The 72,089-nt window shown below is 38.0% G+C and overlaps 1 protein-coding gene and 1 long non-coding RNA gene across 2 annotated transcripts; both read right to left on the bottom strand.

Annotated features, from left to right (window-relative positions):
- Positions 1 to 51,389: 51,389 nt before the first annotated feature.
- Positions 51,390 to 52,575, bottom strand: LOC141302379 (uncharacterized). The gene is made up of 3 exons (XR_012342380.1): positions 52,321 to 52,575; positions 52,055 to 52,219; positions 51,390 to 51,523 (listed from the first exon to the last, which is right to left on the bottom strand). It is a non-coding gene; the product is annotated as an uncharacterized lncRNA (long non-coding RNA).
- A 463-nt stretch (positions 52,576 to 53,038) lies between these two features.
- LOC141302348 (uncharacterized) lies at positions 53,039 to 55,080 on the bottom strand. Its single transcript, XM_073832398.1, has 8 exons — positions 55,074 to 55,080; positions 54,690 to 54,699; positions 54,326 to 54,394; positions 54,027 to 54,203; positions 53,788 to 53,881; positions 53,338 to 53,682; positions 53,111 to 53,234; positions 53,039 to 53,046 (listed from the first exon to the last, which is right to left on the bottom strand). Exons 1-8 carry the CDS (start codon positions 55,078 to 55,080, stop codon positions 53,039 to 53,041), a joined length of 834 nt encoding a protein of 277 aa, XP_073688499.1.
- Positions 55,081 to 72,089: the final 17,009 nt, after the last annotated feature.

Genomic DNA, 72,089 nt, shown 5'->3' with positions numbered 1-72,089 from the left:
GATTAGTGTATTGAAAACGTTAAAATGCTTGCTTATTTGTGCTGCATTTTTGTGGAAACGAATTAGCTAGTAAAGACTGTTTCATGAATATGGTCTCATCGTTTGAACCACATAGTTCAACAAAGCACGGCCGTTTTTAATGACCAACTAATAACTTCTGCTATTTACCTGATTAGAGTTCTCAAAAAAATGCACCTGTATTGAACAAAGCACCTAATCACTCACGTAATATTTTCTTGCTCCCTGTCATTTCGCTGTATTTTATGTTTGATTTAGCACAGTTTCCCTCTTATACTCCGAAAGTTCCCTTAGGCATTTGTGCGCATGCGCACTACTCATAAATGTTGCTTTATAGAGGACGCACAAAAATACTGAATAAAATCATTTATATTTAGGTTAAACGTAGGTTATAGCTTTTACTTCATGTTAGCTTGCAAATTATGCCCAAGAACATAATTTATTAAGCCATATGTCTTGCTAACAAGAAACAATGCTTCTAACCACAGGTCACGTACGAAAAATAATGCCCAGTTTAGGCCATTCCACTCCACTGAAGGGGTGGAGCGGAAAATGAAAATAAATACGGCCTTTTAAAATTTAAATGTTCCAGCGATTTCATTCCGTCAACCCCTTTGAACAAGAGCTAATTTCAGGAGTTTGCAAGCAGTTTCATTTAAAACGGAGAGAGCTGCCTTCAGCCAGTGTTTTCTGTTTTACTGACATGAGAGTCAAGGCTCCGAGCTCTCGGTCTCTTTAAAAGCATTTAAATAAAAACACTCCAGCGACTGTACACAATGTAAACAGAATATCATTTTAAAGAGCTATATTAAGCGCATATGAGCTGTTTATGTGGTTTACGGATGAGCTTCGGGGCTGGCGTTTCTTCGTCCGTGTTCACAAAACTACACATTTTAAAGGCATTTAAAAAATAAAAAATAAAAACACTCCAGCGATTGAACAGTAATAGTAGATTAGTGTATTGAAAACGTTAAAATGCTTGCTTATTTGTGCTGCATTTTTGTGGAAACGAATTAGCTAGTAAAGACTGTTTCATGAATATGGTCTCATCGTTTGAACCACATAGTTCAACAAAGCACGGCCGTTTTTAATGACCAACTAATAACTTCTGCTATTTACCTGATTAGAGTTCTCAAAAAAATGCACCTGTATTGAACAAAGCACCTAATCACTCACGTAATATTTTCTTGCTCCCTGTCATTTCGCTGTATTTTATGTTTGATTTAGCACAGTTTCCCTCTTATACTCCGAAAGTTCCCTTAGGCATTTGTGCGCATGCGCACTACTCATAAATGTTGCTTTATAGAGGACGCACAAAAATACTGAATAAAATCATTTATATTTAGGTTAAACGTAGGTTATAGCTTTTACTTCATGTTAGCTTGCAAATTATGCCCAAGAACATAATTTATTAAGCCATATGTCTTGCTAACAAGAAACAATGCTTCTAACCACAGGTCACGTACGAAAAATAATGCCCAGTTTAGGCCATTCCACTCCACTGAAGGGGTGGAGCGGAAAATGAAAATAAATACGGCCTTTTAAAATTTAAATGTTCCAGCGATTTCATTCCGTCAACCCCTTTGAACAAGAGCTAATTTCAGGAGTTTGCAAGCAGTTTCATTTAAAACGGAGAGAGCTGCCTTCAGCCAGTGTTTTCTGTTTTACTGACATGAGAGTCAAGGCTCCGAGCTCTCGGTCTCTTTAAAAGCATTTAAATAAAAACACTCCAGCGACTGTACACAATGTAAACAGAATATCATTTTAAAGAGCTATATTAAGCGCATATGAGCTGTTTATGTGGTTTACGGATGAGCTTCGGGGCTGGCGTTTCTTCGTCCGTGTTCACAAAACTACACATTTTAAAGGCATTTAAAAAATAAAAAATAAAAACACTCCAGCGATTGAACAGTAATAGTAGATTAGTGTATTGAAAACGTTAAAATGCTTGCTTATTTGTGCTGCATTTTTGTGGAAACGAATTAGCTAGTAAAGACTGTTTCATGAATATGGTCTCATCGTTTGAACCACATAGTTCAACAAAGCACGGCCGTTTTTAATGACCAACTAATAACTTCTGCTATTTACCTGATTAGAGTTCTCAAAAAAATGCACCTGTATTGAACAAAGCACCTAATCACTCACGTAATATTTTCTTGCTCCCTGTCATTTCGCTGTATTTTATGTTTGATTTAGCACAGTTTCCCTCTTATACTCCGAAAGTTCCCTTAGGCATTTGTGCGCATGCGCACTACTCATAAATGTTGCTTTATAGAGGACGCACAAAAATACTGAATAAAATCATTTATATTTAGGTTAAACGTAGGTTATAGCTTTTACTTCATGTTAGCTTGCAAATTATGCCCAAGAACATAATTTATTAAGCCATATGTCTTGCTAACAAGAAACAATGCTTCTAACCACAGGTCACGTACGAAAAATAATGCCCAGTTTAGGCCATTCCACTCCACTGAAGGGGTGGAGCGGAAAATGAAAATAAATACGGCCTTTTAAAATTTAAATGTTCCAGCGATTTCATTCCGTCAACCCCTTTGAACAAGAGCTAATTTCAGGAGTTTGCAAGCAGTTTCATTTAAAACGGAGAGAGCTGCCTTCAGCCAGTGTTTTCTGTTTTACTGACATGAGAGTCAAGGCTCCGAGCTCTCGGTCTCTTTAAAAGCATTTAAATAAAAACACTCCAGCGACTGTACACAATGTAAACAGAATATCATTTTAAAGAGCTATATTAAGCGCATATGAGCTGTTTATGTGGTTTACGGATGAGCTTCGGGGCTGGCGTTTCTTCGTCCGTGTTCACAAAACTACACATTTTAAAGGCATTTAAAAAATAAAAAATAAAAACACTCCAGCGATTGAACAGTAATAGTAGATTAGTGTATTGAAAACGTTAAAATGCTTGCTTATTTGTGCTGCATTTTTGTGGAAACGAATTAGCTAGTAAAGACTGTTTCATGAATATGGTCTCATCGTTTGAACCACATAGTTCAACAAAGCACGGCCGTTTTTAATGACCAACTAATAACTTCTGCTATTTACCTGATTAGAGTTCTCAAAAAAATGCACCTGTATTGAACAAAGCACCTAATCACTCACGTAATATTTTCTTGCTCCCTGTCATTTCGCTGTATTTTATGTTTGATTTAGCACAGTTTCCCTCTTATACTCCGAAAGTTCCCTTAGGCATTTGTGCGCATGCGCACTACTCATAAATGTTGCTTTATAGAGGACGCACAAAAATACTGAATAAAATCATTTATATTTAGGTTAAACGTAGGTTATAGCTTTTACTTCATGTTAGCTTGCAAATTATGCCCAAGAACATAATTTATTAAGCCATATGTCTTGCTAACAAGAAACAATGCTTCTAACCACAGGTCACGTACGAAAAATAATGCCCAGTTTAGGCCATTCCACTCCACTGAAGGGGTGGAGCGGAAAATGAAAATAAATACGGCCTTTTAAAATTTAAATGTTCCAGCGATTTCATTCCGTCAACCCCTTTGAACAAGAGCTAATTTCAGGAGTTTGCAAGCAGTTTCATTTAAAACGGAGAGAGCTGCCTTCAGCCAGTGTTTTCTGTTTTACTGACATGAGAGTCAAGGCTCCGAGCTCTCGGTCTCTTTAAAAGCATTTAAATAAAAACACTCCAGCGACTGTACACAATGTAAACAGAATATCATTTTAAAGAGCTATATTAAGCGCATATGAGCTGTTTATGTGGTTTACGGATGAGCTTCGGGGCTGGCGTTTCTTCGTCCGTGTTCACAAAACTACACATTTTAAAGGCATTTAAAAAATAAAAAATAAAAACACTCCAGCGATTGAACAGTAATAGTAGATTAGTGTATTGAAAACGTTAAAATGCTTGCTTATTTGTGCTGCATTTTTGTGGAAACGAATTAGCTAGTAAAGACTGTTTCATGAATATGGTCTCATCGTTTGAACCACATAGTTCAACAAAGCACGGCCGTTTTTAATGACCAACTAATAACTTCTGCTATTTACCTGATTAGAGTTCTCAAAAAAATGCACCTGTATTGAACAAAGCACCTAATCACTCACGTAATATTTTCTTGCTCCCTGTCATTTCGCTGTATTTTATGTTTGATTTAGCACAGTTTCCCTCTTATACTCCGAAAGTTCCCTTAGGCATTTGTGCGCATGCGCACTACTCATAAATGTTGCTTTATAGAGGACGCACAAAAATACTGAATAAAATCATTTATATTTAGGTTAAACGTAGGTTATAGCTTTTACTTCATGTTAGCTTGCAAATTATGCCCAAGAACATAATTTATTAAGCCATATGTCTTGCTAACAAGAAACAATGCTTCTAACCACAGGTCACGTACGAAAAATAATGCCCAGTTTAGGCCATTCCACTCCACTGAAGGGGTGGAGCGGAAAATGAAAATAAATACGGCCTTTTAAAATTTAAATGTTCCAGCGATTTCATTCCGTCAACCCCTTTGAACAAGAGCTAATTTCAGGAGTTTGCAAGCAGTTTCATTTAAAACGGAGAGAGCTGCCTTCAGCCAGTGTTTTCTGTTTTACTGACATGAGAGTCAAGGCTCCGAGCTCTCGGTCTCTTTAAAAGCATTTAAATAAAAACACTCCAGCGACTGTACACAATGTAAACAGAATATCATTTTAAAGAGCTATATTAAGCGCATATGAGCTGTTTATGTGGTTTACGGATGAGCTTCGGGGCTGGCGTTTCTTCGTCCGTGTTCACAAAACTACACATTTTAAAGGCATTTAAAAAATAAAAAATAAAAACACTCCAGCGATTGAACAGTAATAGTAGATTAGTGTATTGAAAACGTTAAAATGCTTGCTTATTTGTGCTGCATTTTTGTGGAAACGAATTAGCTAGTAAAGACTGTTTCATGAATATGGTCTCATCGTTTGAACCACATAGTTCAACAAAGCACGGCCGTTTTTAATGACCAACTAATAACTTCTGCTATTTACCTGATTAGAGTTCTCAAAAAAATGCACCTGTATTGAACAAAGCACCTAATCACTCACGTAATATTTTCTTGCTCCCTGTCATTTCGCTGTATTTTATGTTTGATTTAGCACAGTTTCCCTCTTATACTCCGAAAGTTCCCTTAGGCATTTGTGCGCATGCGCACTACTCATAAATGTTGCTTTATAGAGGACGCACAAAAATACTGAATAAAATCATTTATATTTAGGTTAAACGTAGGTTATAGCTTTTACTTCATGTTAGCTTGCAAATTATGCCCAAGAACATAATTTATTAAGCCATATGTCTTGCTAACAAGAAACAATGCTTCTAACCACAGGTCACGTACGAAAAATAATGCCCAGTTTAGGCCATTCCACTCCACTGAAGGGGTGGAGCGGAAAATGAAAATAAATACGGCCTTTTAAAATTTAAATGTTCCAGCGATTTCATTCCGTCAACCCCTTTGAACAAGAGCTAATTTCAGGAGTTTGCAAGCAGTTTCATTTAAAACGGAGAGAGCTGCCTTCAGCCAGTGTTTTCTGTTTTACTGACATGAGAGTCAAGGCTCCGAGCTCTCGGTCTCTTTAAAAGCATTTAAATAAAAACACTCCAGCGACTGTACACAATGTAAACAGAATATCATTTTAAAGAGCTATATTAAGCGCATATGAGCTGTTTATGTGGTTTACGGATGAGCTTCGGGGCTGGCGTTTCTTCGTCCGTGTTCACAAAACTACACATTTTAAAGGCATTTAAAAAATAAAAAATAAAAACACTCCAGCGATTGAACAGTAATAGTAGATTAGTGTATTGAAAACGTTAAAATGCTTGCTTATTTGTGCTGCATTTTTGTGGAAACGAATTAGCTAGTAAAGACTGTTTCATGAATATGGTCTCATCGTTTGAACCAGATAGTTCAACAAAGCACGGCCGTTTTTAATGACCAACTAATAACTTCTGCTATTTACCTGATTAGAGTTCTCAAAAAAATGCACCTGTATTGAACAAAGCACCTAATCACTCACGTAATATTTTCTTGCTCCCTGTCATTTCGCTGTATTTTATGTTTGATTTAGCACAGTTTCCCTCTTATACTCCGAAAGTTCCCTTAGGCATTTGTGCGCATGCGCACTACTCGTAAATGTTGCTTTATAGAGGACGCACAAAAATACTGAATAAAATCATTTATATTTAGGTTAAACGTAGGTTATAGCTTTTACTTCATGTTAGCTTGCAAATTATGCCCAAGAACATAATTTATTAAGCCATATGTCTTGCTAACAAGAAACAATGCTTCTAACCACAGGTCACGTACGAAAAATAATGCCCAGTTTAGGCCATTCCACTCCACTGAAGGGGTGGAGCGGAAAATGAAAATAAATACGGCCTTTTAAAATTTAAATGTTCCAGCGATTTCATTCCGTCAACCCCTTTGAACAAGAGCTAATTTCAGGAGTTTGCAAGCAGTTTCATTTAAAACGGAGAGAGCTGCCTTCAGCCAGTGTTTTCTGTTTTACTGACATGAGAGTCAAGGCTCCGAGCTCTCGGTCTCTTTAAAAGCATTTAAATAAAAACACTCCAGCGACTGTACACAATGTAAACAGAATATCATTTTAAAGAGCTATATTAAGCGCATATGAGCTGTTTATGTGGTTTACGGATGAGCTTCGGGGCTGGCGTTTCTTCGTCCGTGTTCACAAAACTACACATTTTAAAGGCATTTAAAAAATAAAAAATAAAAACACTCCAGCGATTGAACAGTAATAGTAGATTAGTGTATTGAAAACGTTAAAATGCTTGCTTATTTGTGCTGCATTTTTGTGGAAACGAATTAGCTAGTAAAGACTGTTTCATGAATATGGTCTCATCGTTTGAACCACATAGTTCAACAAAGCACGGCCGTTTTTAATGACCAACTAATAACTTCTGCTATTTACCTGATTAGAGTTCTCAAAAAAATGCACCTGTATTGAACAAAGCACCTAATCACTCACGTAATATTTTCTTGCTCCCTGTCATTTCGCTGTATTTTATGTTTGATTTAGCACAGTTTCCCTCTTATACTCCGAAAGTTCCCTTAGGCATTTGTGCGCATGCGCACTACTCATAAATGTTGCTTTATAGAGGACGCACAAAAATACTGAATAAAATCATTTATATTTAGGTTAAACGTAGGTTATAGCTTTTACTTCATGTTAGCTTGCAAATTATGCCCAAGAACATAATTTATTAAGCCATATGTCTTGCTAACAAGAAACAATGCTTCTAACCACAGGTCACGTACGAAAAATAATGCCCAGTTTAGGCCATTCCACTCCACTGAAGGGGTGGAGCGGAAAATGAAAATAAATACGGCCTTTTAAAATTTAAATGTTCCAGCGATTTCATTCCGTCAACCCCTTTGAACAAGAGCTAATTTCAGGAGTTTGCAAGCAGTTTCATTTAAAACGGAGAGAGCTGCCTTCAGCCAGTGTTTTCTGTTTTACTGACATGAGAGTCAAGGCTCCGAGCTCTCGGTCTCTTTAAAAGCATTTAAATAAAAACACTCCAGCGACTGTACACAATGTAAACAGAATATCATTTTAAAGAGCTATATTAAGCGCATATGAGCTGTTTATGTGGTTTACGGATGACCTTCGGGGCTGGCGTTTCTTCGTCCGTGTTCACAAAACTACACATTTTAAAGGCATTTAAAAAATAAAAAATAAAAACACTCCAGCGATTGAACAGTAATAGTAGATTAGTGTATTGAAAACGTTAAAATGCTTGCTTATTTGTGCTGCATTTTTGTGGAAACGAATTAGCTAGTAAAGACTGTTTCATGAATATGGTCTCATCGTTTGAACCACATAGTTCAACAAAGCACGGCCGTTTTTAATGACCAACTAATAACTTCTGCTATTTACCTGATTAGAGTTCTCAAAAAAATGCACCTGTATTGAACAAAGCACCTAATCACTCACGTAATATTTTCTTGCTCCCTGTCATTTCGCTGTATTTTATGTTTGATTTAGCACAGTTTCCCTCTTATACTCCGAAAGTTCCCTTAGGCATTTGTGCGCATGCGCACTACTCATAAATGTTGCTTTATAGAGGACGCACAAAAATACTGAATAAAATCATTTATATTTAGGTTAAACGTAGGTTATAGCTTTTACTTCATGTTAGCTTGCAAATTATGCCCAAGAACATAATTTATTAAGCCATATGTCTTGCTAACAAGAAACAATGCTTCTAACCACAGGTCACGTACGAAAAATAATGCCCAGTTTAGGCCATTCCACTCCACTGAAGGGGTGGAGCGGAAAATGAAAATAAATACGGCCTTTTAAAATTTAAATGTTCCAGCGATTTCATTCCGTCAACCCCTTTGAACAAGAGCTAATTTCAGGAGTTTGCAAGCAGTTTCATTTAAAACGGAGAGAGCTGCCTTCAGCCAGTGTTTTCTGTTTTACTGACATGAGAGTCAAGGCTCCGAGCTCTCGGTCTCTTTAAAAGCATTTAAATAAAAACACTCCAGCGACTGTACACAATGTAAACAGAATATCATTTTAAAGAGCTATATTAAGCGCATATGAGCTGTTTATGTGGTTTACGGATGACCTTCGGGGCTGGCGTTTCTTCGTCCGTGTTCACAAAACTACACATTTTAAAGGCATTTAAAAAATAAAAAATAAAAACACTCCAGCGATTGAACAGTAATAGTAGATTAGTGTATTGAAAACGTTAAAATGCTTGCTTATTTGTGCTGCATTTTTGTGGAAACGAATTAGCTAGTAAAGACTGTTTCATGAATATGGTCTCATCGTTTGAACCACATAGTTCAACAAAGCACGGCCGTTTTTAATGACCAACTAATAACTTCTGCTATTTACCTGATTAGAGTTCTCAAAAAAATGCACCTGTATTGAACAAAGCACCTAATCACTCACGTAATATTTTCTTGCTCCCTGTCATTTCGCTGTATTTTATGTTTGATTTAGCACAGTTTCCCTCTTATACTCCGAAAGTTCCCTTAGGCATTTGTGCGCATGCGCACTACTCATAAATGTTGCTTTATAGAGGACGCACAAAAATACTGAATAAAATCATTTATATTTAGGTTAAACGTAGGTTATAGCTTTTACTTCATGTTAGCTTGCAAATTATGCCCAAGAACATAATTTATTAAGCCATATGTCTTGCTAACAAGAAACAATGCTTCTAACCACAGGTCACGTACGAAAAATAATGCCCAGTTTAGGCCATTCCACTCCACTGAAGGGGTGGAGCGGAAAATGAAAATAAATACGGCCTTTTAAAATTTAAATGTTCCAGCGATTTCATTCCGTCAACCCCTTTGAACAAGAGCTAATTTCAGGAGTTTGCAAGCAGTTTCATTTAAAACGGAGAGAGCTGCCTTCAGCCAGTGTTTTCTGTTTTACTGACATGAGAGTCAAGGCTCCGAGCTCTCGGTCTCTTTAAAAGCATTTAAATAAAAACACTCCAGCGACTGTACACAATGTAAACAGAATATCATTTTAAAGAGCTATATTAAGCGCATATGAGCTGTTTATGTGGTTTACGGATGAGCTTCGGGGCTGGCGTTTCTTCGTCCGTGTTCACAAAACTACACATTTTAAAGGCATTTAAAAAATAAAAAATAAAAACACTCCAGCGATTGAACAGTAATAGTAGATTAGTGTATTGAAAACGTTAAAATGCTTGCTTATTTGTGCTGCATTTTTGTGGAAACGAATTAGCTAGTAAAGACTGTTTCATGAATATGGTCTCATCGTTTGAACCACATAGTTCAACAAAGCACGGCCGTTTTTAATGACCAACTAATAACTTCTGCTATTTACCTGATTAGAGTTCTCAAAAAAATGCACCTGTATTGAACAAAGCACCTAATCACTCACGTAATATTTTCTTGCTCCCTGTCATTTCGCTGTATTTTATGTTTGATTTAGCACAGTTTCCCTCTTATACTCCGAAAGTTCCCTTAGGCATTTGTGCGCATGCGCACTACTCATAAATGTTGCTTTATAGAGGACGCACAAAAATACTGAATAAAATCATTTATATTTAGGTTAAACGTAGGTTATAGCTTTTACTTCATGTTAGCTTGCAAATTATGCCCAAGAACATAATTTATTAAGCCATATGTCTTGCTAACAAGAAACAATGCTTCTAACCACAGGTCACGTACGAAAAATAATGCCCAGTTTAGGCCATTCCACTCCACTGAAGGGGTGGAGCGGAAAATGAAAATAAATACGGCCTTTTAAAATTTAAATGTTCCAGCGATTTCATTCCGTCAACCCCTTTGAACAAGAGCTAATTTCAGGAGTTTGCAAGCAGTTTCATTTAAAACGGAGAGAGCTGTCTTCAGCCAGTGTTTTCTGTTTTACTGACATGAGAGTCAAGGCTCCGAGCTCTCGGTCTGCGAACTACACCACTGAGCCTCTTTAAAAGCATTTAAATAAAAACACTCCAGCGACTGTACACAATGTAAACAGAATATCATTTTAAAGAGCTATATTAAGCGCATATGAGCTGTTTATGTGGTTTACGGATGAGCTTCGGGGCTGGTGTTTCTTCGTCCGTGTTCACAAAACTACATATTTTAAAGGCATTAAAAATAATAAAAAATAAAACACTCCAGCGATTGAACAATAATTGTAGATTAGTGTTTTTAAAACGTTAAAATGCTTGCTTATTTGTGCAGCATTTTTGTGGAAACGAATAAGCTAGTAAAGACTGTTTCATATGGTCTCATCGTTTGAACCACGTTAGTTCAACAAAGTACGGCTGTTGTTAACCTCACCAATAACTTATGCTATTTAACTGATTAGAGCTCTCAAAAAAATGCACCTGTATTGAACAAAGCACCTAATCACTCACGTAATATTTTCTTGCTCCCTGTCATTTCGCTGTATTTTATGTTTGATTTAGCACAGTTTCCCTCTTATACTCCGAAAGTTCCCTTAGGCATTTGTGCGCATGCGCACTACTCATAAATAGTGCTTTATAGAGGACGCACAAAAATACTGAATAAAATCATTTATATTTAGGTTAAACGTAGGTTATAGCTTTTACTGCATGTTAGCTTGCAAATTATGCCCAAGAACATAATTTATTAAGCCATATGTCTTGCTAACAAGAAACAATGCTTCTAACCACAGGTCACGTACGAAAAATAATGCCCAGTTTAGGCCATTCCACTCCACTGAAGGGGTTTAGCGGAAAATGAAAATAAATACGGCCTTTTAAAATTTAAATGTTCCAGCGATTTCATTCCGTCAACCCCTTTGAACAAGAGCTAATTTCAGGAGTTTGCAAGCAGTTTCATTTAAAACGGAGAGAGCTGCCTTCAGCCAGTGTTTTCTGTTGTACTGACATGAGAGTCAAGGCTCCGAGCTCTCGGTCTGCGAACTACATCACTGAGCCTCTTTTAAAAGCATTTAAAAAAAAACACTCCAGCGACTGTACGCAATGTAAACAGAATATCATTTTAAAGAGCTATATTAAGCGCATATGAGCTGTTTATGTGGTTTACGGATGACCTTCGGGGCTGGCGTTTCTTCGTCCGTGTTCACAAAACTACACATTTTAAAGGCATTTAAAAAATAAAAAATAAAAACACTCCAGCGATTGAACAGTAATAGTAGATTAGTGTATTGAAAACTTTAAAATGCTTGCTTATTTGTGCTGCATTTTTGTGGAAACGAATTAGCTAGTAAAGACTGTTTCATGAATATGGTCTCATCGTTTGAACCACATAGTTCAACAAAGCACGGCCGTTTTTAATGACCAACTAATAACTTCTGCTATTTACCTGATTAGAGTTCTCAAAAAAATGCACCTGTATTGAACAAAGCACCTAATCACTCACGTAATATTTTCTTGCTCCCTGTCATTTCGCTGTATTTTATGTTTGATTTAGCACAGTTTCCCTCTTATACTCCGAAAGTTCCCTTAGGCATTTGTGCGCATGCGCACTACTCATAAATGTTGCTTTATAGAGGACGCACAAAAATACTGAATAAAATCATTTATATTTAGGTTAAACGTAGGTTATAGCTTTTACTTCATGTTAGCTTGCAAATTATGCCCAAGAACATAATTTATTAAGCCATATGTCTTGCTAACAAGAAACAATGCTTCTAACCACAGGTCACGTACGAAAAATAATGCCCAGTTTAGGCCATTCCACTCCACTGAAGGGGTGGAGCGGAAAATGAAAATAAATACGGCCTTTTAAAATTTAAATGTTCCAGCGATTTCATTCCGTCAACCCCTTTGAACAAGAGCTAATTTCAGGAGTTTGCAAGCAGTTTCATTTAAAACGGAGAGAGCTGCCTTCAGCCAGTGTTTTCTGTTTTACTGACATGAGAGTCAAGGCTCCGAGCTCTCGGTCTCTTTAAAAGCATTTAAATAAAAACACTCCAGCGACTGTACACAATGTAAACAGAATATCATTTTAAAGAGCTATATTAAGCGCATATGAGCTGTTTATGTGGTTTACGGATGACCTTCGGGGCTGGCGTTTCTTCGTCCGTGTTCACAAAACTACATATTTTAAAGGCATTTAAAAAATAAAAAAACACTCCAGCGATTGAACAATAATTGTAGATTAGTGTATTTAAAACGTTAAAATGCTTGCTTATTTGTGCTGCATTTTTGTGGAAACGAATTAGCTAGTAAAGACTGTTTCATGAATATGGTCTCATCGTTTGAACCACATAGTTCAACAAAGCACGGCCGTTTTTAATGACCAACTAATAACTTCTGCTATTTACCTGATTAGAGTTCTCAAAAAAATGCACCTGTATTGAACAAAGCACCTAATCACTCACGTAATATTTTCTTGCTCCCTGTCATTTCGCTGTATTTTATGTTTGATTTAGCACAGTTTCCCTCTTATACTCCGAAAGTTCCCTTAGGCATTTGTGCGCATGCGCACTACTCATAAATGTTGCTTTATAGAGGACGCACAAAAATACTGAATAAAATCATTTATATTTAGGTTAAACGTAGGTTATAGCTTTTACTTCATGTTAGCTTGCAAATTATGCCCAAGAACATAATTTATTAAGCCATATGTCTTGCTAACAAGAAACAATGCTTCTAACCACAGGTCACGTACGAAAAATAATGCCCAGTTTAGGCCATTCCACTCCACTGAAGGGGTGGAGCGGAAAATGAAAATAAATACGGCCTTTTAAAATTTAAATGTTCCAGCGATTTCATTCCGTCAACCCCTTTGAACAAGAGCTAATTTCAGGAGTTTGCAAGCAGTTTCATTTAAAACGGTGTGGCGAGGCGTCTGCCCGCCCCCCTAATTTTCATCACCACCCCGTCCCGTATTCGCCGCCCTTCTCCAGGCTCCCGACGGGAGTGGGTGTGTAGGGGAGAGGAGGGGCGTGTAATCGGCTCGGGCTGGCGGCGTGTGATGGGGACACCTGATGTAAATGAAGCCTCATCACCGCCGCTGTTTAAATCCCGAGCGCGCCTCTCCTCGGGAGACCGGTCTCTTTCCCCCGTGCATGCACGCTGGTGTCCTCGCGGGTCCAGGAGGGGGTGAAGAGGGAATCCCGCGCCACAAGAGTTTGGAGAGCCGCCGGACCCGCGGTCCGGTTGAGGCCGCCAGAAGCCGCCGCCCCAGCGCCGGACAGCTCGAGAGGGATGAGCCTGCCGGAGATGCCGCCGCCCTAGCACCCCGGCGCTAGTATGGAAAGCGCCCGCGGCCGCCGGACTCCGCCCCTCTCCTGGACCCTTCCCCTCTGAACACTACCGTTCCGTCACGCTGCCCCAGCACCCGAGGACACCAGACTCCCCTTTTATTTTTGGACACTGTTTTACTTTATGGACTCACTTTCCCTTATTTTCTGTTTAATAAAAGCCTCTCCGAGGCCTGACGCCACACCCACTGTGTCTGTCGTTTGCCCCTCCCGCCACAGTGGTGGAGAATGCGGGCAAGGCGGGGCTTAGACAGCGCAGTGGGCAACACCTGATGACGTCATCCCCTCTCGCTCGCAAAAGTTCGTGAAAACCCGGACAGGGACGGAGGAACGACGGAGACGGCCTCCCAGCCGCAAGAAGGGTAAGTGATGTTTCAGTTAGTCACTTATCCTGCGGTTGGTTGAGGCTGTCGACTAATACCGGTTTTTCTGTCCCTGTTCCGGTACGCGGCGAGAGGGAGCGTTGCCTTGGAGAGGAATCCCCGCCCACTCCGACCGCTGGAGCCTGGATGAGGAAGGTAGCACTCCTGCGTGGGCGGCGACCTTAGGACGGGGATGTCGCTTGGGGGGGGGAATGTGGCGAGGCGTCTGCCCGCCCCCCTAATTTTCATCACCACCCCGTCCCGTATTCGCCGCCCTTCTCCAGGCTCCCGACGGGAGTGGGTGTGTAGGGGAGAGGAGGGGCGTGTAATCGGCTCGGGCTGGCGGCGTGTGATGGGGACACCTGATGTAAATGAAGCCTCATCACCGCCGCTGTTTAAATCCCGAGCGCGCCTCTCCTCGGGAGACCGGTCTCTTTCCCCCGTGCATGCACGCTGGTGTCCTCGCGGGTCCAGGAGGGGGTGAAGAGGGAATCCCGCGCCACAAGAGTTTGGAGAGCCGCCGGACCCGCGGTCCGGTTGAGGCCGCCAGAAGCCGCCGCCCCAGCGCCGGACAGCTCGAGAGGGATGAGCCTGCCGGAGATGCCGCCGCCCTAGCACCCCGGCGCTAGTATGGAAAGCGCCCGCGGCCGCCGGACTCCGCCCCTCTCCTGGACCCTTCCCCTCTGAACACTACCGTTCCGTCACGCTGCCCCAGCACCCGAGGACACCAGACTCCCCTTTTATTTTTGGACACTGTTTTACTTTATGGACTCACTTTCCCTTATTTTCTGTTTAATAAAAGCCTCTCCGAGGCCTGACGCCACACCCACTGTGTCTGTCGTTTGCCCCTCCCGCCACAACGGAGAGAGCTGCCTTCAGCCAGTGTTTTCTGTTTTACTGACATGAGAGTCAAGGCTCCGAGCTCTCGGTCTCTTTAAAAGCATTTAAATAAAAACACTCCAGCGACTGTACACAATGTAAACAGAATATCATTTTAAAGAGCTATATTAAGCGCATATGAGCTGTTTATGTGGTTTACGGATGAGCTTCGGGGCTGGCGTTTCTTCGTCCGTGTTCACAAAACTACACATTTTAAAGGCATTTAAAAAATAAAAAATAAAAACACTCCAGCGATTGAACAGTAATAGTAGATTAGTGTATTGAAAACGTTAAAATGCTTGCTTATTTGTGCTGCATTTTTGTGGAAACGAATTAGCTAGTAAAGACTGTTTCATGAATATGGTCTCATCGTTTGAACCACATAGTTCAACAAAGCACGGCCGTTTTTAATGACCAACTAATAACTTCTGCTATTTACCTGATTAGAGTTCTCAAAAAAATGCACCTGTATTGAACAAAGCACCTAATCACTCACGTAATATTTTCTTGCTCCCTGTCATTTCGCTGTATTTTATGTTTGATTTAGCACAGTTTCCCTCTTATACTCCGAAAGTTCCCTTAGGCATTTGTGCGCATGCGCACTACTCATAAATGTTGCTTTATAGAGGACGCACAAAAATACTGAATAAAATCATTTATATTTAGGTTAAACGTAGGTTATAGCTTTTACTTCATGTTAGCTTGCAAATTATGCCCAAGAACATAATTTATTAAGCCATATGTCTTGCTAACAAGAAACAATGCTTCTAACCACAGGTCACGTACGAAAAATAATGCCCAGTTTAGGCCATTCCACTCCACTGAAGGGGTGGAGCGGAAAATGAAAATAAATACGGCCTTTTAAAATTTAAATGTTCCAGCGATTTCATTCCGTCAACCCCTTTGAACAAGAGCTAATTTCAGGAGTTTGCAAGCAGTTTCATTTAAAACGGAGAGAGCTGCCTTCAGCCAGTGTTTTCTGTTTTACTGACATGAGAGTCAAGGCTCCGAGCTCTCGGTCTCTTTAAAAGCATTTAAATAAAAACACTCCAGCGACTGTACACTGTCACAGTTCTGTCAGTTCATGTCTTTGGTTTATCCCATTTGTTTTCCCCCCGTTGATCTGTGTCATTTGGTTTAGCCCTCATCATTATTTCTAGCACCTGTCCTCGTATCATTAGTCATCTGTGTCACCTGTGTCTGTTGATTAGTGTGTCCTTATAAGTCTGTCTGTTTCATGAGTTCAATGTCGGTCTTTATTTGATGTTACCGTTTCATGTGTGTGGATTATCCTGCCTGTTCCTGTCTGTTCCTTGAAGAAGAGTTTATTAAAAATAGTGTTAATTGTTGATCTCGACTTCGTCTCGTTCATCCAGCACGTCTATACCGTAACAGAAAGACCGACCAATACAGTCTACCCGGCACGTTTTCCCTGCGTTTATTTTTTCAGTTTTTTACTCAGTGTTTGTTTTTTTCTGTTATCATGGACCCCACAGTTCTCCTGATCCTCCTGAGGCAGGGGGAACGCTCTCTTGAGGACCACACACGTGAGTTTCTCTTCCTGGCAAACCAGTCACACTTCCCGGATAGCAGCCTATGCGTCCACTACCGCCTAGGACTGAACTCTGCCACCAAGGCGCTGCTATCCGGGGAGGGTCCTCAAGAGAGCCTGCCGGATTTCATCGAGTGGGTGCTGGCGTCCTGCCGATCATCCTGGACTGTCGACATCGTCAAGGAGGACGTCAGCCCCACTCCAGACCCAGAACCCAGCCAAACATCACCCCGACATGCGGAGTTGCAGCCCGAGCCCACCGCAGATGGAGAGCCAGAGCCGAGAGCGACAGAGCCAAAGCCTGACCCATCTGACCAGGTGCGAGAGCCGACTGCAACATCGGCGACGGTGGATTGCTACGTGGAGCGAGAGAGGGCGATAGAGAGCCCTGCCCACTGCACCACCACTGAGGGTGAGCTTGGACATCATTCTGGGGATTTAATAGACTTTTTCTCGGATCTCATCGAAGATAACTCTGGTAACTTAATTGACTTTGATATGGAAATATCCGTCTGTCCTGTCTGCCCGGAATTCCCACCCACCCACCCTCTGTCATCTGATGCCATGTTCGTCTGGCCGCCGCTGTCCCCTGACAGCCCCTCAGCTCACCCTCAGCCCACCACCTGTGCAGTGGGCTCGCCGCGGGACTGCCAGCGTCCATCGGCGTCTCGGCTGGAGGATCCCTCAGCTCCGCCTCCAGCCTCCGAGTCCAGGACTCCGCCTCGGCCCTTCGACCCCGCGGTTCCACCACGGCTCTCGACGCCCTCCTCTACACCGTCGCCCGTTGATCCACCAGCTCCACCGGGCTCCATCGTCTTTTCGGCTCCGCCCTGGTCAGTCGTCACCCCATCGTCACCTCAGGACTCTGCTCCTCCGGCTGTGCCTCGTCGCGCCGTCCCACCGGCTCCTTGGGACTCCTCCTTCCTGCGGGCACAGCCTCCATCCTCTGTCGCTCCGGCTCCGCCGCGGATCTCCGGGACTCCGCCTCCGCCTCGGGCGCCAGAGCCTGTTCCACCTTGGCCCTCCGGATCCTCGGCGTCACCCCGGATCATCGGCTCTCCGTCTTCGCCTCGGGCTCCTTCTCCATCTGCTCCGCCTCTGTCGGTCGGCCCCATGGAGTCGGCACGCCTTCATCCACCATGGTTCCTCCCTCCGTCGGCTCCACAGTGGGCCGTCATCATGGCTGCGGTCTGGGTCAGTTCCTCCTGCCTTACGCCCCACCCATGTCCTCCCTGGCTCCTCCCTCCGTCGTCGCCCCTCTGGACTGTACTGTCTTTCACCTGGACTTTTGTTTTGGTCCCCCTCCTGGGGTGGCGTCCTCCGCCGAAGCCACCATGGACATTTTCCTTTTTTTTCGCCCCTCTTTTCTGTTTTGTTTTTCTTTTTCTACGGCGCGAGGACGCGCCTATTCGGAGGGGGGCGTAATGTCACAGTTCTGTCAGTTCATGTCTTTGGTTTATCCCATTTGTTTTCCCCCCGTTGATCTGTGTCATTTGGTTTAGCCCTCATCATTATTTCTAGCACCTGTCCTCGTATCATTAGTCATCTGTGTCACCTGTGTCTGTTGATTAGTGTGTCCTTATAAGTCTGTCTGTTTCATGAGTTCAATGTCGGTCTTTATTTGATGTTACCGTTTCATGTGTGTGGATTATCCTGCCTGTTCCTGTCTGTTCCTTGAAGAAGAGTTTATTAAAAATAGTGTTAATTGTTGATCTCGACTTCGTCTCGTTCATCCAGCACGTCTATACCGTAACATACACAATGTAAACAGAATATCATTTTAAAGAGCTATATTAAGCGCATATGAGCTGTTTATGTGGTTTACGGATGAGCTTCGGGGCTGGCGTTTCTTCGTCCGTGTTCACAAAACTACACATTTTAAAGGCATTTAAAAAATAAAAAATAAAAACACTCCAGCGATTGAACAGTAATAGTAGATTAGTGTATTGAAAACGTTAAAATGCTTGCTTATTTGTGCTGCATTTTTGTGGAAACGAATTAGCTAGTAAAGACTGTTTCATGAATATGGTCTCATCGTTTGAACCACATAGTTCAACAAAGCACGGCCGTTTTTAATGACCAACTAATAACTTCAGCTATTTACCTGATTAGAGTTCTCAAAAAAAGCAACTGTATTGAACATAGCAACTAATCACTCATTTAATATTTTTTATTCCCTGTCATTTCGCTGTATTTTATGTTTGATTTAGCACAGTTTCCCTCTTATACTCCGAAAGTTCCCTTAGGCATTTGTGCGCATGCGCACTACTCATAAATGTTGCTTTATAGAGGACGCACAAAAATACTGAATAAAATCATTTATATTTAGGTTAAACGTAGGTTATAGCTTTTACTTCATGTTAGCTTGCAAATTATGCCCAAGAACATAATTTATTAAGGCATATGTCTTGCTAACAAGAAACAATGCTTCTAACCACAGGTCACGTACGAAAAATAATGCCCAGTTTAGGCCATTCCACTCCACTGAAGGGGTGGAGCGGAAAATGAAAATAAATACGGCCTTTTAAAATTTAAATGTTCCAGCGATTTCATTCCGTCAACCCCTTTGAACAAGAGCTAATTTCAGGAGTTTGCAAGCAGTTTCATTTAAAACGGAGAGAGCTGTCTTCAGCCAGTGTTTTCTGTTTTACTGACATGAGAGTCAAGGCTCCGAGCTCTCGGTCTCTTTAAAAGCATTTAAATAAAAACACTCCAGCGACTGTACACAATGTAAACAGAATATCATTTTAAAGAGCTATATTAAGCGCATATGAGCTGTTTATGTGGTTTACGGATGACCTTCGGGGCTGGCGTTTCTTCGTCCGTGTTCACAAAACTACACATTTTAAAGGCATTTAAAAAATAAAAAATAAAAACACTCCAGCGATTGAACAGTAATAGTAGATTAGTGTATTGAAAACGTTAAAATGCTTGCTTATTTGTGCTGCATTTTTGTGGAAACGAATTAGCTAGTAAAGACTGTTTCATGAATATGGTCTCATCGTTTGAACCACATAGTTCAACAAAGCACGGCCGTTTTTAATGACCAACTAATAACTTCTGCTATTTACCTGATTAGAGTTCTCAAAAAAATGCACCTGTATTGAACAAAGCACCTAATCACTCACGTAATATTTTCTTGCTCCCTGTCATTTCGCTGTATTTTATGTTTGATTTAGCACAGTTTCCCTCTTATAATCCGAAAGTTCCCTTAGGCATTTGTGCGCATGCGCACTACTCATAAATGTTGCTTTATAGAGGACGCACAAAAATACTGAATAAAATCATTTATATTTAGGTTAAACGTAGGTTATAGCTTTTACTTCATGTTAGCTTGCAAATTATGCCCAAGAACATAATTTATTAAGCCATATGTCTTGCTAACAAGAAACAATGCTTCTAACCACAGGTCACGTACGAAAAATAATGCCCAGTTTAGGCCATTCCACTCCACTGAAGGGGTGGAGCGGAAAATGAAAATAAATACGGCCTTTTAAAATGTAAATGTTCCAGCGATTTCATTCCGTCAACCCCTTTGAACAAGAGCTAATTTCAGGAGTTTGCAAGCAGTTTCATTTAAAACGGAGAGAGCTGCCTTCAGCCAGTGTTTTCTGTTTTACTGACATGAGAGTCAAGGCTCCGAGCTCTCGGTCTCTTTAAAAGCATTTAAATAAAAACACTCCAGCGACTGTACACAATGTAAACAGAATATCATTTTAAAGAGCTATATTAAGCGCATATGAGCTGTTTATGTGGTTTACGGATGACCTTCGGGGCTGGCGTTTCTTCGTCCGTGTTCACAAAACTACATATTTTAAAGGCATTTAAAAAATAAAAAAACACTCCAGCGATTGAACAATAATTGTAGATTAGTGTATTTAAAACGTTAAAATGCTTGCTTATTTGTGCTGCATTTTTGTGGAAACGAATTAGCTAGTAAAGACTGTTTCATGAATATGGTCTCATCGTTTGAACCACATAGTTCAACAAAGCACGGCCGTTTTTAATGACCAACTAATAACTTCTGCTATTTACCTGATTAGAGTTCTCAAAAAAATGCACCTGTATTGAACAAAGCACCTAATCACTCACGTAATATTTTCTTGCTCCCTGTCATTTCGCTGTATTTTATGTTTGATTTAGCACAGTTTCCCTCTTATACTCCGAAAGTTCCCTTGGGCATTTGTGCGCATGCGCACTACTCATAAATGTTGCTTTATAGAGGACGCACAAAAATACTGAATAAAATCATTTATATTTAGGTTAAACGTAGGTTATAGCTTTTACTTCATGTTAGCTTGCAAATTATGCCCAAGAACATAATTTATTAAGCCATATGTCTTGCTAACAAGAAACAATGCTTCTAACCACAGGTCACGTACGAAAAATAATGCCCAGTTTAGGCCATTCCACTCCACTGAAGGGGTGGAGCGGAAAATGAAAATAAATACGGCCTTTTAAAATTTAAATGTTCCAGCGATTTCATTCCGTCAACCCCTTTGAACAAGAGCTAATTTCAGGAGTTTGCAAGCAGTTTCATTTAAAACGGAGAGAGCTGCCTTCAGCCAGTGTTTTCTGTTTTACTGACATGAGAGTCAAGGCTCCGAGCTCTCGGTCTCTTTAAAAGCATTTAAATAAAAACACTCCAGCGACTGTACACAATGTAAACAGAATATCATTTTAAAGAGCTATATTAAGCGCATATGAGCTGTTTATGTGGTTTACGGATGACCTTCGGGGCTGGCGTTTCTTCGTCCGTGTTCACAAAACTACATATTTTAAAGGCATTTAAAAAATAAAAAAACACTCCAGCGATTGAACAATAATTGTAGATTAGTGTATTTAAAACGTTAAAATGCTTGCTTATTTGTGCTGCATTTTTGTGGAAACGAATTAGCTAGTAAAGACTGTTTCATGAATATGGTCTCATCGTTTGAACCACATAGTTCAACAAAGCACGGCCGTTTTTAATGACCAACTAATAACTTCTGCTATTTACCTGATTAGAGTTCTCAAAAAAATGCACCTGTATTGAACAAAGCACCTAATCACTCACGTAATATTTTCTTGCTCCCTGTCATTTCGCTGTATTTTATGTTTGATTTAGCACACTTTCCCTCTTATACTCCGAAAGTTCCCTTAGGCATTTGTGCGCATGCGCACTACTCATAAATGTTGCTTTATAGAGGACGCACAAAAATACTGAATAAAATCATTTATATTTAGGTTAAACGTAGGTTATAGCTTTTACTTCATGTTAGCTTGCAAATTATGCCCAAGAACATAATTTATTAAGCCATATGTCTTGCTAACAAGAAACAATGCTTCTAACCACAGGTCACGTACGAAAAATAATGCCCAGTTTAGGCCATTCCACTCCACTGAAGGGGTGGAGCGGAAAATGAAAATAAATACGGCCTTTTAAAATTTAAATGTTCCAGCGATTTCATTCCGTCAACCCCTTTGAACAAGAGCTAATTTCAGGAGTTTGCAAGCAGTTTCATTTAAAACGGAGAGAGCTGTCTTCAGCCAGTGTTTTCTGTTTTACTGACATGAGAGTCAAGGCTCCGAGCTCTCGGTCTGAACTACACCACTGAGCCTCTTTAAAAGCATTTAAATAAAAACACTCCAGCGACTGTACACAATGTAAACAGAATATCATTTTAAAGAGCTATATTAAGCGCATATGAGCTGTTTATGTGGTTTACGGATGAGCTTCGGGGCTGGCGTTTCTTCGTCCGTGTTCACAAAACTACATATTTTAAAGGCATTAAAAATAATAAAAAATAAAACACTCCAGCGATTGAACAATAATTGTAGATTAGTGTTTTTAAAACGTTAAAATGCTTGCTTATTTGTGCAGCATTTTTGTGGAAACGAATAAGCTAGTAAAGACTGTTTCATATGGTCTCATCGTTTGAACCACGTTAGTTCAACAAAGTACGGCTGTTGTTAACCTCACCAATAACTTATGCTATTTAACTGATTAGAGCTCTCAAAAAAATGCACCTGTATTGAACAAAGCACCTAATCACTCACGTAATATTTTCTTGCTCCCTGTCATTTCGCTGTATTTTATGTTTGATTTAGCACAGTTTCCCTCTTATACTCCGAAAGTTCCCTTAGGCATTTGTGCGCATGCGCACTACTCATAAATGGTGCTTTATAGAGGACGCACAAAAATACTGAATAAAATCATTTATATTTAGGTTAAACGTAGGTTATAGCTTTTACTGCATGTTAGCTTGCAAATTATGCCCAAGAACATAATTTATTAAGCCATATGTCTTGCTAACAAGAAACAATGCTTCTAACCACAGGTCACGTATGAAAAATAATGCCCAGTTTAGGCCATTCCACTCCACTGAAGGGGTTTAGCGGAAAATGAAAATAAATACGGCCTTTTAAAATTTAAATGTTCCAGCGATTTCATTCCGTCAACCCCTTTGAACAAGAGCTAATTTCAGGAGTTTGCAAGCAGTTTCATTTAAAACGGAGAGAGCTGCCTTCAGCCAGTGTTTTCTGTTGTACTGACATGAGAGTCAAGGCTCCGAGCTCTCGGTCTGCGAACTACATCACTGAGCCTCTTTTAAAAGCATTTAAATAAAAACACTCCAGCGACTGTACGCAATGTAAACATAATATCATTTTAAAGAGCTATATTAAGCGCATATGAGCTGCTTTATATGGTTTACGGATGAGCTTCGGGGCTGGCGTTTCTTCGTCCGTGTTCACAAAACTACACATTTTAAAGGCATTTAAAAAATAAAAAATAAAAACACTCCAGCGATTGAACAGTAATAGTAGATTAGTGTATTGAAAACGTTAAAATGCTTGCTTATTTGTGCTGCATTTTTGTGGAAACGAATTAGCTAGTAAAGACTGTTTCATGAATATGGTCTCATCGTTTGAACCACATAGTTCAACAAAGCACGGCCGTTTTTAATGACCAACTAATAACTTCTGCTATTTACCTGATTAGAGTTCTCAAAAAAATGCACCTGTATTGAACAAAGCACCTAATCACTCACGTAATATTTTCTTGCTCCCTGTCATTTCGCTGTATTTTATGTTTGATTTAGCACAGTTTCCCTCTTATACTCCGAAAGTTCCCTTAGGCATTTGTGCGCATGCGCACTACTCATAAATGTTGCTTTATAGAGGACGCACAAAAATACTGAATAAAATCATTTATATTTAGGTTAAACGTAGGTTATAGCTTTTACTTCATGTTAGCTTGCAAATTATGCCCAAGAACATAATTTATTAAGCCATATGTCTTGCTAACAAGAAACAATGCTTCTAACCACAGGTCACGTACGAAAAATAATGCCCAGTTTAGGCCATTCCACTCCACTGAAGGGGTGGAGCGGAAAATGAAAATAAATACGGCCTTTTAAAATTTAAATGTTCCAGCGATTTCATTCCGTCAACCCCTTTGAACAAGAGCTAATTTCAGGAGTTTGCAAGCAGTTTCATTTAAAACGGAGAGAGCTGCCTTCAGCCAGTGTTTTCTGTTTTACTGACATGAGAGTCAAGGCTCCGAGCTCTCGGTCTCTTTAAAAGCATTTAAATAAAAACACTCCAGCGACTGTACACAATGTAAACAGAATATCATTTTAAAGAGCTATATTAAGCGCATATGAGCTGTTTATGTGGTTTACGGATGACCTTCGGGGCTGGCGTTTCTTCGTCCGTGTTCACAAAACTACATATTTTAAAGGCATTTAAAAAATAAAAAAACACTCCAGCGATTGAACAATAATTGTAGATTAGTGTATTGAAAACGTTAAAATGCTTGCTTATTTGTGCTGCATTTTTGTGGAAACGAATTAGCTAGTAAAGACTGTTTCATGAATATGGTCTCATCGTTTGAACCACATAGTTCAACAAAGCACGGCCGTTTTTAATGACCAACTAATAACTTCTGCTATTTACCTGATTAGAGTTCTCAAAAAAATGCACCTGTATTGAACAAAGCACCTAATCACTCACGTAATATTTTCTTGCTCCCTGTCATTTCGCTGTATTTTATGTTTGATTTAGCACAGTTTCCCTCTTATACTCCGAAAGTTCCCTTAGGCATTTGTGCGCATGCGCACTACTCATAAATGTTGCTTTATAGAGGACGCACAAAAATACTGAATAAAATCATTTATATTTAGGTTAAACGTAGGTTATAGCTTTTACTTCATGTTAGCTTGCAAATTATGCCCAAGAACATAATTTATTAAGCCATATGTCTTGCTAACAAGAAACAATGCTTCTAACCACAGGTCACGTACGAAAAATAATGCCCAGTTTAGGCCATTCCACTCCACTGAAGGGGTGGAGCGGAAAATGAAAATAAATACGGCCTTTTAAAATTTAAATGTTCCAGCGATTTCATTCCGTCAACCCCTTTGAACAAGAGCTAATTTCAGGAGTTTGCAAGCAGTTTCATTTAAAACGGAGAGAGCTGCCTTCAGCCAGTGTTTTCTGTTTTACTGACATGAGAGTCAAGGCTCCGAGCTCTCGGTCTCTTTAAAAGCATTTAAATAAAAACACTCCAGCGACTGTACACAATGTAAACAGAATATCATTTTAAAGAGCTATATTAAGCGCATATGAGCTGTTTATGTGGTTTACGGATGACCTTCGGGGCTGGCGTTTCTTCGTCCGTGTTCACAAAACTACATATTTTAAAGGCATTTAAAAAATAAAAAAACACTCCAGCGATTGAACAATAATTGTAGATTAGTGTATTTAAAACGTTAAAATGCTTGCTTATTTGTGCTGCATTTTTGTGGAAACGAATTAGCTAGTAAAGACTGTTTCATGAATATGGTCTCATCGTTTGAACCACATAGTTCAACAAAGCACGGCCGTTTTTAATGACCAACTAATAACTTCTGCTATTTACCTGATTAGAGTTCTCAAAAAAATGCACCTGTATTGAACAAAGCACCTAATCACTCACGTAATATTTTCTTGCTCCCTGTCATTTCGCTGTATTTTATGTTTGATTTAGCACAGTTTCCCTCTTATACTCCGAAAGTTCCCTTAGGCATTTGTGCGCATGCGCACTACTCATAAATGTTGCTTTATAGAGGACGCACAAAAATACTGAATAAAATCATTTATATTTAGGTTAAACGTAGGTTATAGCTTTTACTTCATGTTAGCTTGCAAATTATGCCCAAGAACATAATTTATTAAGCCATATGTCTTGCTAACAAGAAACAATGCTTCTAACCACAGGTCACGTACGAAAAATAATGCCCAGTTTAGGCCATTCCACTCCACTGAAGGGGTGGAGCGGAAAATGAAAATAAATACGGCCTTTTAAAATTTAAATGTTCCAGCGATTTCATTCCGTCAACCCCTTTGAACAAGAGCTAATTTCAGGAGTTTGCAAGCAGTTTCATTTAAAACGGAGAGAGCTGCCTTCAGCCAGTGTTTTCTGTTTTACTGACATGAGAGTCAAGGCTCCGAGCTCTCGGTCTCTTTAAAAGCATTTAAATAAAAACACTCCAGCGACTGTACACAATGTAAACAGAATATCATTTTAAAGAGCTATATTAAGTGCATATGAGCTGTTTATGTGGTTTACGGATGACCTTCGGGGCTGGCGTTTCTTCGTCCGTGTTCACAAAACTACATATTTTAAAGGCATTTAAAAAATAAAAAAACACTCCAGCGATTGAACAATAATTGTAGATTAGTGTATTTAAAACGTTAAAATGCTTGCTTATTTGTGCAGCATTTTTGTGGAAACGAATAAGCTAGTAAAGACTGTTTCATATGGTCTCATCGTTTGAACCACGTTAGTTCAACAAAGTACGGCTGTTGTTAACCTCACCAATAACTTATGCTATTTAACTGATTAGAGCTCTCAAAAAAATGCACCTGTATTGAACAAAGCACCTAATCACTCACGTAATATTTTCTTGCTCCCTGTCATTTCGCTGTATTTTATGTTTGATTTAGCACAGTTTCCCTCTTATACTCCGAAAGTTCCCTTAGGCATTTGTGCGCATGCGCACTACTCATAAATGTTGCTTTATAGAGGACGCACAAAAATACTGAATAAAATCATTTATATTTAGGTTAAACGTAGGTTATAGCTTTTACTGCATGTTAGCTTGCAAATTATGCCCAAGAACATAATTTATTAAGCCATATGTCTTGCTAACAAGAAACAATGCTTCTAACCACAGGTCACGTACGAAAAATAATGCCCAGTTTAGGCCATTCCACTCCACTGAAGGGGTTTAGCGGAAAATGAAAATAAATACGGCCTTTTAAAATTTAAATGTTCCAGCGATTTCATTCCGTCAACCCCTTTGAACAAGAGCTAATTTCAGGAGTTTGCAAGCGGTTTCATTTAAAACGGAGAGAGCTGCCTTCAGCCAGTGTTTTCTGTTGTACTGACATGAGAGTCAAGGCTCCGAGCTCTCGGTCTGCGAACTACATCACTGAGCCTCTTTTAAAAGCATTTAAATAAAAACACTCCAGCGACTGTACGCAATGTAAACATAATATCATTTTAAAGAGCTATATTAAGCGCATATGAGCTGCTTTATATGGTTTACGGATGAGCTTCGGGGCTGGCGTTTCTTCGTCCGTGTTCACAAAACTACACATTTTAAAGGCATTTAAAAAATAAAAAATAAAAACACTCCAGCGATTGAACAGTAATAGTAGATTAGTGTATTGAAAACGTTAAAATGCTTGCTTATTTGTGCTGCATTTTTGTGGAAACGAATTAGCTAGTAAAGACTGTTTCATGAATATGGTCTCATCGTTTGAACCACATAGTTCAACAAAGCACGGCCGTTTTTAATGACCAACTAATAACTTCTGCTATTTACCTGATTAGAGTTCTCAAAAAAATGCACCTGTATTGAACAAAGCACCTAATCACTCACGTAATATTTTCTTGCTCCCTGTCATTTCGCTGTATTTTATGTTTGATTTAGCACAGTTTCCCTCTTATACTCCGAAAGTTCCCTTAGGCATTTGTGCGCATGCGCACTACTCATAAATGTTGCTTTATAGAGGACGCACAAAAATACTGAATAAAATCATTTATATTTAGGTTAAACGTATGTTATAGCTTTTACTTCATGTTAGCTTGCAAATTATGCCCAAGAACATAATTTATTAAGCCATATGTCTTGCTAACAAGAAACAATGCTTCTAACCACAGGTCACGTACGAAAAATAATGCCCAGTTTAGGCCATTCCACTCCACTGAAGGGGTGGAGCGGAAAATGAAAATAAATACGGCCTTTTAAAATTTAAATGTTCCAGCGATTTCATTCCGTCAACCCCTTTGAACAAGAGCTAATTTCAGGAGTTTGCAAGCAGTTTCATTTAAAACGGAGAGAGCTGCCTTCAGCCAGTGTTTTCTGTTTTACTGACATGAGAGTCAAGGCTCCGAGCTCTCGGTCTGAACTACACCACTGAGCCTCTTTAAAAGCATTTAAATAAAAACACTCCAGCGACTGTACACAATGTAAACAGAATATCATTTTAAAGAGCTATATTAAGCGCATATGAGCTGTTTATGTGGTTTACGGATGAGCTTCGGGGCTGGCGTTTCTTCGTCCGTGTTCACAAAACTACATATTTTAAAGGCATTAAAAATAATAAAAAATAAAACACTCCAGCGATTGAACAATAATTGTAGATTAGTGTTTTTAAAACGTTAAAATGCTTGCTTATTTGTGCAGCATTTTTGTGGAAACGAATAAGCTAGTAAAGACTGTTTCATATGGTCTCATCGTTTGAACCACGTTAGTTCAACAAAGTACGGCTGTTGTTAACCTCACCAATAACTTATGCTATTTAACTGATTAGAGCTCTCAAAAAAATGCACCTGTATTGAACAAAGCACCTAATCACTCACGTAATATTTTCTTGCTCCCTGTCATTTCGCTGTATTTTATGTTTGATTTAGCACAGTTTCCCTCTTATACTCCGAAAGTTCCCTTAGGCATTTGTGCGCATGCGCACTACTCATAAATGGTGCTTTATAGAGGACGCACAAAAATACTGAATAAAATCATTTATATTTAGGTTAAACGTAGGTTATAGCTTTTACTGCATGTTAGCTTGCAAATTATGCCCAAGAACATAATTTATTAAGCCATATGTCTTGCTAACAAGAAACAATGCTTCTAACCACAGGTCACGTATGAAAAATAATGCCCAGTTTAGGCCATTCCACTCCACTGAAGGGGTTTAGCGGAAAATGAAAATAAATACGGCCTTTTAAAATTTAAATGTTCCAGCGATTTCATTCCGTCAACCCCTTTGAACAAGAGCTAATTTCAGGAGTTTGCAAGCAGTTTCATTTAAAACGGAGAGAGCTGCCTTCAGCCAGTGTTTTCTGTTGTACTGACATGAGAGTCAAGGCTCCGAGCTCTCGGTCTGCGAACTACATCACTGAGCCTCTTTTAAAAGCATTTAAATAAAAACACTCCAGCGACTGTACGCAATGTAAACATAATATCATTTTAAAGAGCTATATTAAGCGCATATGAGCTGCTTTATATGGTTTACGGATGAGCTTCGGGGCTGGCGTTTCTTCGTCCGTGTTCACAAAACTACACATTTTAAAGGCATTTAAAAAATAAAAAATAAAAACACTCCAGCGATTGAACAGTAATAGTAGATTAGTGTATTGAAAACGTTAAAATGCTTGCTTATTTGTGCTGCATTTTTGTGGAAACGAATTAGCTAGTAAAGACTGTTTCATGAATATGGTCTCATCGTTTGAACCACATAGTTCAACAAAGCACGGCCGTTTTTAATGACCAACTAATAACTTCTGCTATTTACCTGATTAGAGTTCTCAAAAAAATGCACCTGTATTGAACAAAGCACCTAATCACTCACGTAATATTTTCTTGCTCCCTGTCATTTCGCTGTATTTTATGTTTGATTTAGCACAGTTTCCCTCTTATACTCCGAAAGTTCCCTTAGGCATTTGTGCGCATGCGCACTACTCATAAATGTTGCTTTATAGAGGACGCACAAAAATACTGAATAAAATCATTTATATTTAGGTTAAACGTAGGTTATAGCTTTTACTTCATGTTAGCTTGCAAATTATGCCCAAGAACATAATTTATTAAGCCATATGTCTTGCTAACAAGAAACAATGCTTCTAACCACAGGTCACGTACGAAAAATAATGCCCAGTTTAGGCCATTCCACTCCACTGAAGGGGTGGAGCGGAAAATGAAAATAAATACGGCCTTTTAAAATTTAAATGTTCCAGCGATTTCATTCCGTCAACCCCTTTGAACAAGAGCTAATTTCAGGAGTTTGCAAGCAGTTTCATTTAAAACGGAGAGAGCTGCCTTCAGCCAGTGTTTTCTGTTTTACTGACATGAGAGTCAAGGCTCCGAGCTCTCGGTCTCTTTAAAAGCATTTAAATAAAAACACTCCAGCGACTGTACACAATGTAAACAGAATATCATTTTAAAGAGCTATATTAAGCGCATATGAGCTGTTTATGTGGTTTACGGATGACCTTCGGGGCTGGCGTTTCTTCGTCCGTGTTCACAAAACTACATATTTTAAAGGCATTTAAAAAATAAAAAAACACTCCAGCGATTGAACAATAATTGTAGATTAGTGTATTGAAAACGTTAAAATGCTTGCTTATTTGTGCTGCATTTTTGTGGAAACGAATTAGCTAGTAAAGACTGTTTCATGAATATGGTCTCATCGTTTGAACCACATAGTTCAACAAAGCACGGCCGTTTTTAATGACCAACTAATAACTTCTGCTATTTACCTGATTAGAGTTCTCAAAAAAATGCACCTGTATTGAACAAAGCACCTAATCACTCACGTAATATTTTCTTGCTCCCTGTCATTTCGCTGTATTTTATGTTTGATTTAGCACAGTTTCCCTCTTATACTCCGAAAGTTCCCTTAGGCATTTGTGCGCATGCGCACTACTCATAAATGTTGCTTTATAGAGGACGCACAAAAATACTGAATAAAATCATTTATATTTAGGTTAAACGTAGGTTATAGCTTTTACTTCATGTTAGCTTGCAAATTATGCCCAAGAACATAATTTATTAAGCCATATGTCTTGCTAACAAGAAACAATGCTTCTAACCACAGGTCACGTACGAAAAATAATGCCCAGTTTAGGCCATTCCACTCCACTGAAGGGGTGGAGCGGAAAATGAAAATAAATACGGCCTTTTAAAATTTAAATGTTCCAGCGATTTCATTCCGTCAACCCCTTTGAACAAGAGCTAATTTCAGGAGTTTGCAAGCAGTTTCATTTAAAACGGAGAGAGCTGCCTTCAGCCAGTGTTTTCTGTTTTACTGACATGAGAGTCAAGGCTCCGAGCTCTCGGTCTCTTTAAAAGCATTTAAATAAAAACACTCCAGCGACTGTACACAATGTAAACAGAATATCATTTTAAAGAGCTATATTAAGCGCATATGAGCTGTTTATGTGGTTTACGGATGACCTTCGGGGCTGGCGTTTCTTCGTCCGTGTTCACAAAACTACATATTTTAAAGGCATTTAAAAAATAAAAAAACACTCCAGCGATTGAACAATAATTGTAGATTAGTGTATTTAAAACGTTAAAATGCTTGCTTATTTGTGCTGCATTTTTGTGGAAACGAATTAGCTAGTAAAGACTGTTTCATGAATATGGTCTCATCGTTTGAACCACATAGTTCAACAAAGCACGGCCGTTTTTAATGACCAACTAATAACTTCTGCTATTTACCTGATTAGAGTTCTCAAAAAAATGCACCTGTATTGAACAAAGCACCTAATCACTCACGTAATATTTTCTTGCTCCCTGTCATTTCGCTGTATTTTATGTTTGATTTAGCACAGTTTCCCTCTTATACTCCGAAAGTTCCCTTAGGCATTTGTGCGCATGCGCACTACTCATAAATGTTGCTTTATAGAGGACGCACAAAAATACTGAATAAAATCATTTATATTTAGGTTAAACGTAGGTTATAGCTTTTACTTCATGTTAGCTTGCAAATTATGCCCAAGAACATAATTTATTAAGCCATATGTCTTGCTAACAAGAAACAATGCTTCTAACCACAGGTCACGTACGAAAAATAATGCCCAGTTTAGGCCATTCCACTCCACTGAAGGGGTGGAGCGGAAAATGAAAATAAATACGGCCTTTTAAAATTTAAATGTTCCAGCGATTTCATTCCGTCAACCCCTTTGAACAAGAGCTAATTTCAGGAGTTTGCAAGCAGTTTCATTTAAAACGGAGAGAGCTGCCTTCAGCCAGTGTTTTCTGTTTTACTGACATGAGAGTCAAGGCTCCGAGCTCTCGGTCTCTTTAAAAGCATTTAAATAAAAACACTCCAGCGACTGTACACAATGTAAACAGAATATCATTTTAAAGAGCTATATTAAGTGCATATGAGCTGTTTATGTGGTTTACGGATGACCTTCGGGGCTGGCGTTTCTTCGTCCGTGTTCACAAAACTACATATTTTAAAGGCATTTAAAAAATAAAAAAACACTCCAGCGATTGAACAATAATTGTAGATTAGTGTATTTAAAACGTTAAAATGCTTGCTTATTTGTGCAGCATTTTTGTGGAAACGAATAAGCTAGTAAAGACTGTTTCATATGGTCTCATCGTTTGAACCACGTTAGTTCAACAAAGTACGGCTGTTGTTAACCTCACCAATAACTTATGCTATTTAACTGATTAGAGCTCTCAAAAAAATGCACCTGTATTGAACAAAGCACCTAATCACTCACGTAATATTTTCTTGCTCCCTGTCATTTCGCTGTATTTTATGTTTGATTTAGCACAGTTTCCCTCTTATACTCCGAAAGTTCCCTTAGGCATTTGTGCGCATGCGCACTACTCATAAATGTTGCTTTATAGAGGACGCACAAAAATACTGAATAAAATCATTTATATTTAGGTTAAACGTAGGTTATAGCTTTTACTGCATGTTAGCTTGCAAATTATGCCCAAGAACATAATTTATTAAGCCATATGTCTTGCTAACAAGAAACAATGCTTCTAACCACAGGTCACGTACGAAAAATAATGCCCAGTTTAGGCCATTCCACTCCACTGAAGGGGTTTAGCGGAAAATGAAAATAAATACGGCCTTTTAAAATTTAAATGTTCCAGCGATTTCATTCCGTCAACCCCTTTGAACAAGAGCTAATTTCAGGAGTTTGCAAGCGGTTTCATTTAAAACGGAGAGAGCTGCCTTCAGCCAGTGTTTTCTGTTGTACTGACATGAGAGTCAAGGCTCCGAGCTCTCGGTCTGCGAACTACATCACTGAGCCTCTTTTAAAAGCATTTAAATAAAAACACTCCAGCGACTGTACGCAATGTAAACATAATATCATTTTAAAGAGCTATATTAAGCGCATATGAGCTGCTTTATATGGTTTACGGATGAGCTTCGGGGCTGGCGTTTCTTCGTCCGTGTTCACAAAACTACACATTTTAAAGGCATTTAAAAAATAAAAAATAAAAACACTCCAGCGATTGAACAGTAATAGTAGATTAGTGTATTGAAAACGTTAAAATGCTTGCTTATTTGTGCTGCATTTTTGTGGAAACGAATTAGCTAGTAAAGACTGTTTCATGAATATGGTCTCATCGTTTGAACCACATAGTTCAACAAAGCACGGCCGTTTTTAATGACCAACTAATAACTTCTGCTATTTACCTGATTAGAGTTCTCAAAAAAATGCACCTGTATTGAACAAAGCACCTAATCACTCACGTAATATTTTCTTGCTCCCTGTCATTTCGCTGTATTTTATGTTTGATTTAGCACAGTTTCCCTCTTATACTCCGAAAGTTCCCTTAGGCATTTGTGCGCATGCGCACTACTCATAAATGTTGCTTTATAGAGGACGCACAAAAATACTGAATAAAATCATTTATATTTAGGTTAAACGTATGTTATAGCTTTTACTTCATGTTAGCTTGCAAATTATGCCCAAGAACATAATTTATTAAGCCATATGTCTTGCTAACAAGAAACAATGCTTCTAACCACAGGTCACGTACGAAAAATAATGCCCAGTTTAGGCCATTCCACTCCACTGAAGGGGTGGAGCGGAAAATGAAAATAAATACGGCCTTTTAAAATTTAAATGTTCCAGCGATTTCATTCCGTCAACCCCTTTGAACAAGAGCTAATTTCAGGAGTTTGCAAGCAGTTTCATTTAAAACGGAGAGAGCTGCCTTCAGCCAGTGTTTTCTGTTTTACTGACATGAGAGTCAAGGCTCCGAGCTCTCGGTCTCTTTAAAAGCATTTAAATAAAAACACTCCAGCGACTGTACACAATGTAAACAGAATATCATTTTAAAGAGCTATATTAAGCGCATATGAGCTGTTTATGTGGTTTACGGATGAGCTTCGGGGCTGGCGTTTCTTCGTCCGTGTTCACAAAACTACACATTTTAAAGGCATTTAAAAAATAAAAAATAAAAACACTCCAGCGATTGAACAGTAATAGTAGATTAGTGTATTGAAAACGTTAAAATGCTTGCTTATTTGTGCTGCATTTTTGTGGAAACGAATTAGCTAGTAAAGACTGTTTCATGAATATGGTCTCATCGTTTGAACCACATAGTTCAACAAAGCACGGCCGTTTTTAATGACCAACTAATAACTTCAGCTATTTACCTGATTAGAGTTCTCAAAAAAAGCAACTGTATTGAACATAGCAACTAATCACTCATTTAATATTTTTTATTCCCTGTCATTTCGCTGTATTTTATGTTTGATTTAGCACAGTTTCCCTCTTATACTCCGAAAGTTCCCTTAGGCATTTGTGCGCATGCGCACTACTCATAAATGTTGCTTTATAGAGGACGCACAAAAATACTGAATAAAATCATTTATATTTAGGTTAAACGTAGGTTATAGCTTTTACTTCATGTTAGCTTGCAAATTATGCCCAAGAACATAATTTATTAAGGCATATGTCTTGCTAACAAGAAACAATGCTTCTAACCACAGGTCACGTACGAAAAATAATGCCCAGTTTAGGCCATTCCACTCCACTGAAGGGGTGGAGCGGAAAATGAAAATAAATACGGCCTTTTAAAATTTAAATGTTCCAGCGATTTCATTCCGTCAACCCCTTTGAACAAGAGCTAATTTCAGGAGTTTGCAAGCAGTTTCATTTAAAACGGAGAGAGCTGTCTTCAGCCAGTGTTTTCTGTTTTACTGACATGAGAGTCAAGGCTCCGAGCTCTCGGTCTGCGAACTACACCACTGAGCCTCTTTAAAAGCATTTAAATAAAAACACTCCAGCGACTGTACACAATGTAAACAGAATATCATTTTAAAGAGCTATATTAAGCGCATATGAGCTGTTTATGTGGTTTACGGATGAGCTTCGGGGCTGGCGTTTCTTCGTCCGTGTTCACAAAACTACATATTTTAAAGGCATTAAAAATAATAAAAAATAAAACACTCCAGCGATTGAACAATAATTGTAGATTAGTGTTTTTAAAACGTTAAAATGCTTGCTTATTTGTGCAGCATTTTTGTGGAAACGAATAAGCTAGTAAAGACTGTTTCATATGGTCTCATCGTTTGAACCACGTTAGTTCAACAAAGTACGGCTGTTGTTAACCTCACCAATAACTTATGCTATTTAACTGATTAGAGCTCTCAAAAAAATGCACCTGTATTGAACAAAGCACCTAATCACTCACGTAATATTTTCTTGCTCCCTGTCATTTCGCTGTATTTTATGTTTGATTTAGCACAGTTTCCCTCTTATACTCCGAAAGTTCCCTTAGGCATTTGTGCGCATGCGCACTACTCATAAATGGTGCTTTATAGAGGACGCACAAAAATACTGAATAAAATCATTTATATTTAGGTTAAACGTAGGTTATAGCTTTTACTGCATGTTAGCTTGCAAATTATGCCCAAGAACATAATTTATTAAGCCATATGTCTTGCTAACAAGAAACAATGCTTCTAACCACAGGTCACGTACGAAAAATAATGCCCAGTTTAGGCCATTCCACTCCACTGAAGGGGTTTAGCGGAAAATGAAAATAAATACGGCCTTTTAAAATTTAAATGTTCCAGCGATTTCATTCCGTCAACCCCTTTGAACAAGAGCTAATTTCAGGAGTTTGCAAGCAGTTTCATTTAAAACGGAGAGAGCTGCCTTCAGCCAGTGTTTTCTGTTGTACTGACATGAGAGTCAAGGCTCCGAGCTCTCGGTCTGCGAACTACATCACTGAGCCTCTTTTAAAAGCATTTAAATAAAAACACTCCAGCGACTGTACGCAATGTAAACAGAATATCATTTTAAAGAGCTATATTAAGCGCATATGAGCTGTTTATGTGGTTTACGGATGACCTTCGGGGCTGGCGTTTCTTCGTCCGTGTTCACAAAACTACACATTTTAAAGGCATTTAAAAAATAAAAAATAAAAACACTCCAGCGATTGAACAGTAATAGTAGATTAGTGTATTGAAAACGTTAAAATGCTTGCTTATTTGTGCTGCATTTTTGTGGAAACGAATTAGCTAGTAAAGACTGTTTCATGAATATGGTCTCATCGTTTGAACCACATAGTTCAACAAAGCACGGCCGTTTTTAATGACCAACTAATAACTTCTGCTATTTACCTGATTAGAGTTCTCAAAAAAATGCACCTGTATTGAACAAAGCACCTAATCACTCACGTAATATTTTCTTGCTCCCTGTCATTTCGCTGTATTTTATGTTTGATTTAGCACAGTTTCCCTCTTATACTCCGAAAGTTCCCTTAGGCATTTGTGCGCATGCGCACTACTCATAAATGTTGCTTTATAGAGGACGCACAAAAATACTGAATAAAATCATTTATATTTAGGTTAAACGTAGGTTATAGCTTTTACTTCATGTTAGCTTGCAAATTATGCCCAAGAACATAATTTATTAAGCCATATGTCTTGCTAACAAGAAACAATGCTTCTAACCACAGGTCACGTACGAAAAATAATGCCCAGTTTAGGCCATTCCACTCCACTGAAGGGGTGGAGCGGAAAATGAAAATAAATACGGCCTTTTAAAATTTAAATGTTCCAGCGATTTCATTCCGTCAACCCCTTTGAACAAGAGCTAATTTCAGGAGTTTGCAAGCAGTTTCATTTAAAACGGAGAGAGCTGCCTTCAGCCAGTGTTTTCTGTTTTACTGACATGAGAGTCAAGGCTCCGAGCTCTCGGTCTCTTTAAAAGCATTTAAATAAAAACACTCCAGCGACTGTACACAATGTAAACAGAATATCATTTTAAAGAGCTATATTAAGCGCATATGAGCTGTTTATGTGGTTTACGGATGAGCTTCGGGGCTGGCGTTTCTTCGTCCGTGTTCACAAAACTACACATTTTAAAGGCATTTAAAAAATAAAAAATAAAAACACTCCAGCGATTGAACAGTAATAGTAGATTAGTGTATTGAAAACGTTAAAATGCTTGCTTATTTGTGCTGCATTTTTGTGGAAACGAATTAGCTAGTAAAGACTGTTTCATGCATATGGTCTCATCGTTTGAACCACATAGTTCAACAAAGCACGGCCGTTTTTAATGACCAACTAATAACTTCTGCTATTTACCTGATTAGAGTTCTCAAAAAAATGCACCTGTATTGAACAAAGCACCTAATCACTCACGTAATATTTTCTTGCTCCCTGTCATTTCGCTGTATTTTATGTTTGATTTAGCACAGTTTCCCTCTTATACTCCGAAAGTTCCCTTAGGCATTTGTGCGCATGCGCACTACTCATAAATGTTGCTTTATAGAGGACGCACAAAAATACTGAATAAAATCATTTATATTTAGGTTAAACGTAGGTTATAGCTTTTACTTCATGTTAGCTTGCAAATTATGCCCAAGAACATAATTTATTAAGCCATATGTCTTGCTAACAAGAAACAATGCTTCTAACCACAGGTCACGTACGAAAAATAATGCCCAGTTTAGGCCATTCCACTCCACTGAAGGGGTGGAGCGGAAAATGAAAATAAATACGGCCTTTTAAAATTTAAATGTTCCAGCGATTTCATTCCGTCAACCCCTTTGAACAAGAGCTAATTTCAGGAGTTTGCAAGCAGTTTCATTTAAAACGGAGAGAGCTGCCTTCAGCCAGTGTTTTCTGTTTTACTGACATGAGAGTCAAGGCTCCGAGCTCTCGGTCTCTTTAAAAGCATTTAAATAAAAACACTCCAGCGACTGTACACAATGTAAACAGAATATCATTTTAAAGAGCTATATTAAGCGCATATGAGCTGTTTATGTGGTTTACGGATGACCTTCGGGGCTGGCGTTTCTTCGTCCGTGTTCACAAAACTACACATTTTAAAGGCATTTAAAAAATAAAAAATAAAAACACTCCAGCGATTGAACAGTAATAGTAGATTAGTGTATTGAAAACGTTAAAATGCTTGCTTATTTGTGCTGCATTTTTGTGGAAACGAATTAGCTAGTAAAGACTGTTTCATGAATATGGTCTCATCGTTTGAACCACATAGTTCAACAAAGCACGGCCGTTTTTAATGACCAACTAATAACTTCTGCTATTTACCTGATTAGAGTTCTCAAAAAAATGCACCTGTATTGAACAAAGCACCTAATCACTCACGTAATATTTTCTTGCTCCCTGTCATTTCGCTGTATTTTATGTTTGATTTAGCACAGTTTCCCTCTTATACTCCGAAAGTTCCCTTAGGCATTTGTGCGCATGCGCACTACTCATAAATGTTGCTTTATAGAGGACGCACAAAAATACTGAATAAAATCATTTATATTTAGGTTAAACGTAGGTTATAGCTTTTACTTCATGTTAGCTTGCAAATTATGCCCAAGAACATAATTTATTAAGCCATATGTCTTGCTAACAAGAAACAATGCTTCTAACCACAGGTCACGTACGAAAAATAATGCCCAGTTTAGGCCATTCCACTCCACTGAAGGGGTGGAGCGGAAAATGAAAATAAATACGGCCTTTTAAAATTTAAATGTTCCAGCGATTTCATTCCGTCAACCCCTTTGAACAAGAGCTAATTTCAGGAGTTTGCAAGCAGTTTCATTTAAAACGGAGAGAGCTGCCTTCAGCCAGTGTTTTCTGTTTTACTGACATGAGAGTCAAGGCTCCGAGCTCTCGGTCTCTTTAAAAGCATTTAAATAAAAACACTCCAGCGACTGTACACAATGTAAACAGAATATCATTTTAAAGAGCTATATTAAGCGCATATGAGCTGTTTATGTGGTTTACGGATGAGCTTCGGGGCTGGCGTTTCTTCGTCCGTGTTCACAAAACTACACATTTTAAAGGCATTTAAAAAATAAAAAATAAAAACACTCCAGCGATTGAACAGTAATAGTAGATTAGTGTATTGAAAACGTTAAAATGCTTGCTTATTTGTGCTGCATTTTTGTGGAAACGAATTAGCTAGTAAAGACTGTTTCATGAATATGGTCTCATCGTTTGAACCACATAGTTCAACAAAGCACGGCCGTTTTTAATGACCAACTAATAACTTCAGCTATTTACCTGATTAGAGTTCTCAAAAAAAGCAACTGTATTGAACATAGCAACTAATCACTCATTTAATATTTTTTATTCCCTGTCATTTCGCTGTATTTTATGTTTGATTTAGCACAGTTTCCCTCTTATACTCCGAAAGTTCCCTTAGGCATTTGTGCGCATGCGCACTACTCATAAATGTTGCTTTATAGAGGACGCACAAAAATACTGAATAAAATCATTTATATTTAGGTTAAACGTAGGTTATAGCTTTTACTTCATGTTAGCTTGCAAATTATGCCCAAGAACATAATTTATTAAGGCATATGTCTTGCTAACAAGAAACAATGCTTCTAACCACAGGTCACGTACGAAAAATAATGCCCAGTTTAGGCCATTCCACTCCACTGAAGGGGTGGAGCGGAAAATGAAAATAAATACGGCCTTTTAAAATTTAAATGTTCCAGCGATTTCATTCCGTCAACCCCTTTGAACAAGAGCTAATTTCAGGAGTTTGCAAGCAGTTTCATTTAAAACGGAGAGAGCTGTCTTCAGCCAGTGTTTTCTGTTTTACTGACATGAGAGTCAAGGCTCCGAGCTCTCGGTCTGCGAACTACACCACTGAGCCTCTTTAAAAGCATTTAAATAAAAACACTCCAGCGACTGTACACAATGTAAACAGAATATCATTTTAAAGAGCTATATTAAGCGCATATGAGCTGTTTATGTGGTTTACGGATGAGCTTCGGGGCTGGCGTTTCTTCGTCCGTGTTCACAAAACTACATATTTTAAAGGCATTAAAAATAATAAAAAATAAAACACTCCAGCGATTGAACAATAATTGTAGATTAGTGTTTTTAAAACGTTAAAATGCTTGCTTATTTGTGCAGCATTTTTGTGGAAACGAATAAGCTAGTAAAGACTGTTTCATATGGTCTCATCGTTTGAACCACGTTAGTTCAACAAAGTACGGCTGTTGTTAACCTCACCAATAACTTATGCTATTTAACTGATTAGAGCTCTCAAAAAAATGCACCTGTATTGAACAAAGCACCTAATCACTCACGTAATATTTTCTTGCTCCCTGTCATTTCGCTGTATTTTATGTTTGATTTAGCACAGTTTCCCTCTTATACTCCGAAAGTTCCCTTAGGCATTTGTGCGCATGCGCACTACTCATAAATGGTGCTTTATAGAGGACGCACAAAAATACTGAATAAAATCATTTATATTTAGGTTAAACGTAGGTTATAGCTTTTACTGCATGTTAGCTTGCAAATTATGCCCAAGAACATAATTTATTAAGCCATATGTCTTGCTAACAAGAAACAATGCTTCTAACCACAGGTCACGTACGAAAAATAATGCCCAGTTTAGGCCATTCCACTCCACTGAAGGGGTTTAGCGGAAAATGAAAATAAATACGGCCTTTTAAAATTTAAATGTTCCAGCGATTTCATTCCGTCAACCCCTTTGAACAAGAGCTAATTTCAGGAGTTTGCAAGCAGTTTCATTTAAAACGGAGAGAGCTGCCTTCAGCCAGTGTTTTCTGTTGTACTGACATGAGAGTCAAGGCTCCGAGCTCTCGGTCTGCGAACTACATCACTGAGCCTCTTTTAAAAGCATTTAAATAAAAACACTCCAGCGACTGTACGCAATGTAAACATAATATCATTTTAAAGAGCTATATTAAGCGCATATGAGCTGCTTTATATGGTTTACGCAACCCAGTCTCATATAAAAACGTACCCTGACTACGTTGGTCCAAAGTGCAAAACGTAGAGGGGTTACAATAACGGCCCTTGAATTGTATGACTGTTACGTTTTTTTTGCCTTTTCTTTTCCTATTGTTTTACGTCCAAGTCACGTGACTTTCAAGATTCTAACCGTGAGAACAAAAAACATGGCGGACATTTCTCTCATTTTTAGTGAAAAACTCAATATTTAGAATTAGTTTCTGCATAAAAATAAGTTTTGATTACATTTCTAGCGAGAAATATATATATTATTTTCATAATATTCACTCAGTCAATGTACACAATCACTCGCTTGCTCGTTGTTGTGAAGATTTTTCAGATCTCGCCAGAATAATGTGAAACTGCAACGTTTTGGTTGCTATGGACGCTGCTATCGGTGGATGGATGGATGGATGGTCTCACTCCCAACTCGTCATATATTGACGCTTGGTCAGGAACCCTCGGCGTCACTTATTGACGAACAGGGAACCCCTTCAGCGTCACATTTAGACGTGCAGGGATTCCCTATAGAATCTGTACCGGAGCCTGAGGCGTTGAAATTTGACGTGTTAGGTGTATTAAGCACGGGTCGTAACCACGATAAATAGGAATAAAAAAAAAAAGAATAAATAAGTTATGGCAGGGCTAGTCAGTTGGCGGCCACAAGGTCATATTTATTTAGCTCGTCAACTGATTTTTATTTTATTTTAAAATAAAATAAACGCTGTCTGATATCAAAGTGCTGTCTGTGAAACAGCGTTCAGCGGTGACTTTAACAACGCTCCATAGCGCGAGCAACACCAGTATCCTAAGCACTTTAGGTGTTTTCTAGTTTTTATCGGAGGTTTATTGATATTGATAAGCGTATTGTATGTAATGTGCTGTGATTTTGTTTGGTTAATCAATGATTAATCAGCGCAATGCGATTAATAATAATAATCATTATTATTTAATTATTTGTTTGTTTGTTTGTTTATTGGTTGGTTGATTGATTGATTATTTATATTGTATTTTTATTTATTTATTAATAAGTCGATCAATCTGTGGAGCTGACGTCATTGTATGGCGCGATCCCAAGATCCATTGCGATTTTCCACTCGGTAAGTAGAACAGTTAATTGATATAGATGTGAACAATTTCTTACATTTTCGGTACAAAAAGTCAGTTTCAGGTCAAGAAGTTGTGTTTAGAACCTTTAGAAGTGCAAGGTAGTAGTTTCGTGATGCAGTAAATGACAGCAGACATTATAAAAATATAATTAGCTGCACCATATGTGTAGTATGCTAGTAAGTTAGCTAATTAAATTCAAGTTTGTTTATTTTTTTCCACATATAATAATGCAAGGTAATATGATAAGAGACTGCATGATTTTTATTATGTGTTTTCATATTACAGTAGCTCACAACACTTCAGCCAATTATAAATGTTGAGATGAGGAACAGTGTTGCCAGATTGGTTTGTTTTCCAGTAATTGTTAGAAATCCACACCAAATTATATAGTAAAAACACAAATCTTAACAATGGTACACAATACAAATGTATTCATAGCTACGACAATACTGTGGCTTATAACAATTATTTAATATGTCATAATAAAGCAAATTAAGTGTTCTTCTCTAAAGAAGGCTACTTTGTTTCGACATTGTAAACTGTTTTCCATGTCTGTCATTTGGCATAACAGAGTTATCAAAATTTCACCTGTCCAAGCCCATTTTATCCCATGTAGTACAACTCAAAACCAGTCAAAAACTGCCTAATCTGCCAACACTGATGAAAAAATAACTGGTAAAATTGTAAGAAATTCTGAATTCTGATTTTTTTTCTCTTACCAGGTCCTTCACATTTACCAGCTTCTCACTTCTCCTTTATTTAACACGACCCACACACAGACACACAGACACACACACACACACACACACACACACACACACACACACACACACACACAAACCAAAGGCACTTTTAAGAGCCACGTCTGTCTTTTTAACTTGTCTCTCTGTAGATTGCTGTCCCTCTCTCTCTCTCTCTCTCTCTCTCTCTCTCTCTCTCTCTCTCTCTCTCTCTCTTTACATCTGTATCTGTCCATTATTCTGTTCCTCTCAATAGGTCTTAGTCTGTCTGTTTTTTTTGTTTGTTTGTTTTGTTTATTTCTGCTGTATATTATTTTAGTTTTTTTTTTTTAAGTTATGACAAGGCCCAAATTTAGGCCCTGCCCATCTTGCCAGACTCCCAATCAGGCAAGCAGGAAAACCTGCTATGTCTGCTTTGGAAGTCTGTCCAATAAACAAAAATTAAAAGAAAAAGTGGTGTCACTGGACAGCGAGTGGGGGAAATCTGTTATGAAAAGCAGAAATGTTGGCCGCATAATTGATTCTGCCCGTATTGCAGTAAGTAAAAAAAAGCTAATTTTTCATAAGTGTTATTTGAAGTGTAACTGTAAGCACATATTTGTCACATATCATAGACTAGTACCAGTGTGATGTGGCCTTTATAAACTTATTTAAGGAAGACTCTATCTTTATCTTTAACTTGTGTTAAAGAGAAACAATAAGTTGTGTTCTCTGTCACATAATGACTCAGTCATGTTGGCAATGTTAGAAACTGAAAGAGTACCTCTGGCCTTATCTGAAATTGAACTTTGATCATATAAAATACAAGATGTGGTAATGCTTTTTCTCAAATAATCTTTACAAAACAGATTAAGGCTCATTTTCTTACATTGCACTTCATTAAATGACCTTAAAATAAAATTGCTTTATACAGTACTAATGTATCTAATATTTCAGTTAGTTTAACTAATGTGTAGTAACTGCTTTTGTTCATTTCAGGTGCGGAAACTTGAGGCAGTGGGTTACAAGCCCATTTTATTTATAGGAAAACAAGATAAAAAAAATCTAATAAGTGGGTTGCAGACATAATAACCCATCTGCACCCCACTCCTGTCACAAGAAATTTTTTGGAGAAAATGCGAAGGGCTTACGAATTTATCTTGACTAAGGGTAAGAGCAAGATTTTTGCTCAAAAATAATAATTATTATTTAAAATATATGTACAATGACATCCCCATAGCAGAGCAGCACAACAGCCCCAGTCAGGAGCAGTGCAACGGTTCCGTTGTGGAGCAGTCGGAGAGCCTCACCGTGGAGCAGTCGGAGAGCCTCACCGTGGAGCAGTCGGAGAGCCTTACCGTGGAGCAGTCGGAGAGCCTTACCGTGGAGCAGTCGGAGAGCCTTACCGTGGAGCAGCCGGAGAGCCTTACCGTGGAGCAGTCGGAGAGCCTCACCGTGGAGCAGTCGGAGAGCCTTACCGTGGAGCAGTCGGAGAGCCTTACCGTGGAGCAGTCGGAGAGCCTTACCGTGGAGCAGCCGGAGAGCCTTACCGTGGAGCAGTCGGAGAGCCTTACCGTGGAGCAGTCGGAGAGCCTTACCGTGGAGCAGTCGGAGAGCCTCACCGTGGAGCAGCCGGAGAGCCTTACCGTGGAGCAGTCGGAGAGCCTTACCGTGGAGCATTTGGAGAGCCTTACCGTGGAGCAGTCGGAGAGCCTTACCGTGGAGCAGTCGGAGAGCCTCACCGTGGAGCAGTCAGAGAGCCTTACCGTGGAGCAGCCGGAGAGCCTCACTGTGGAGCAGTCGGAGAGCCTTACCGTGGAGCAGCCGGAGAGCCTAACCGTGGAGCAGTCGGACAGTCTCACAAAGGAGTCCGAGACTGTATTTGTACTCGACCTGGTTCCTCTCTCTTTCCCACACTCTCCCACTTCTCTCTCTCCTTCCTCCTCTACTGTTGTTCTTCCTCCATACTCTTCTCCTCCTCCACCTCCACTGCCATGTTCTAAGTCTTTGTGACACAGGAAGAAAAGGACGACACCAGCCCCTTCTGCCACCTCTGTCTCTTCTCTATGTCTTATGACCACTGATCTCTCCCTTCCACAGTCTTGTCCTCCACCTGCTGCTTCTTCCATCTCCCAGTCCTTGAGTCTGGAGGGGCCATATGTGAAGAAGAGAAGAAAAAGTAAGTTTTGTTTTTCAGTGGTAAACCTTAATCCACACTATTAATGAATTTGCTCTCAGACAAAGTTGACTTCAGGCAAATTTGATTTATTTGGTTGGTTGTTTTTGTTTTTGGTTGGTTAAGTTGTTTAACTGTGTTTACGTGGCCAGTGTCCAAGGGCTGTGGTTAATGTCAATCACTATTTTAAAGGGGTCATCGGATGCAAAACCAACTTTTTCATGTTGTTTGAACATTAATGTGTGTTGGCACTTTGTGAACACAACCACCCTACAATGATGAAAATCCACCCAGTAGTATTTATTTAATCTTTAAAAGTAATATCTGACTCCGATCATACGCGTCTATGTTTGTGCGAATTGTTCCTAATACAGCTTCACCCACAGCAAAAGTAAGTATTAGGGTTTTTTTATGCATCTTTGCAAACGTCCTTTCCTAATAATGTGCTCGTTGGCAAGTTTCGCTGCTAAACATGGCTAAATGCAGATAAAGTAAACATTGGGACTCATCATACCAGGCAGAGAGGGGCGGGGCGAGCAGAGCTCATTTGCATTTAGAGGGACCTTGCAGTAAAATGAGTTGATATTTTGCAGAGCTGATTTTGACAAGGTAAAAGGGTGTTTTTTTACACTACTATTGAGAATTTTTAACCAAAATATATTATAAACTTTTCATTAAGACCCTAAAGAAGAATCATATGAACTTGTAGAAAATGGGCATGCGATGACCCCTTTAAGCTAGGAGGGCTTTTGGAAACCCAGCACAGTATATTTTGCTTGATTGACAATAAGCAGGGACAAAGTGGGACCACAGTTCACCTCACAAGTAAAATGATAACTATTAACTGGAGATTCAACTACAAAGCTTGACATTCGTTGCTTAATAAACTTTCCTTGTCTTTTAATCATTTAGGTTGCCGAAAATGTAGTAGGCAGAAGATCTTCCTATTTGATACAATAACTGGGGAAAGAATGAATGAGGTAAAATGTCTTTTATTAGGCTGCTTGCTTGTCTCAGTGACTAATTCTGGCCTTTAAAGATAACAATTCAGTGATTGCTTAAACAGCTAAAACAATTATTACTTTGTGTGTGTAGGGAAAAGCAGAATTGAAAGTCCACTGGTTGCCTTGCACTGTGTGGTAAGTCGTGTTTTATTAACTATTTAATTTCATTGCAATGCTAAGTAGTCTATTCCATGACAAATATGATGTAGGCAAAGTTTAAATGGTCTCTTGAAAGCAGCATTGAAGTTCATTTTATTGATGTCTGTGGCAAGAGAAAGCTCCCTGGTCGTGTAATTGATCCTGGCAGGAAATCATCCTCTGAAGTAGTCTGTAGAAAACTGATACAAGGTTTTGCTATGGGCGATGGTCAGTTGTCTGGACTAAAAACCAAAGTGTGACTAAATTCCAAGTTCTTGAAAGAATATTCCATTATTTTGGATACAGATAGGAGAAAGATCTACCTCCTTGTGTCAATTTAGATATCTAGTTATTAGTAAGAGCCCAGAATTTATGAATTGGAAGTGGACACAATGGATTGTGGGAGCTGGACAATTCAGTGCTTTCTAATTCATACAATTTTAAAAATAGTTGACAGTCAGCCAGTGTATTAAAAATAAAATGGAGCTGATGTGATAAAATTTTTGGTTTCTAGTTAAGTACTTAAGCTGCTACTATACATACACAACTACCTAAAGCCTATTTATTGAGCAGGACATTGACCATGGACATTACCAGTAATGTGTTACAGTAGACGTGACCTTAGTGAAAAATTTATTTATTTCATGCTAAGTATACTAAAAATAAATTTACTTATTATTTACTTAATAAAAAAATACTCTGTAATTGTACTTTTAGTATACCAACCTGGTATATTTAAAGCCTATTAAATTGGAACAAATCATTTTGTACTTAATGCTTAATACTTAATACTTAATGCAGAAGTAGTACTGAAGTCCAACTAAAGATATACTTGGATATATTTGACTGTGCTAAAGTGCAACTATTGCAAGTAAATGTTGTGTACACTTTAATTATTATCATACAATTCTCATCAATAGTGACATTAAACATATTTTTGATTAATATTAAGAAATGTGCTTTGTGCACAAGTAGTACTCCATATAAAATGTAATTATTTTTTTATATCAGTATGTTTTGAGCGATATGTCAGTAAATATGTTAATAGATTTAAACTAGACTTGCAAAAATAAATGCATTTTAAATCTATGACTTTTTTACTAGGGGAATCATGCATGCATAAAATAATTTGTCAGCATCTGAAACACTAAACTTGGATGGAGAATGCTGTTCTACATGTGATTTGCATCATTTTTTCGAGCAATGAAGATGGAAACAGTGACAGTAGTGGTGATAAAATGCATGAGGAAGATTAGGGCAGTGAGAAAAGAAGAGCAGTACTGAATATGAAGAAGAGGAGAACAATGATGAATGGCAGTGGAGGCAAGATGCAGTCACTCCTGATCCCTGAGTCTGTAGAACTGCCAGATCTACTTGTAATACAACATGAAAACATGCTGAAATTTTAAAACGTAGTCAGCATTCTGCAAGTCAAAGCCCTTTTCTAGCTAATCCAACAGTGTTTTTAAACAATTAAGTAGCCAGGGTTAATGCCACTTTAACAAATATCAATAAATGCCAGTGAACTCTCTAAATTAAACCTAACAATGATCTTGATTTTTGTTCTGTCTTCTAATGATATGTGCACTTATGATATTTTACAGTGCCAAAACTTGGGATGACACATGGGAGCCTGCCAGGGAGTTCCAACATTTTTTGACCGAGTTTCCACACCCCAACCAACCCCAACTGTTTTGTCGTTGTTGTTATTGTTTTGTTTTGCTTGCTGTTCTTCATTAAAGTTTTTGCACAGTGCATACTCTCTTCTAGTATTTTTTTTTGAAAGTTGTTGTTTTAAACATCTTTTACATTTGTCATGAACTGCGTAACAGCCAGGTAGTGTAACGTGGAGAGGACATGCTACAAATATGCTGTTTCTACATTATTTTTAAAGATTTGTGCAGTGCAGTTTTGGTATAGGTAAGTTTACATGAACTGTCTGTTATGCCAAGCATGAAAAAATACCACAACATAAATATAGTAATATTGTTACGTCCCTTTTTGTTTTATTTCTTTGTTTTGGGAAGTGTTTTGTGTCTTTCTGTGCAGGACGAAGCTGATTGGCTCCTGTAGCCTAATTGATACCACACCCTGCCTGGTCAGCTGACTCCCTGCTGCCTATAAAGACTCCACCCTCACTTCCTGCTGGAGCTCTGATAGCTCTGATGCTTGTTTGCTTGTTACTTCGCCCTTGCTGTTAGCTAGTCACCTGTGTTAGTAAGATTGAGAATCTGTGTGTGAATATTTGAGTGTGTAACAGAGTGAGTTTGGTTGTTTAGTGTTCTTAGCCCTTCTTATAATTCTGACTTCTGCCTGTTTTTGACTCTGATTCTGGATTGCCCTTACTGAATTTGACTGCTGATCTTTAAATAATTGTAGACAGTATTATTGGGGAGGTAGGGAGACCGACGCCATTTTTGTTTGATTCTTTTATTGACTGTTTTTCTGTACAGGGAGTTAGGGAAGTGATTTGTATTTTCTTTTCTTTTCTTTTGTAAATAGGTAATTTAGAGGTATTCAATTGTTAGTTATTTTTGTTTTGTTATATGGCCTGGTCGGCTCCTGAAGACATAATTCCCCGTCTGTATTGTAAATTTCATTATTTTCATTAAAACATTGTTAATTCATTTACTTCGTCCTTGCACTCTTTCATGTTGCACCCCCACCCTAGACGGGGGCGTAACAAATATATTTAGTGTTACATATTTCCCATTTACATATTTATTTTCATGTAGCCTAAAATAGAATAAGTTTATTATTAAGAATGCTTATTTAAATTGTTATATTTCTCTAAAACTGATTGCCTTTATTTGCATTCAATTTTATACTGAACTGTTATTTTCGTGTATTTAATTTCAAGTATCTAGCTGAGAGAGGATACTGTACTAAGCACTACATTTAGATTTTGACTTATTGATACATTTTGGGAAATAAGTACATATATATATATTTTTTTTTTTGACAGCTGTATACTGTATGAGAAATACTAAACTATTTCAAAACGTCTAATTTCTGCTTATATATAGCAGAAATTAGACGTTTTGGAATAGTTTAGTATTTATTCCTCATACAGTATACAGCTGTCAAAATTAGTTACCCTCTGGTTCATACCATGGAAATAGGCCCTTGCTTTGGAAAAAAGATTCACTTATCTTAACTAATCAATAATCTAATCTACATCAGGTAAGACACAGATAGGAATCAATAACTGTGAAATTTTATTTTTAATGAGAAGAAATAAATATTTAACTGCCCTTCTGTTATATGGTTATAACCCACCTTCAGCCGGAAGATCCCGTAATTACCATATTTGGAAGTAAGTGTGATGTGGATTTTGACAAGCTGTGGCTGGATTAACTTTTAGGCCAAAATACAAGGTGCTTCATTTTGTAAACTACGTTTTACTGTCATTATGACTTAAGTAATAATGTCACTGAACAATGAGGCATTGCTGTGTTGCAAGAAATTACCCATTTACCGAGATCCTAACCCTAACCCTACAGCGTAAATACAAACTTTAATGAACTACAATATACAGCGCCATGTTTTCCCGTCCCATCGACAGAGTGTAAAAGGCTTATGGGTAATGTAGTTTGAAAATCTTTTAGTAATTAAATTAAGTAAATACTATATTCAATGAATAAAGTTATATCTAAATATGTTTATTGTGCAAGCTTTTATGATATATTTGACAGCCAAGTTGAAATTTGGTATTTTACTAAGAACACTTTTTAAAACGTTTTTTTTTACAAACTTTCTGTATATGTGAAAAAACTGTTTCCAACATTATATATTAAACACAGCATAATTAGTTGTCCTGCTGATTTTCTCTTTGATATGTTAATCGGACTTTAAGTTACATCCATTTGAAATGTGCAGTTTTGTTACTCTACCAGGAGGCTCTACTGGTCCCCTGTGGGTGGAAGGGCAATAAAACCTGTACAGATGTACTCCCTTTACCATGGACAACAAACTGTGTTGTCACATTTATGCCTAAACATTTTTTTATTTCTGCCCCTTTCTATATTTACAACATGCTTGTGTTAGGTTTTGATGGTACTGTGAGACTCTGAAGACAGAATTCAGAAATACAGTAAAAATTTACACAAATATTTTAACGTAACATGTCTAGGCAACATGTTTATTATTTCTGTATATCTTTCATTCTTTCTTTCTTTTCTTTTTTCCTTTAGCAAAATGATTTTGGATGAACTTGCATTTAATGTTGGGAAATAATGATTCCTCCTTGTCATAATGGTTTTCTTTGTCTTGCTTGTCTATGTCCCTATAATCTGCTTATTCCATAAACAAGTTTCAATTGTTATACAGTACCCTACACTAGGACACAGGCATATGTGGGCTTAGGTGTTTTTTCTCCGCCCAGGGCTAAAGACCTAAAATTCCATTTTCCCCTGTGAATCATATTTATTTTCCAGCGATATCGTATACTATTTGAACTGAACTGTATGATGATATCACTGAATTCATTGATGAACTGCCAATAATGCGTTACTTACACACTATTGTCCTGTTTAAATACTGTGAAGTTGCTTTGACACAATCTGTATTGTTAAAAGCACTATATAAATAAAGGTCTTGACTTCATTATTACTCATGATTATTTAGTCTTGTAGTTGATTAAGGTGGAGCTCATTTTGAACTATTTTGTAGATATCTACTGTATCTAATGATTATTTTCAATATGAGTTAGTCTGCTAATTATTTTCTTCATTACCCAACTGATTTGGTTTGTAAGTATTATGAAAATAGTCAGAATTACACATTACCAAAAAAGAATACCAATACACATGCTGTGAACAGTTCAAACCTCAACATGATTAAACATGTCAAGCAACTAAAAATTTAAAAAATGCAATGGAACTATGTAATGTTTTTACATTAAAATGATCAACAAACTTGATCAACTTATGATCAACAAATTAGTTACCAAATAATTTTTTTGCCAATTGACTACTTGTTTTGGCTGTACTTATACTGTAAGTATGAACTACTGAGTAGTTTTATTTATACCAAAATGTCATATTTTATAAGCTCTTCATGTGCTGTCAAGTTCAGTAAAAGCTTTTTTTTCTTTTAACTGCAGCCTAGTACAACTAAAAAGTGGCATGAAAAGAAACAAATCATTGAGAGAGCAAGTACCTCAAATCTATACTTTAGAACAGTACAGTACTTACAGCCTTACAATAATGCACTTAATTTCCCTCACTGACTGGTTGTAGAGGCATGCATGCATACATTTTTATGTATGTAAAAAAAAGAGAATACACGTTGATGCACAAGGTGATGAAAAGCATATTTTATTACACTCTTTAGAATCAGGGTTTAAGGTCAAGGCCACGGTCAAGGAAAAAAAAAAGGGGTCACTGTTGATTACAGATACCAGAAATTGTCATAGTCATCAGCTGACGACTTGTTTAAGAAGTTCTCTGCTCCAGACAAAACTTGCAGGTAACACTCTCTTGCTTGCACCCGCATATCTCTGATTTTATGTAGCTTCCTGTGGATGATGCTCTGCAGACCTTTCAAACCCTCTTCACTTAGGCCACATTGCGAATCTTGAAAGAACAAAAATATAACAAAATAACATTAGGCCTCCCTTAGAAACTTTAAAAACATTCATCATTGTTGTGTATGTTTATTAGGGCTGCCCCCTAATAGTAACGCAAAAATGTTAGTCTGTTAGAAAAGTCATAGTTGGACTAAACTGGATTGACTGTGTAGTTGCAGAAAAAACAAAAATACAAACAAACTTCACAGAACATGGTGATGGTTGGTCCCTGTAATTATTAGATAGTAATTACATATAAGTGTAATGAAGGCTTACACAGCCACTTATGGTACAATAAAATATGTTTTCATTACTAGGCATGTCATCTATGTAGTTACAGGAATATGCACGTTAGTAAAAAAAAAAATCAGACTCTTACTAACAGTGAAATAAAAATAGTCTGACAGTTGTAATGGATCAAATAACTTATTCTTTCTCAGCCCTGGATCTGACTCTTTAGTGAGTCAATTTTCCAGGAAAATATTTGGTCGGGGGCAACCCTATGCTTATGTTTGTGCTATATATTACAAATACATACTTTTTAGTGTCTCAGCAAACAGTTCTCTGAGGGTCCCAGCACGAGTTGAAAGATATTTCCAATGGTGGTCCATCTCTGCAACAAGAATCTTCTGCTCCTCCTGAAGTCGCCTAACTGACATGATGATGTCGAATGCCTTTCTTTTTGTCCTTAGGTCAACAGAGTCTAGAATGCATGAGAAAAAATTATGACAAACTGACATTTAAGGCATTGTGGGTAATGTGTGTAAGTGTAAAAATATGTATGTATACGAATTGTGTACATACCACTGTGTGGCAGCTGCCATGGCCAAGCTGTCTCACCAGACAAAATGGTTTCTAAGCACAGAGTGTCTGTGTTTGGAACCATTCTGTTGTATTTCTCTACAACTGATGTCAGAATCCCCTTCTCCTCCCTGATCTAGCGGCGGATCCTGGCACGACCTTTGTTGCCATCTGTATCTTTATAGAGACGCTGGGAACGCCTCTTGATACTTGCCACCAGCACCTCAATTCGGCTGGCCAAGGCATCAACATCATTTGTGGTTGTTGTTGTTGCTGAGAAAAAATATGTGGCACAAAATTACAATAACAGTAACAATTACAATTATTCAGGACTAAACCTATTACTAGAAATATATAAATACTGGCCATTTCCTCACCGTCTGCCCACTCCTTTACATCATTGACTCAATCTTTCCAATTGGCTCTCTGTCACTGCCAGTTCGACTTTCATGGACTCTAAGTTTTGCACCTGGCTTTGTAGAGCTTTTGTGGTCTGCAATGACAAATAATCACAGATAATACAAAAACAAGAACCAAATGTTTAATGCACAGCTTCAAACACTAATAACACATTACTGAACATCTAAAACAAATTCCACTGATGTCATTACCTTCTGATATCGACGGGTCAGTGCGGTGGCCAAATTGTTGAACTTTTGCTGATTCCAGCGCATGGCCATGAGAGTCAGCATGTCTGCGCGTCCTGCAAACACAGAAAATATCATGTTACTATATTCCCCCCACTTATTATGTAATGATGTAACTAGTGAAGTACTGTATGTGGTCATTTTACCTGCTTTGGACATGTGTTTTGTGGTCACTGCAATCCTGGAGAGAAAAGCATTGCAGTTGCACTGTTCCACCTCCTCCCCTAGTGTTAAACCAGCCCCATCCTGATACGCCCCACTCCATTTCACCTGATTAGTAGTAATAAAAAAATAATGTAAATAATGCTGAGAAAGTTTTTACATTCATTTGCAGATGCCCAGTTTTGATAATCACATAGCAAAGTTCACCTACCTCGCATTTAAAATCATGGGCTTTGGCATGGAATACTGAAAGGAAGGGCTTCATGTTAAGAAGGTGCTGGAGCTCTGGGCAGCTTTTTGCAACTCTTTGGAGGTAGGGCCAATATTTGCAGGTCACATCCATACAAAAAAAAGTGATTTGCCTACTGGCCAGCTTTTCTTGTAGGTACAGGGGATATGCAAAAATTCCCCCCCTGTACATATTTAAAGCACAGAGCAGCACTCCATGCCGACACACCGCAAGCTCCAGTCCCTCCTCATCTACCTTGCTGGCAGATCTTTGGGAGGTCTCTCTGGCTGCTGACCACACCCCTCCACAAACACCTCTTCCACTGACCTATAATATAGAAAAGGGTTGAAGAAAAACAAGACTCTTCTAAACAAACTCTTGAGTAGAAGATAAATGTAGTCCTGTATGTAGTCTAATCATCTACAATTTTACATGTTTGGATGTCTTGTGAATATAGTCCACAAATCTTGTCACATCTTCATCCTTAGCTATAAAGACGTCTTCAAAGATGGCCTGTTCCTCAGATCTAAAAAAAAAAAAAAAAAAAAAAAAAAAATAATAATAATAATCTGTTGTAGCTGTAATATTATTTTACTTGGTGCACATTAAAGAGCTATTTTTTCTTATTAATATTGTTTCAACAGTGTGACATTATACACAGTTTGGAGTACCTAGCTGCATTCTTGAAACGGTAATGCTTCAGGTTTCCATCTACTGAAACTGCCAGCATATCTGGGGTGCACGCAGGACAGATGAAGGGCTCTTCCTTGCAGATTTCATCCACCTCATATCGCACAGCCTCCCACTCAAAAAAACTTCTGAAAACCGTCTGTGGAGATCTTGCCAGTCTATTAGAAGTAAGGGGGAAAAACGGATAATAATGTACGACAAATACATTAGCATCAAACAGCTTTTCAACCCACAATACAAGAGTAAACAACACTATAGGATAAATAAATTCAATACTCACATGACCAAAGCGGACACAGCATTCTTAAAAATGCTTGCCAGGACAGTCCTGGTGCTGCCATCTTCATTTCTTAAAATGAAAAAAAAAAAAGACATCTGTGGCATAAATTGTGGATTGTCAAATTGTGAAGTGAAGGGTCGCAGGTCAGTAATACCTTCGATTTAGGTCGCCCACTCCAAGTGGCTTGGTATGCCTCTCAACTCAGGCATGCTTAGATCATATCGTCCTGGAAAAATCAAAAACAAATCCACTTTAATGTAAACCTTATGTGATTAATCAGGGTTTGGATTCTTAAAATATTTTTTACATAATTTCATTTACTTTTTGAACATTACTCAAAAGTGTGTATATTTTACAAACAGACCTGTGCTCCCCTATGAGAGAAGAGCATGTATAGATGTTTATGAAAGTGAAAGTCATGACATATTGTCAAGTATGGTGACCCATACTCGAAATTGGTCCTCTGCATTTAACCCATCCAAGTGCACACACACAGCAGTGAGAAGTGAACAAAGACACACACACACACACACACACACACACACACACACACACACACACACACTGTGAACACACACCAGAACAGTGGGCAGCCATTGCTCCAGCGCCCAGGGAGCAGGTGGAAAGAGCACTGTTCATTCACAATCCCCACCTTTAATTCCTGCCGGTGCGGGAATCGAACCGGCGACCTTCGGGTTACAAGCCCAACTCTTTTACCATATAATAACACTTATCTTTACACCCTTACCATTCATTGTCATCACAGCAACATTCTTCCCTGGGTTGACCCTCAATGACTCTGGTGAACAACTGCAAATATTGTCAGGAATCTCCACAGGTACAAGCCGTACTGGAAAAGATCAAACATGTGAATTAAGATCATTTGTATTGACTGAGTAATACATTGTAATGCTTCAATGGTAATGAAGAAAATTGCTGAAAAAGTATGCAAGAGTTGCTCAAAAAGCTGACTGACACGGAATGTCCTCATAAATTCAATATCAAACAATACGAAACAAAAAGGCATTATTTAAATAGTTAAGCTTATGAGGCCTAATGATTCTCAGAATGATGTTTATGTTGTACAGTCATAAACCAGGACTTACCACAATGGGAAAGAGCCTTATCTACAACAAAAGTTGTTGGAGGCAATGGCTGGTAGAATCCAGCAGTCATGGCATCTCGGTTATGGAGAACATGCCTGGTGTGCATGCGGACATCACAATCAGCACAGAAGAAGGGGCGTGGTCGACAGTCACAACAACGGACAGCAGCTGGATTGCTCCCACACTGTTGGCAGATGTGTGGGGCCACATTTTCTTGTGCCACAGCTGTGTTCACCAGACGGGGTCTCTCTGCCCTCCACCTCTCTGCAAAGAGACTTTGTCGTATGCTCCAGTTTGAGGAAGCTAGGAGAGCATCTCTTGAGTTTCCAGGAGGTGATGCCTCATCATCTGAGGTATCGCTCAGTGAGTGCTGGAGATCTTGCAGAAAACACTCTGTTAAAATAGTATGGAATATTTAAAAACAACACTTATATATTAAAGTGTACTGCTTGGAGTGCCTTTGGATTTTGAAAATGTAATTTACACAAAAAAAGTACACACCAATAGTCTCTGGAGCAAAGGTCACCTCACAGTTAGTGTCAGGAGCATTGATGGGACGATCAGTTTTCCGAACGTGATCAGCTGTACCAGATAAAAACAACAAAAAACAACCTTTATAACATTTTCAACTTGTCCCAAGCTTAGTAGCACAAATTTACCTCCCTTATTATGAAATGGCATAAGCTCACTGTTTAACGTTTAGCTAGAGAAAAGGACTAGCAGACATTTATTTCCCAAACCCACATGTGGACAGTCCAATTACTTGCAGTTATCTGTCTATAAGTTGTCATATAGATGATAAAAGCAAATAAGACTGCTTGCTGTAAAAGCAGATCATTTAAAAAGAAACAAGCTGGTTGGCCACTGACAAGACACTCAGAACAAACTGCTTCAAACAAAGACCAATAATTTAGTGTAGTTTATACTGCTTTACACAAACACTGTATGTAATCAATTTATTTTCATGTCAAATATCAAGTGAGCAGTTCTGGTTTGATTGTTTCTCTGACATATTCCATGTCTGATACATTTATAAGTGCCTAAACAATGTAGATATTTAATATATTGAATCTACAATTATACTGACCTTTATTTGACTGATTCCTGCTTGACCTTGGTCTTGCATAGACAATGGTTCCATCAATGTCTCTTTTTCTCCAATGCACCCTTGGTTCAGGTGTCTTTACTGGTGCTGCTTCCTCCTGTTTCTGCAGCTCACCAAGCAAGTCATCAAGACTCTGGAGCTCATCGCTGAGTTCATGATGATCAACCAGGTTATCCAGCTTCATAAACTGTACTTGGAGTTCTGAATCACTCATGGTGATGGGCAGAAACACAAACAGACAGACAGAAAGACTCACAAGAAAGATGGACAGATATGACAACTACAGATGTAAACAGACAGAGAGAGAGAAAGAGTGAGTGAGCTACAGAGAGACAACTACAGGTTAACAAAATGGACGTGGCTCTTAAAAGAGCCTTTGGTTTGTGTGTGTGTGTGTGTGTGTGTGTGTGTGTGTGTGTGTGTGTGTGTGTGTGTGTGTGTGTGTGTCTGTGTGTGGGTCGTGTTAAATAAAGGAGAAGTGAAAAGCTGGTAAATGTGAAGGACCTGGTAAGAGAAAAAAATCAGAATTCAGAATTTCTTACAATTTTACCAGTTATTTTTTCATCAGTGTTGGCAGATTAGGCAGTTTTTGACTGGTTTTGAGTTGTACTACATGGGATAAAATGGGCTTGGACAGGTGAAATTTTGATAACTCTGTTATGCCAAATGACAGACATGGAAAACAGTTTACAATGTCGAAACAAAGTAGCCTTCTTTAGAGAAGAACACTTAATTTGCTTTATTATGACATATTAAATAATTGTTATAAGCCACAGTATTGTCGTAGCTATGAATACATTTGTATTGTGTACCATTGTTAAGATTTGTGTTTTTACTATATAATTTTGTGTGGATTTCTAACAATTACTGGAAAACAAACCAATCTGGCAACACTGTTCCTTATCTCAACATTTATAAATTGGCTGAAGTGTTGTGAGCTACTGTAATATGAAAACACATAATAAAAATCATGCAATCTCCTATCATATTACCTTGCATTATTATATGTGGAAAAAAATAAACAAACTTGAATTTAATTAGCTAACTTACTAGCATACTACACATATGGTGCAGCTAATTATATTTTTATAATGTCTGCTGTCATTTACTGCATCACGAAACTACTACCTTGCACTTCTAAAGGTTATAAACACAACTTCTTGACCTGAAACTGACTTTTTGTACCGAAAATGTAAGAAATTGTTCACATCTATATCAATTAACTGTTCTACTTACCGAGTGGAAAATCGCAATGGACCTTGGGATCGCGCCATACAATGACGTCAGCTCCACAGATTGATTGATTTATTAATAAATAAATAAAAATACAATATAAATAATCAATCAATCAACCAACCAATAAACAAACAAACAAATAATTAAATAATAATGATTATTATTATTAATCGCATTGCGATGATTAATCATTGATTAACCAAACAAAATCACAGCACATTACATACAGTACGCTTATCAATATCAATAAACCTTCGATAAAAACTAGAAAACACCTAAAGTGCTTAGGATACTGGTGTTGCTCGCGCTATGGAGCGTTGTTAAAGTCACCGCTGAACGCTGTTTCACAGACAGCACTTTGATATCAGACAGCGTTTATTTTATTTTAAAATAAAATAAAAATCAGTTGACGAGCTAAATAAATATGACCTTGTGGCCGCCAACTGACTAGCCCTGTCATAACTTATTTATTCTTTTTTTTTATTCCTATTTATCGTGGTTACGACCCGTGCTTAATATACCTAACACGTCAAATTTCAACGCCTCAGGCTCCGGTACAGATTCTATAGGGAATCCCTGCACGTCTAAATGTGACGCTGAAGGGGTTCCCTGTTCGTCAATAAGTGACGCCGAGGGTTCCTGACCAAGCGTCAATAGATGACGAGTTGGGAGTGAGACCATCCATCCATCCATCCACCGATAACAGCGTCCATAGCAACCAAAACGTTGCAGTTTCACATTATTCTGGCGAGATCTGAAAAATCTTCACAACAACGAGCAAGCGAGTGATTGTGTACATTGACTGAGTGAATATTATGAAAATAATATATATATTTCTCGCTAGAAATGTAATCAAAACTTATTTTTATGCAGAAACTAATTCTAAATATTGAGTTTTTCACTAAAAATGAGAGAAATGTCCGCCATGTTTTTTGTTCTCACGGTTGGAATCTTGAAAGTCACGTGACTTGGACGTAAAACAATAGGAAAAGAATAGGCAAAAAAACGTAACAGTCATACAATTCAAGGGCCGTTATTGTAACCCCTCTACGTTTTGCACTTTGGACCAACGTAGTCAGGGTACGTTTTTATATGAGACTGGGTTGGTTTACGGATGAGCTTCGGGGCTGGCGTTTCTTCGTCCGTGTTCACAAAACTACACATTTTAAAGGCATTTAAAAAATAAAAAATAAAAACACTCCAGCGATTGAACAGTAATAGTAGATTAGTGTATTGAAAACGTTAAAATGCTTGCTTATTTGTGCTGCATTTTTGTGGAAACGAATTAGCTAGTAAAGACTGTTTCATGAATATGGTCTCATCGTTTGAACCACATAGTTCAACAAAGCACGGCCGTTTTTAATGACCAACTAATAACTTCTGCTATTTACCTGATTAGAGTTCTCAAAAAAATGCACCTGTATTGAACAAAGCACCTAATCACTCACGTAATATTTTCTTGCTCCCTGTCATTTCGCTGTATTTTATGTTTGATTTAGCACAGTTTCCCTCTTATACTCCGAAAGTTCCCTTAGGCATTTGTGCGCATGCGCACTACTCATAAATGTTGCTTTATAGAGGACGCACAAAAATACTGAATAAAATCATTTATATTTAGGTTAAACGTAGGTTATAGCTTTTACTTCATGTTAGCTTGCAAATTATGCCCAAGAACATAATTTATTAAGCCATATGTCTTGCTAACAAGAAACAATGCTTCTAACCACAGGTCACGTACGAAAAATAATGCCCAGTTTAGGCCATTCCACTCCACTGAAGGGGTGGAGCGGAAAATGAAAATAAATACGGCCTTTTAAAATTTAAATGTTCCAGCGATTTCATTCCGTCAACCCCTTTGAACAAGAGCTAATTTCAGGAGTTTGCAAGCAGTTTCATTTAAAACGGAGAGAGCTGCCTTCAGCCAGTGTTTTCTGTTTTACTGACATGAGAGTCAAGGCTCCGAGCTCTCGGTCTCTTTAAAAGCATTTAAATAAAAACACTCCAGCGACTGTACACAATGTAAACAGAATATCATTTTAAAGAGCTATATTAAGCGCATATGAGCTGTTTATGTGGTTTACGGATGAGCTTCGGGGCTGGCGTTTCTTCGTCCGTGTTCACAAAACTACACATTTTAAAGGCATTTAAAAAATAAAAAATAAAAACACTCCAGCGATTGAACAGTAATAGTAGATTAGTGTATTGAAAACGTTAAAATGCTTGCTTATTTGTGCTGCATTTTTGTGGAAACGAATTAGCTAGTAAAGACTGTTTCATGAATATGGTCTCATCGTTTGAACCACATAGTTCAACAAAGCACGGCCGTTTTTAATGACCAACTAATAACTTCAGCTATTTACCTGATTAGAGTTCTCAAAAAAAGCAACTGTATTGAACATAGCAACTAATCACTCATTTAATATTTTTTATTCCCTGTCATTTCGCTGTATTTTATGTTTGATTTAGCACAGTTTCCCTCTTATACTCCGAAAGTTCCCTTAGGCATTTGTGCGCATGCGCACTACTCATAAATGTTGCTTTATAGAGGACGCACAAAAATACTGAATAAAATCATTTATATTTAGGTTAAACGTAGGTTATAGCTTTTACTTCATGTTAGCTTGCAAATTATGCCCAAGAACATAATTTATTAAGGCATATGTCTTGCTAACAAGAAACAATGCTTCTAACCACAGGTCACGTACGAAAAATAATGCCCAGTTTAGGCCATTCCACTCCACTGAAGGGGTGGAGCGGAAAATGAAAATAAATACGGCCTTTTAAAATTTAAATGTTCCAGCGATTTCATTCCGTCAACCCCTTTGAACAAGAGCTAATTTCAGGAGTTTGCAAGCAGTTTCATTTAAAACGGAGAGAGCTGTCTTCAGCCAGTGTTTTCTGTTTTACTGACATGAGAGTCAAGGCTCCGAGCTCTCGGTCTGCGAACTACACCACTGAGCCTCTTTAAAAGCATTTAAATAAAAACACTCCAGCGACTGTACACAATGTAAACAGAATATCATTTTAAAGAGCTATATTAAGCGCATATGAGCTGTTTATGTGGTTTACGGATGAGCTTCGGGGCTGGCGTTTCTTCGTCCGTGTTCACAAAACTACATATTTTAAAGGCATTAAAAATAATAAAAAATAAAACACTCCAGCGATTGAACAATAATTGTAGATTAGTGTTTTTAAAACGTTAAAATGCTTGCTTATTTGTGCAGCATTTTTGTGGAAACGAATAAGCTAGTAAAGACTGTTTCATATGGTCTCATCGTTTGAACCACGTTAGTTCAACAAAGTACGGCTGTTGTTAACCTCACCAATAACTTATGCTATTTAACTGATTAGAGCTCTCAAAAAAATGCACCTGTATTGAACAAAGCACCTAATCACTCACGTAATATTTTCTTGCTCCCTGTCATTTCGCTGTATTTTATGTTTGATTTAGCACAGTTTCCCTCTTATACTCCGAAAGTTCCCTTAGGCATTTGTGCGCATGCGCACTACTCATAAATGGTGCTTTATAGAGGACGCACAAAAATACTGAATAAAATCATTTATATTTAGGTTAAACGTAGGTTATAGCTTTTACTGCATGTTAGCTTGCAAATTATGCCCAAGAACATAATTTATTAAGCCATATGTCTTGCTAACAAGAAACAATGCTTCTAACCACAGGTCACGTACGAAAAATAATGCCCAGTTTAGGCCATTCCACTCCACTGAAGGGGTTTAGCGGAAAATGAAAATAAATACGGCCTTTTAAAATTTAAATGTTCCAGCGATTTCATTCCGTCAACCCCTTTGAACAAGAGCTAATTTCAGGAGTTTGCAAGCAGTTTCATTTAAAACGGAGAGAGCTGCCTTCAGCCAGTGTTTTCTGTTGTACTGACATGAGAGTCAAGGCTCCGAGCTCTCGGTCTGCGAACTACATCACTGAGCCTCTTTTAAAAGCATTTAAATAAAAACACTCCAGCGACTGTACGCAATTTAAACATAATATCATTTTAAAGAGCTATATTAAGCGCATATGAGCTGCTTTATATGGTTTACGGATGAGCTTCGGGGCTGGCGTTTCTTCGTCCGTGTTCACAAAACTACACATTTTAAAGGCATTTAAAAAATAAAAAATAAAAACACTCCAGCGATTGAACAGTAATAGTAGATTAGTGTATTGAAAACGTTAAAATGCTTGCTTATTTGTGCTGCATTTTTGTGGAAACGAATTAGCTAGTAAAGACTGTTTCATGAATATGGTCTCATCGTTTGAACCACATAGTTCAACAAAGCACGGCCGTTTTTAATGACCAACTAATAACTTCTGCTATTTACCTGATTAGAGTTCTCAAAAAAATGCACCTGTATTGAACAAAGCACCTAATCACTCACGTAATATTTTCTTGCTCCCTGTCATTTCGCTGTATTTTATGTTTGATTTAGCACAGTTTCCCTCTTATACTCCGAAAGTTCCCTTAGGCATTTGTGCGCATGCGCACTACTCATAAATGTTGCTTTATAGAGGACGCACAAAAATACTGAATAAAATCATTTATATTTAGGTTAAACGTAGGTTATAGCTTTTACTTCATGTTAGCTTGCAAATTATGCCCAAGAACATAATTTATTAAGCCATATGTCTTGCTAACAAGAAACAATGCTTCTAAACACAGGTCACGTACGAAAAATAATGCCCAGTTTAGGCCATTCCACTCCACTGAAGGGGTGGAGCGGAAAATGAAAATAAATACGGCCTTTTAAAATTTAAATGTTCCAGCGATTTCATTCCGTCAACCCCTTTGAACAAGAGCTAATTTCAGGAGTTTGCAAGCAGTTTCATTTAAAACGGAGAGAGCTGCCTTCAGCCAGTGTTTTCTGTTTTACTGACATGAGAGTCAAGGCTCCGAGCTCTCGGTCTCTTTAAAAGCATTTAAATAAAAACACTCCAGCGACTGTACACAATGTAAACAGAATATCATTTTAAAGAGCTATATTAAACGCATATGAGCTGTTTATGTGGTTTACGGATGAGCTTCGGGGCTGGCGTTTCTTCGTCCGTGTTCACAAAACTACACATTTTAAAGGCATTTAAAAAATAAAAAATAAAAAATAAAAACACTCCAGCGATTGAACAGTAATAGTAGATTAGTGTATTGAAAACGTTAAAATGCTTGCTTATTTGTGCTGCATTTTTGTGGAAACGAATTAGCTAGTAAAGACTGTTTCATGAATATGGTCTCATCGTTTGAACCACATAGTTCAACAAAGCACGGCCGTTTTTAATGACCAACTAATAACTTCTGCTATTTACCTGATTAGAGTTCTCAAAAAAATGCACCTGTATTGAACAAAGCACCTAATCACTCACGTAATATTTTCTTGCTCCCTGTCATTTCGCTGTATTTTATGTTTGATTTAGCACAGTTTCCCTCTTATACTCCGAAAGTTCCCTTAGGCATTTGTGCGCATGCGCACTACTCATAAATGTTGCTTTATAGAGGACGCACAAAAATACTGAATAAAATCATTTATATTTAGGTTAAACGTAGGTTATAGCTTTTACTTCATGTTAGCTTGCAAATTATGCCCAAGAACATAATTTATTAAGCCATATGTCTTGCTAACAAGAAACAATGCTTCTAACCACAGGTCACGTACGAAAAATAATGCCCAGTTTAGGCCATTCCACTCCACTGAAGGGGTGGAGCGGAAAATGAAAATAAATACGGCCTTTTAAAATTTAAATGTTCCAGCGATTTCATTCCGTCAACCCCTTTGAACAAGAGCTAATTTCAGGAGTTTGCAAGCAGTTTCATTTAAAACGGAGAGAGCTGCCTTCAGCCAGTGTTTTCTGTTTTACTGACATGAGAGTCAAGGCTCCGAGCTCTCGGTCTCTTTAAAAGCATTTAAATAAAAACACTCCAGCGACTGTACACAATGTAAACAGAATATCATTTTAAAGAGCTATATTAAGCGCATATGAGCTGTTTATGTGGTTTACGGATGAGCTTCGGGGCTGGCGTTTCTTCGTCCGTGTTCACAAAACTACACATTTTAAAGGCATTTAAAAAATAAAAAATAAAAACACTCCAGCGATTGAACAGTAATAGTAGATTAGTGTATTGAAAACGTTAAAATGCTTGCTTATTTGTGCTGCATTTTTGTGGAAACGAATTAGCTAGTAAAGACTGTTTCATGAATATGGTCTCATCGTTTGAACCACATAGTTCAACAAAGCACGGCCGTTTTTAATGACCAACTAATAACTTCTGCTATTTACCTGATTAGAGTTCTCAAAAAAATGCACCTGTATTGAACAAAGCACCTAATCACTCACGTAATATTTTCTTGCTCCCTGTCATTTCGCTGTATTTTATGTTTGATTTAGCACAGTTTCCCTCTTATACTCCGAAAGTTCCCTTAGGCATTTGTGCGCATGCGCACTACTCGTAAATGTTGCTTTATAGAGGACGCACAAAAATACTGAATAAAATCATTTATATTTAGGTTAAACGTAGGTTATAGCTTTTACTTCATGTTAGCTTGCAAATTATGCCCAAGAACATAATTTATTAAGCCATATGTCTTGCTAACAAGAAACAATGCTTCTAACCACAGGTCACGTACGAAAAATAATGCCCAGTTTAGGCCATTCCACTCCACTGAAGGGGTGGAGCGGAAAATGAAAATAAATACGGCCTTTTAAAATTTAAATGTTCCAGCGATTTCATTCCGTCAACCCCTTTGAACAAGAGCTAATTTCAGGAGTTTGCAAGCAGTTTCATTTAAAACGGAGAGAGCTGCCTTCAGCCAGTGTTTTCTGTTTTACTGACATGAGAGTCAAGGCTCCGAGCTCTCGGTCTCTTTAAAAGCATTTAAATAAAAACACTCCAGCGACTGTACACAATGTAAACAGAATATCATTTTAAAGAGCTATATTAAGCGCATATGAGCTGTTTATGTGGTTTACGGATGAGCTTCGGGGCTGGCGTTTCTTCGTCCGTGTTCACAAAACTACACATTTTAAAGGCATTTAAAAAATAAAAAATAAAAACACTCCAGCGATTGAACAGTAATAGTAGATTAGTGTATTGAAAACGTTAAAATGCTTGCTTATTTGTGCTGCATTTTTGTGGAAACGAATTAGCTAGTAAAGACTGTTTCATGAATATGGTCTCATCGTTTGAACCACATAGTTCAACAAAGCACGGCCGTTTTTAATGACCAACTAATAACTTCTGCTATTTACCTGATTAGAGTTCTCAAAAAAATGCACCTGTATTGAACAAAGCACCTAATCACTCACGTAATATTTTCTTGCTCCCTGTCATTTCGCTGTATTTTATGTTTGATTTAGCACAGTTTCCCTCTTATACTCCGAAAGTTCCCTTAGGCATTTGTGCGCATGCGCACTACTCGTAAATGTTGCTTTATAGAGGACGCACAAAAATACTGAATAAAATCATTTATATTTAGGTTAAACGTAGGTTATAGCTTTTACTTCATGTTAGCTTGCAAATTATGCCCAAGAACATAATTTATTAAGCCATATGTCTTGCTAACAAGAAACAATGCTTCTAACCACAGGTCACGTACGAAAAATAATGCCCAGTTTAGGCCATTCCACTCCACTGAAGGGGTGGAGCGGAAAATGAAAATAAATACGGCCTTTTAAAATTTAAATGTTCCAGCGATTTCATTCCGTCAACCCCTTTGAACAAGAGCTAATTTCAGGAGTTTGCAAGCAGTTTCATTTAAAACGGAGAGAGCTGCCTTCAGCCAGTGTTTTCTGTTTTACTGACATGAGAGTCAAGGCTCCGAGCTCTCGGTCTCTTTAAAAGCATTTAAATAAAAACACTCCAGCGACTGTACACAATGTAAACAGAATATCATTTTAAAGAGCTATATTAAGCGCATATGAGCTGTTTATGTGGTTTACGGATGAGCTTCGGGGCTGGCGTTTCTTCGTCCGTGTTCACAAAACTACACATTTTAAAGGCATTTAAAAAATAAAAAATAAAAACACTCCAGCGATTGAACAGTAATAGTAGATTAGTGTATTGAAAACGTTAAAATGCTTGCTTATTTGTGCTGCATTTTTGTGGAAACGAATTAGCTAGTAAAGACTGTTTCATGAATATGGTCTCATCGTTTGAACCACATAGTTCAACAAAGCACGGCCGTTTTTAATGACCAACTAATAACTTCAGCTATTTACCTGATTAGAGTTCTCAAAAAAAGCAACTGTATTGAACATAGCAACTAATCACTCATTTAATATTTTTTATTCCCTGTCATTTCGCTGTATTTTATGTTTGATTTAGCACAGTTTCCCTCTTATACTCCGAAAGTTCCCTTAGGCATTTGTGCGCATGCGCACTACTCATAAATGTTGCTTTATAGAGGACGCACAAAAATACTGAATAAAATAATTTATATTTAGGTTAAACGTAGGTTATAGCTTTTACTTCATGTTAGCTTGCAAATTATGCCCAAGAACATAATTTATTAAGCAACCCAGGCTCATTGGAAATACGTGACTCTGCCTACATTTCTGCAGAACCTGAAATACGTATCTCCAGGTACAATTCGCTGCACTTTTCGGGTGAAACGTCCACTAGAGGCGCTAAGTGGTTTAATTTTTTCAAATGCATGTTTATTACAGGTTAGAAAGCAGACAATATCGTTAAATAATGTGGTCTTCTCAGTGTACATACATTTTAATATTAATTCATTAATTCCAAGCTTTTGAGGAGCCAAGGATGCGTGTCTGAGGATAAACGTGCGGTGTTCTTCCTTTCAGGGTGTAACATCGCACTTCGCCAAGGCAAAGACTAGGCCTATAACATTAGATAAAAAGCGACTTTGGCTGAGGTAAGTTGTTTACCGAAAATGTACGTTAGCATATTGCACCGCTAACAGAATAATTAACGATAATAAATGTATTTGTATGTTGTAGTTTTCTGTGTTTTACCGAAATTAAAAGTTTGGGAATTGCGGGCATATGACCGGTTATGAGCCAAATTGCACAAAATTAGTTGACAAACTGTTATTCAACGCGAGCGATTACCGTCTGTTGCCACACTAAGTTACCGGGAATGAGTTAAATGCAAGTCAAACATATATTCAGATATCAAATAATGTGGAAAGCAATAACTTTGCCAGAACGTAAAAATAGTACGTTTAGGTCAGGTGGTCTTGTTATGTAAGTTACTCAGTGAAACGTATCGATGATAAAACGGGGTAAAACGATCGACTGAATTAATTCAACTTTAACTTATAACTAACGTTAAATATATAAATGTTCTTTGTTATAGATCAGTAAATGTAGTCAGATGTAAGCATTGTACAAAATTAAGCATTCTGTAATTTCATTTTACACTGTCTACTTCGTCAGAACAATGGCCAGCAATGATTTGCCTGATCCAGCTGCAGAAGATGAAAAGGAATTACAACTTGACCTTGAAGAAATGATGGCTGATTTGCAAGAGTTGCAGGTAGAAAACCATTTCTCAAACTGTTTAATAACAGTGATACTGTAAGCGGTCCTCAACCCTGGTCCTGGAGATTGACTTTCCTGCAGAGTTCAGCTCCAAACCTGACCAAACACATCTGAACCAGCTAATTAGGATCTCAAGGAGCACTTGTTCATTACAGACAGGTGTGTTTGATTAGGGTCAGAACTTAACTCTGCAGGAAAGTCGATCTCCAGGAACGGAGATGGCACCCCTGGTGTAGGCAGTTCTGCCCCCTCCCCTCCTTCTGGTTACGAAGGTGTTCTTATCATTATGGCTAGGAGGAGACTGCTCCTAAATCACGACCCAAAAAGAAAAAGAAAGACATTCCAAGGATCAGATGGAAAAAAAGAGACATAAAAGGTCTCTTGGTGTATTCAAAAAGGGAAGCCAAACAAGGAAAAGGAGGCAAGTGATAATGTCATGTTGTTGTTTTTTTCATCTTAATTGTCATGGCTCACAAATCTTATAGAGCCTTATCACTGTACAGGTAAATGCAGAGCTGCAGTGGTCCATGCATTAACAAGCAACCAAACTTTGATTGATCCTGGTAAGCCAGCTGTGTTACTTTAGTAGAGAAGTGCTAAAAAAAAAACTCAAAAAAGAACATTTCAAATATACAAAATGGCTTAACCAACAAATGCTTGTAATTTATTCCAGTAACTACAAGTGACACTGAGTCTTCAATGAATTATGATTCTTCAGATATAGGCACTCATACACAGCGTGCTATTGGTATGTTACAAAATACCTTAATCTCATCAGGAGTTTCTTTATCATTGTAGTACAATGAGATTATTAACATTTTTTTTTTCTTATATTCTTTTGTCTTTCAAGATATACAGTTACAGCAGCTCCACAATGCTCTTACTTCTGAGAAAAGTGTGTCTACATCTCACAACTGGACTTTAAGACAAATAGTGTCTGAAAATCATTGGATTGAGGCAAGACAAACACTATTGGATTGCTCGCTTGCCTCAGAGAGGGTAGATTGCCTAACTTGTGATCACTGCAGAGTGAAAGCAGCAGTGATACGGTGCAAGGACTGTTTGCCAAAACCACATTACTGTGACAGCTGTGATGTGTCAACTCACCAGCACCTTGTTCTGCATAACAGAGAGTGTTTTTTGGAAAATTTCTTTCGACCCATCTCTCCATCAAGTATCATCAAAGACATCAATGGCCAACAAACAATATGTGAGCAAGGTAAGTAACACTTACTTATAAATACATAAGTATTAGTAAGACAGTATTAATATGTTTTTACTTTTCTTTAGCATGTTTGTTACCCATCTACGAGCCTCAGAATATTTGTGTTTGTGAGCATCAAAACATGTCTGTAAGTGCTGGACGATTAGTACAACTCATTAACATAAATGGTATGTACTCCCAAAAAAAAGCTAAAAGTATTTAAGCCATTTTTTTTTTTTATTATCATTCAAGGTTGTCATTGTATGTTATTTGGATTGCATTGTAGGTCGCTATGACCTCTATTTGCCTTTGTGGAGATGCCTTACATGCCACAAATCCTGGACACCTGAACTGCAGGACCTTATCCAGAATGGTTACTGGCCAGGCTCTGTTGCATTTCATACAGTGTATCAGATTGACCTCTTCATATCTTTTGAGCAGTTTAAAGTCACTGCACCAGGTCTATCAAGACAAGCGTTTATTAAGATGTTAGAGCATAGGTCACGGACATTTGGACGGGTAAAAATACTTCGAATTGCATCTTTATAAATAAACAACTTCTTACCCCCCAATAATTTAATGATTTTTTTTTCACCTACTAGAGCAATACCATTTGTGGCAAAACATTCCAAAAATCCTTTTTGGAATGGACATATTGTCGCCATGAAAAAGAGAAGCTCAGTGGTGTGGATCACTTCTCATGCCCTGCATGTGTCCCAGATGCAGTTGCAGTGTCTGCAGATGGAAACCGCAAACTATACCGGTTTAACAAAGCCAGAGAGTAATAGTATAACCAATATATCAAAGAATTGTGTATATTAGTGTATATGTGCCTTATTTTTTGCACTGTAATTAATATAGAGTAGAGGAGCATCCTTTCTTCGATGGAGTTTTTATTGCCAAGGATGAAGATGTGGCAGCATTTGTCAATGTCATTCAGCAAAAGAACAACCCAGTAAGCTTCCATAATTTTTATTAGTATTTTTGTTGTTTAACTGAAATATTACACTTTACTGATATTACTTTGTTTATAACAGGTACAAGGACGAGGCACATGTGGAAAAACAACATGGGCTGCTGCAAGAGAGACCTCAAAGAAGTCAAGCAATAAATTGGATGAGGAAGGGATGGAGGTGGCAGTTTGCAGACACAACATCTTGCTTAAAGCCCTGAACATGCAGAGGGGTGAAATATTTGCTTATCCGATGTTTTTGCAAAAAGAAGTTGCGTCAAAAACAAACTGCAGATTTTTCTGCACTGACATCATGTGCCGATATTGGCCCTACTTGCAGAAAGTTGCACAGGTAGTTCCGTGTCTGCAGCAGTTAACGGCGATGAAGCCTTTTCTTTCTGTTATGCACGCAAAAGGACACTCTACCAGCTGTGAGGTAACTTCCTGTTTTAAATAACTTAAACATTTTGGAAGGTCTTTAATCTTGTTTTGCTAGTTAAATTGTGCTGTTTGTTTTATAGGTCCAGTGGAGTGGTAAAAATCAGACAGGAGCAGGCACTACTATAGGAGAAGAAGTTGAACAAGTTAACAGTTTTTTATCACGTGTTGCTCTTACAACAAAATATATGAGTAAGGCAGGTAAGTGTCATATGCACACAGCCTTGTATTTTTGTGATCTATAGATTGAGACAATGACATGCGAAAGTCCATAGTCAAAATGAATAGGCATATGTGTATGTATATATTTGTGTGTGCGTTCTTTTGCGTATCAACATGGTTGACAGCTGTCAATCATTGTTTTAAAAGATTTCCATACAAACTGACATTTCATTCACTAATGTGCACCTACACTTTGTAGTGCCTAAACCAGCAGTGCATATACTTGCCCAGAAAATAAAGGATTTCTGATTTTTTTTTTTTTTGAAAATGTTGAAAATTCATACAAAATAATCAATTAATGTATTTTTATTTAATAATATTTTTTTATAGTAAAATGTAATGATATTATTACACTTTATTTAGTTTTTTTATTTTATTTTAAAAATAAACAAAGTGAAATAATAAATAATAATGATTATTAATAGTTTAATTGTTTTATAGTTGTATATTTATTGGGTCACACTATGTGCAGTGTGAGAACCAAATGAAATCTCCATGTGCTCTCATGAAAACCAGACTGAAAGACTTGCACTGTGTGTGTTGTTCTCATTTAGCACGAGTGGATATGATCACACTTCATGCCAAAGGATGGAATGAGCAAAAGAAGAGAAACTTGCACGTGTACTTGTCTCAGCGGTACATTAAGGTACTACACCTTTAATATGCCATTGTTTTAAGCCATACAATGAATATACATTTCTTTTTAAAAGTCTTTTTTTATTCAAGTGTATTATCTCACCTACTGTATGTTTAAGACTGTTCAAAAGATAAAGGAAGCCAAAGAAGATATCGAGGCTGCTAAGGCAAGCTTGGGCAGATCTGATGAAGAGCTGCAGAAGTGGGTGTGCGATGTTAAGCAATGGGCAGCTCAAGGTGCATGCTCAGTTTTGCTTTCCATCTTTGTACAGTTTTATTACAAATGAAGTATGATTACTGTTTATTAGGCATTTATTTGAAATATTTAAAAACTTTTATGCATTTGAATGTTTTAAAAGTTAAAAGACTGTTCTTGCTTCGTTAAATTAGTAATACATTTTTAATGTTGTGGTTCAGTAGTTTGATATGTTTTTGTTTTGTTTTTTTTAAACAGTTCCCGAAGGCAACAGAACAGATGATCCAGTGGGTTTGCAGCGTCTGATTGAAGGGCTGTATTTAGGCATTCAGCAGAAAAAGAAAGATTTGTATCGCACTACAGGTAAATATGCTTTATATATCCATTTTTTTCTTATTTTGATCACCATAATTCTGTTGCTCATTAAGGGGTGTTATAAGTGCTTTTTTCTTGGTATATGACCCAGATCGCAACAAGCAGCGCAATAAAATCAGAAGACGAATAGTTGAAGAGAAGAAGAAGTTCTCTGATGCAATATGTCAGTACAATTCTCTTGCGACAAGCTCAACCAAAGCTTTGAATTCTGCTGATGAATTGCTTGCTGCAGAAAGACCTATCTGGCCATGGGAATGTGGTACGACTTCTTTTTGTTTTTTTGGTAAAATATTTTTTTTAGCATCACAAAGCTACAAGTTACCAACCTCACTTTCTGATTTCAGTTGATGATGCATCATTGGGCCTGAAAAAGACAATCTTTGACAAGTTGATGCAGTTAGAAAGACTCAAGGAAGAAGAGGCTATACTTGTTGAAGAAATGAAAAGGCACTGGAATCATATCTGCAGAACTCTCAAAAATGTAAATGATCAGACTGATGTGTTGTCAGATGGACTGGCCACAAAGAGTAAGTGCTTTTTTTTTTTTTTTTTTTTTAAAGTCATTGATATATTGAGTGTATTGATGAGCAATGCTAGGTTACCTTTTAAATGGACACTTTTTACTTTTTTGATTGTGATTATGCTTTTCCACAGTTTTCAACATTTAATTTCTTAGAAGTTGATAACATTTTATTTTTTATTTTATATAGCGATGGAGTTTGTGTTATATTGCCTTGGCAGTAAATGACAAAAAATAAATAAAACATTAGGTCTGCTGCTATGGTGTTTCTA

This window comes from Garra rufa, unplaced genomic scaffold, assembly GCF_049309525.1.
Source record: "Garra rufa unplaced genomic scaffold, GarRuf1.0 hap1_unplaced_001, whole genome shotgun sequence".
Lineage (NCBI taxonomy): Eukaryota > Metazoa > Chordata > Actinopteri > Cypriniformes > Cyprinidae > Garra > Garra rufa.
This window is presented reverse-complemented; position numbering and strand designations above follow the sequence as displayed.

Bases quoted from the DNA above. Each gene is read 5' to 3' on its own strand.
- LOC141302348 (XM_073832398.1), bottom strand. The intron at 54,204-54,325 runs GTGAGTATTGAA...TACTTCTAATAG, and splicing joins GCTGTGTCCGCTTTGGTCAT to ACTGGCAAGATCTCCACAGA. The intron at 53,882-54,026 runs GTACTCCAAACT...TTTTTTTTTTAG, and splicing joins CGTTTCAAGAATGCAGCTAG to ATCTGAGGAACAGGCCATCT.